At 41.3% G+C, this 72,089-nt stretch overlaps 1 protein-coding gene and 1 long non-coding RNA gene across 5 annotated transcripts in view; one reads left to right on the forward strand and one right to left on the reverse strand.

Annotated features, from left to right (window-relative positions):
• LOC142078776 (uncharacterized) overlaps positions 1–2,404 on the reverse strand; it is a 6,273-nt gene extending 3,869 nt beyond the window's left edge. The window contains exon 1 of one of the 3 annotated variants that reach the window (XR_012672345.1): positions 1,334–2,404. This is a non-coding gene — a long non-coding RNA (uncharacterized LOC142078776). Of the gene's footprint in view, positions 1–1,278 lie in introns of all 3 variants that reach the window. The other 2 variants (XR_012672344.1, XR_012672346.1) reach the window with 2 other exon arrangements.
• A 21,367-nt stretch (positions 2,405–23,771) lies between these two features.
• OPRK1 (opioid receptor kappa 1) lies at positions 23,772–43,860 on the forward strand. Of its 2 annotated transcripts, none has more exons than XM_075140658.1 (3): positions 23,772–24,031; positions 38,269–38,621; positions 43,328–43,860. In XM_075140658.1, the coding sequence occupies exons 1-3, from the start codon at positions 23,772–23,774 to the stop codon at positions 43,858–43,860; spliced, it is 1,146 nt and encodes a 381-aa protein (XP_074996759.1). The 2 variants fall into 2 exon arrangements, with proteins under 2 accessions (XP_074996759.1, XP_074996760.1); XM_075140659.1 differs by having other exon boundaries at positions 23,856–24,031; positions 38,269–38,625; positions 43,338–43,860.
• The last annotated feature ends 28,229 nt before the right edge of the window (positions 43,861–72,089 follow it).

The following is a 72,089-nucleotide window of genomic DNA, read 5'->3' on the forward strand; positions in this document are numbered from 1 at the left end:
TTGTGATTTTATCCCAGCGCAATGATTGGGTATATGATATATACTGAAGCATTGTGTATTGTCAAAACAAAGGCTGTGACTTTGCTGTCAGCGGAGTCGTAAGTAAAATTGACTAGACGCCACCAAGATTGAAATTCTTTTTCAAATTTAGTTGCATTATCCCAAACTACCTTTCGGATTTCAGTGGGCAAGGTGTCCTCATCACCTTCCCTTATAATTGCTGCCATGGTAGATTGTATCCATAATTGAGCCTGGATGCAACTAAGAGCTAGAGAAATATTATTTTGAATTATGTCAAATGCATTTGTGATTAGTTGGTGGTCCTTTTCATTAATTCTTTCCCATGTAGGCAATATATTAGCCAAAAGCCACTGGCTTGTTCCTAATGCTGTCAAAGAAGATCGTAATGGCTGTTCTAATTTAAGTAAATCACTTGTTGCTGAATTGATTTTGTTTGCTAAAACTTCAGCATCCAGTTCAATATTCCTAGTCCCGTTCCCAGAACGCCAGTTAGATCTCTCCTTGATCGTTTTGGAGAGGTGAGGGTTCGCCCATGCACCCACGCTAGCCATCTTGTAAAAGACGTGTTCAGGAATGGTGAGCAAGTAGGTTTAATTGTAGAGATATCAACTTGCATTGATAGCTCCACTCGTTTTAGAGACCACGATGGATTAAATAGCACTTGCTGTTGTCCTATGTTCTTGATTACATAGGGACCAATGTTATAAATGTAAGGAGACAGTTTGATAGGAGGCTGAGTTGGTGAATGTGGTTGTGCGGTATCAATCCTGAATTGAAAACCTAAGCTGGAGTGAGAGTTACGGTTTGTCCAAAGACACATTATGAGTACTGAATGGGATATAGTAAAAGTATACCAGCATTCATGTTTAAATGGACAGGTATGTATGTCGTCTTTTCCTTCAATGTTGTTTACAACAATGTGTAAGGTTGCTGTCATACATTTAGTATGATTTTCAATTCAGCATCCTATCGAAATGGTGTCTCCTTTGGTTCCCTTTAAGGATGGAATTTGTTGGTTTTCATTTTCATCTGTAATAATGTCGTGGTTTAACCTGGCAGGCAGCCAAATACCACACAGCCGCTTGCTCACTCCCTCCCCCCCCAGTGGGGCAGGGAGAGAATCGGAAGGGTGAGAGTGAGGAAACAAACTTGTGGGTTGAGATAAAGACAGTTTAATAGAACAGAAAAGGGAAAATAATAATAATAATGATAATGATAAAATATACAAAATGAGTGATGTACAATGCAATTGCTCACCACCCGCGCTGACCGATAACCAAGTAGCGATCGGTACTTCCTGGATCACGCCTACCATTCATATACTGAGCATGACGTCACATGGTATGGAATACCCCATTGGCCAGGTGGGCTGGCTGTTCTGGCTGTGTTTCCTCCTCCCAGTCTTGTGGGCGTAGTAGCTTGGTAGCTTCCTGGAGGATAGTTGTCCTTGACAAGATACTTAGCAACAACTGAAAACATCAGTGTGTTATTAACATTCTTCTCATATTAAATCCAAAACACAGCACTAGGAAGAAATTTTAACTCTATCCCAGCCGAAACCAAGACAAATAATCCATTCCTGCCTATGAAAGGTGATGTTATTGTGTAGTGCTATTGCAGATAAATTTAGATTAGATGTAGGTATGTTAAAAGGCACATATGCATCAATCCACGGCCACCCTGTTTTACACAAATTCTAAATTTTTCATTCATTAATGATAAAATCAAACAACAGTTCTACACCACGATTACCCCAAAAGCAAAATGCGAGTACAGGTTGTGTAAAAGTGAAATTGTACCAACAATCTGGTTCTGGTGTCTTATAGCAAGACTTCTCATTGTTTTTAGGTTTAGAGAAATTGGTGTAGTATATTTTAATTTTAGTGGATTTTTCGTGGGTAGATCCATTGATTACATGGCACCCTATTTTTATTTCTTCCCCTGGTGCGGCTTGAAGTGATAAAATTTGATGAATGTTATTGTTATTGTGAGATATCTTAATTTCTTTCTGGTGTAGTGTCTCCCATCTCCATTCATCTTTTGAATATGCCTTGTTCCCATGTATAACTAAAATAGCAAGGTTCAGGTTTGTCTTGTCTGTTGGTAGGGTTCCCACACGTCCAGTGTAATTTAGTAATGCATGGTCCCAGGGATCTTGTGTCTGAACTAAAAGGATTATACTTATCTCGACTAAAAGGAAAAATAAAATTGGGTTGGGGAGATGCTGCTGCTGTTGTTATTGCCATCGGTATAGGTTCATCTTCTCCTGTTAAAAAAAAAAGAAAGACGACGTTTCGGTGGGGAAGGCCGAACGGGTTACCCCTTTTAGAAAGAAGGAAAAATCCATCTAGTACTGATTCTATGTTTTGCATCACTGCTCTCAGTAGCTTCCCAAGCAAGTGGGCCACGGGGTTTAGTTAGAGTCATAGGCACAGTTCCAATTTGTGGTAAATTTACCATAACAGGTTGTTCTGGCTGTAATGTTAGCGGACATTTTCTTTCATCAGTAGGGGGAGTATTAGATTTAGCTTTTACAAAGAATGCTCGGCTCACAGGGCTTCCAGTGGGTCCGTATCAATTGTTTAATTGATGGAGTACTTCGGAAAGTCTTGTATCCCACCAGACTTCGTGTGGCTTAAGGCTCTTTTTTAATAAGCCATTAGCTCGTTCTATCATCCCATTTGATTGGGGGTAGTTGGGGGTGTGGAATACCCATTGAATTTCTTTCTGTTCTGCCCATTCTTGCACTTCCCTATTTGTGAAATGTATGCCATTATCACTTTGGATAGCATCAGCAGTAGGTAGACTAGAGAACCAAGAAGATAGTCCTTGTACTGTGTTTTTCCCATCAGCTTTTCGGCATTTAGTTGCCATAAGCAAGCCGGAGACTACTTCTACCCCTGTGAGGATATATCGATATCCTGCAGAAGATTTTAGTGGCCCAATGTAATCAATTTGCCATCTGGACCACAGAGTCTTTCCCTGACTGATATGTAAGGATGGTGCTTTAGCAGGGTGATTCGTTTGTAATTTTAATTTACATCGAGGACATTCTGTAAGAATAATTTCACAGGTTTTCCTGTCTAGAGGTCAACCCTTACTTTGTGCAGCAAAATAAAGTGCTTCTTTACCTGTATGACCTAATTTTTGATGTAGCCATTCTCCCAATCGATACCACTCAGAATTTAAGGAATTTCCTACTTTTATTTTTCTAATTTTTGCCAATTCATCTACCTTTTGATTCCAATTTGTGGCTGGTTCATTATTTTTGGCATGAGCTTTAACCCATCCCATCTTGAATGGAGTGTTTCTGGCTATTTTAAGTAATAGTTGCCAATCTTGAGATCTCCAAACTGGAGATCTATTTACTTCCCAGTTCAGCACTTCCCACTGACAAAGCCACTGTGTGGCACCTGCCCACTTCATAGGAGCTGACATAGATAACTTTTGCTCCGTTTTGTGCTGCTAGAACAACTGCCCTTAATTCTCCTACTTGTGCACTACCTTCACCTTCTTCTATGATTTGTTTGCCAGTGTTGATGTTTAATGCAGCAGCCTTGTATTGCCATCTGCCATCTATTCTGCTTGCTGAGGCATCAGTAAACCAAGTATCTTCTGATGGTGTTCCCTCGGAAAAAGGAGGTGCATTTCAAATAGGTGAGGGTTTAAAACATTGTTGTCATGCTAATGGGTCTGCATTTATAGGCATCTGTAATTTAGAGAGTTTAGTGTGTCCTTCAGTTAATCTCATTTCTTCCGCAATTCCTGTCAAATAAGCATACCATTTCCTAATTGTAGGCTTTTGTACAATTCCTTCTGGGGGAGCAGTCCCCTTCAGAACTGCTTCTAATAAATTAAATGGACCTCTGGTTTGTACAGGTTATTCCTGGTGTATTTTCTCAGCTTGTTTCACTGCTTGGACTAAAGACAATAGTCCCTTTTCCCACTCAGAATATCTTTGTTCTGTCTCTTTAAATGCAGTCGAACTGAACATCAAAGGTCTTTTTGGTCCATCTGGGCCAGCTTGGAATAGATTACAATAAGTACCGTGTTCAGCAAAACCCCATCTGCTATAACAGGGTCGTGGGGGTGTACTGGTCCCAATGATTGATATGCTTTTAATTCCTGAATTAGAGTTTTGACTGCCTCTTCATGTTCTGAATTCCATTCCCATGATTTTCCTTTTCGTAAAAGTGAATATAGTGGGCAAGCAATGATAGAAAATCCAGGTACATATTTTCTCCAATATCCTAAAGTACCCATAAGCTGTTGTAATTCTTTTCTAGATTGGGGCATCTGCAATTGTTCTATTTTACTTAGGGTGTCCGGTGGAATTGTTGCACTACCTGCAATCCACCAAGTACCTAAAAATTTTACCTCTTTACTTGGTCCCTGACATTTCTCAGGGGGAATTTCAATTTCTGCGTTATGTAACACTTGCCACACTGCTGTTGCTGCTTCCCCCACCTCTTCAGAGGAATCGCCTCCAATTAGAGTATCATCTATATTTTGGTACAGTTTCACATTCTGGGGAAGTGAGACGATTTGTAAAAGTTCAGCAAGTGCAGCATGAGTGATTGTGGGTGAATGTTTATACCCCTGTAGGTGTCTGTTAAAAGTATATTGTATGCCATCCCAAGTAAAGGCAAATTCCGCTTTATCTTTTTCCTGCAAAGGGACATAAAGAACATATCTTTTACATCTAACGCTGCCATCCATGGGTGTGCAGCTGCTTGTAATGTGGCTGTTAAAGTTGCAATATTAGGTACGGCAGCTGTTAGTGGGGCTGTATTGGCATTTAAGCGCCGATAATCAATTGTTAATCGCCACCTCCCGTCTGGTTTTCGCACTGGCCAAACCGGCGAATCATACGGGGAGTGGGTTCTGGAAATAATATGCTGCTTTTCCAGATCTGCTATTACTTCAGAGATTCCAGCTGATGCCACAGCAGAAATCAGATACTGCGGGACGTTAGTGATTTTTGAATCAGGGAATGCAGGAGCTGCACGGAGTACGCGCACTATCATTTCCCAATTTTTATCAGGGTTAGGGTCAACATTTGAACCGTCCGGCAGACGCCAGGTTCGACTGTTCAAAACATCAAAACCTAAAATATTTTCATTGTGATCTTTAATTGCAAAGCGAGTGGATGATATACGCTTCTCACCCGGAAGCCATAAATTAACTTTCGCAGTTTGGCACATAACACTTGCTCCATTGATGCCAGTGATTTTAACTCTTTGCCGTCCAGGTCGTATACCCAGCTTCTCGGCATCTTGCTGTGTTAATATGGAAATTTGTGCTCCTGTACCTATTACAAATTTTACTGATTGTTGCTGAGGGCCAACTGGAATCAAAATATATGGGCCATTGTCATTTATCCATTGACAGGATTTTACTTGCCGGACAGGCAGGCCCAATTGCCGTCCTGGCACTATTCGTTTTTTGATTCCGAATTTTGTGGAAAGGGGCTATCCCTCTTTCTTAGAGTTGGCAATGGCACTTGAGCATTTAAGATATACTCTTTTCTTTTGTCCTCATCGCGTTTCAAAATCGCACTGATTAGACTCTGGATGTTGTATGCAGTTTGTCTCTGAACTATAGCTTTTGGAATGCCTAACGCTAATGCTTGATTGTATAGTTCCTTCCACCCCTGAACTGTGGGTTGCCGGACGATAGATTCCGATTTCTGGGGACTATCTTGTAGTTGTTTAATGTGTCTGATACTACGGCCTGACTTTTTGACTTTGCGAGATAGATCGCTCCATCCCATTTCTCGCCCATGATTTATAATGTCATGCATCAGCATTGCCCAGGTAGGGATCTCTCTGGGTATCAAGATTGGCTCTCCCACAAGTTGGGCATTGAATTCTACATCTCTCCTAATTTGATCCCATTTTGTAATGAGGTAAGGTTTGAGCATAGCGGGGGCTCCTTTAATTAGCGGCTTTAGCATTTCATGATTTACTTCTGCTGATATGGGAATATCGCAAGGGCCACGACCATGCATGGCCTGAATACAGGCAGCTTTTGTAATAACTGTGGAGATCTTGTTTAAGGATTTAATAGGTATTACTAGGGGCTCTCCTCTTTCTAGTATGTCTATTCCACCAGCCCAGTATGCCACCCTACTTGTTATGGAATGGGGATCATTTGCGGGCTCAGGGCCAGAGTTTAAAAAGACACCAGGTCCCCAAAATCCATTAGCTTCCTCGCCGTTTAGTAAGATTCTATCTCCTCCGCTCAGACATACCCGCCATAGATATTCAGTTTCAGTTTCGCCTGGCTTACGGCCGTAGCGATCTTGCAAATTAGCCATCTGAAGGGGATCGAATCGGGTCGTTTTTCGGGTGAGATCTACCAAACCATCCCAAGGTCCAGTAGTTTCTTCTGTTTTTATAATGGGTCTAGCTTCATATTCAGGGGGATTTAAAGGAGTTAAACAGTCGTTTTCCCCCGGTTCACTATCATTAGAATCATCCCATATCTTTCCATCCCATTCCTCAGGTGATACTATTAATTTCCTAACCTGTACAATGTCGGGGGGGTTGGGAGCCTGCATTAATATCATCTCAAGCCTTCCTTCCAACCTTTTAATTTTCTCCCTTCCCTCCTGTAACTCTCTTTGCAGCTGCCCGACTTTCAAGGATAGTATCAATTCAGCTTTCTCCTTATCTTCCTGTGACTGTTTTTGCAGCTGCTCGTTTTTCGAGGACAGTTTTAATTCAGCTGCCTTTCTTTCTTCTATTTCCTCTTTTAGATCCTGCTCTCTCTTATTACTATCCTTTCTAAAGTGATAAGCAGCTTCTAGGCAGGTGCCTAACATTTTGCAAATAATTCCTTTTCCTTTTCCATCTTTTACACGGCCCCTGGCTGCATCTAATTGTTTTTCCACAGCTTCCCAATCATGCCAATTATCACGAGCCCATTCGTCCAAAAATTTAGGGCTTGGATTCACTCCGTGTTTTAGTAAGTAATCAGTGATACGACTTGCCATCCTGCCGACTACGCCAATTTGTCGCAAATGAGTGGTTTAGAGGCCGCTTAAAGAATCACTGTCAAAGAAATTAGCAGAAAGTGTTTTTAATAGGGATTTATAAAGGTGCGACCTAATAGAATTCGATGGCAAGGTTCACTCTATTACTTATTACATGGGTGAAACATATAAAGGAAAATCATCTAAGGGTTTGTATTTCAGGGACAGTCTAGTTTTCATTCACAATTTAACAACACTTAATTATCAACTAATCATTAACAAACTTTAGTAACGCTTAATCATTAACTAATTCAATAGTTGCAAAGTGAGTTAGTAAGTCTACTACAATCACAACTTAATTACAGATTATGCTTACTATTGGTTCACACACACAGAGAAACATATATATATATATAAAAAAACATACAGAAGGTACCTGTTAAAAATTCCCCTCGATTTCAGTGAAGAAATATTCACGTCGAATGTCTAGGCATTCCCTCTCAATGGGCGAAGGGTTGAGCTTCGAAAGGGACTCACCCAGGACCCAGTGGTCCTCCGAATATCGCAGGCCTGAAAGATCGCAAGCCCTGAGAGGCTCCCACTCAGAGGGAGATGCCGGGTGCAGCCGCTGCGGTCCAGGAGAGCTCAGAGGGCCTCACTTAGGACCACCGTTTATAGGTTCGCAAGATGGTTGGCTTTAGTCATCCGTAAATTTCCATCCTGGCCACAATCCCAGGTGGTAATTACTAAAGAATTCTCAAGGTTTCGGTGTTGTTCTACTGGACACCGGGGCCAGGCAGTAGGAGGATGTTCCCAGCCTCAGCTTTGCAGAGTTTCTGATACAGTCAAGGAGTGCTCAGCTGCCAGACTTCAGTACACCAAGGCCGAGGTTTCACGGAAATTTCTGAGATCAACAAGTGGCCCAGGGAAGAAAGGGGGAGGTATGAATGCACCACCACGCTGGCTGGTTTGTGAAGTAGTGTCTGTTTTTTTCTCCAAATACATTCTTGGACCAAAGACTACAAGGTTTTGAAGGGAGAAAACTGGAAGGGAAAGACAGAGGAAGGGGGAATAAGCCTTCAACCCAGGGTAGATTTTCTGCTGTTTTGAGCAAATCTTTGTTTTGCTAATGCCAAAAAAGAAGTTAATTTTACAGTGGTGGAGCTGAAGGCAACAAACATTTATCAAACTGATGGTCATGCCGAGAGAGTGTACTCTCATGGCTGTAGAAGGTTCTCCATATCAGACTGCAGAAAAGCAGGTAACAAATGGGAGTAATAAATGGGGTAACAAAATGACCTCCACTAGATAACAAGGAGAGTACCAGTTGCACTGCTGAGTACCTGCAGACATCAGGGCAGTGAAATCACTGAGAAGCATAGGACTTCAGAGGATCCTTTTTTTCAAGTCTAATTTCAATTTATTTGGGTGATTTACTTCAAAGCATCTTTTTTTATAAACTTATTAAATATGATTGTAAAAGAGGTTAATTTTCTCATCTACCTTGCAATGAGGTGGAAAATAAGTAATTTTATGGTATTTCCTATGGACTCCTGAACTAAAAAGGCAACATGGAGAAAAGCATGAACATAATTACTGAATGTTTTTGCTTGGGAGTTGTCCTGCTGGACATTTCTTGTAGAAGAAAAGGATGAGCAGTAAGATAGACCATTAAATGGTAGTAGTAGTAATTCCCCGTAGCAGTAATTCCCTGTAGTCTGACTTGGAGAGCCTTGAGACTTGCGTTTGCTCCAGGTCAGACAAACCAAAGCTTCTGAAAGTTACTGCCCTGTGGTTGGATTTTGGAAAATCTTGGGGAGATATCATTCAAATCTTTGCATTTTCAGGTGGATTTATTCTATGTTCAATTATTTATGTGCTGATTGGATATGCTACAAAAGAAATGCTAAACTGGAACAAGCAGAAAAAAAGTATTCAAGTGATCAAAACTATAACGTTTACTGTCTCTTTCACAAGCTAAAAAGTAATCTCAGGCTATTTTCCTAGACTGCACTCTCTCTACAGAGACTATAATTAAAAATCAGTTTTTCCATGTAGTTCCTACAGTTATTATGTCTTATTCTAAGTAAAGGCAGCAGGCAAAGAGCCAGCTGCTTTTGTCTGCCTCTGCCTCTTTGTCCAGTCTCCCCAGCCTTATAATCCTCCTTTCCTTCCTTTCCCTGTGTCTCTTTCTTTTCCTCTTCGCTGCCTCGGCACCGGGGCAGGACCTGATGAGCTGAGATTGCTGTGTTCGGTTGGAGTCAACCTGCAGGTGACCAGGGCGAGCAGACTTTATGGAGACCTCCCCTTCCTATGGTCTGACAACTCTCCTTGAGGCACTTACCAAGTGAGATTTTTCAAAAGCTTTCAACATAGTACCATCTGGGGAAATTTCCATAGGAGCAGTGCTCTCGTAGTTCAAGGTGCTTCCATTCTGAAAAATATGAAGCCTTTCTGCTAAGATGTGTTAGCACCAGAGGGCCTCAGCAAAAAGACAAGGTAAACCCAAACTGCCTAACCTTGTCCTCCGAAGTGGCTGACTGCTTTTCTCCTTTGCCAATTTCTCTCAAAATCATTAAGCTAAAGGCCAAAAGTTAGCATGAAGAAAAAAAAAAACCCAGATCCAGTATTAAAAGCTTGTCTGAAAACTGGAAAATACTGTCTCAGAGAGGACAATGGTTGAGCGTCTCTACCTGCTGCAGCAGTAACTTCTTAGAGGCTGATTTTAAACCCTCTGGGAGTAGCCCACTGGGGGCTATGGGAAGGGGCAGGAGGAGACTTTCTTTGCTTATTGTAGAGGGAGGTCACTCATTTTTCTCCAGGGATTGCTGCTGATGCCTTTTTGTTGGCTGCTGTGGGGCAAGACGGGTGGGGCCACGAATTTGTGCTTATTTTGCTGAACTTGGTGATTCAGCAAAATGGTTTAATCCTGCCAAGTAATTGTAGCCATCAAAGTCATTGGGAACATTTTTCAACGGAAGCATATTTTTTCAATGTTTATTCTGTTCTTCCAGTTTTCAGTGGAAACATATTTAGGTCAGGGTAGGTTAAATATGCTTTTAAAATATTACTCATTCTGGAAGTGTTCTCCTTGCTAGCCAGGCATTACCTGTCTTTTGTGAGTTTGATGATTTTTAACTGCTGACAATTTGACTTTACATGAAAAGGGGAATGATAGTGTTGGTAAACTGTATAAAAATCTCAGAAAATATTTAATGTCACCTATCAGTGATTTTTTTTATATACAACTGTATTTATGCTGCACAAATGAAATACTTGATGGGTGTAGAACATAAATTTTTTTATTGAGGAAGAGTTGCTAAGCTCATCAGGTTAGGACAAATTTGATACTCCAGAAGGTAAAAAATCCAAATCTGAACCAGGGAACCTATTATCCTACCTTATCTCATATTGGATCTTCTACACATGTCTATGTCTGTATCTCAAAAGGCAAATAGGTATATAGTGGAAATTAGGTTTGGATCTCATAGTGAAGAGATTAGTAGTTACAAGTTCAGAATTTAATTGCAGCAGAATTGTTTGAAAAGGAAATATTTCTTTTCTGCTGAGTGTAAAATGAAGAAAGACAAAAGAAAAAACTTTCTTAAAAATAAGAATGGGAAAGGTTTAATACCAGAGTAGTCTGGAGAGATGATCATAGGAAGAAGGATATGTCCACCTATAGTATTTTAGGAGCAAAAATATGTGCATCTTCTATTGTAAAAGGAGAGCTATAGAACCAACTATTTTACAGTGAATAAATTACTTGGGAGCCAGTTTTCAATTCTGTTTTAATATTGCTAGAATTTTAAAGCCCACAAATTTGAATCCTCCCCAAGAGGGGTAAATTATAATTTGGCAGTTGTATTTCATATCTATGGTGGTTGCACCTTATAGATATATCAGTGTCAGAATGGAATGTGTCATCCTTTCTTATTTTCTGGTTTTCTTATTTCTTGGTTGCACTGAAAAGGTCATAAGGCTAAACCACTTTGAAGATTTGCTCTCTCTCATGTATCAATTCATACTTCCTAAGGATCTTTTTCAAACCTCAAAGATGTACAAAGTCTTACCAAAATGTAGGTTTGATAAGATCATGTGCAATTCATTTACCTTCTGGGAAGTAAAACAAAAACCAGAAAGGCAAATGACATATTTTGTTTTTTTATAGTTGTAATTAATTTTTGCTTATATCTTTCAAAGGAAAGTAGCAATACAAGTGCTAATTATCAGTTATATATGTATTGAGTATATATTTTTATTTTTGGAAACAGGTTTTTTTTAAGACTGGTGGTTGAGGCATTACCTGTTTGTACTGCTGTTGCTCAGTTTCTGAAACTGTTCTTATGCACACTAATTAATAATTCTTTCTGTCATAAACTTACAACTAGCATCAATAGGATATGGATTTTATACCAGTAAAATTCCTGTTGGTCTAGAGTTGAATGGCTCACATAATCCCTTTCCTTCTCCTGCATGGTAAAGAGTCGTATTCAGACTATGAAAGCGACAAATTTCCTGAATATGCAGGTGGTGTGAAATACTAAGGACATATGTTTCCACAGGACATGGTGTTAGGCGTGCTTTTATTTTCTATCCTTCTTATTGATCTGGAATCAGAGAAAAATAATCCACTATTTTAAAAGGCCTGTCCTGTAGGGCCTTACTAACAGGGCTAATTGCCTCCAGCCTCTAGCGGACAGCTTTGGATAGAGATGAACTATTGGACTCACAGAGGGTTCACAGGTCTGATGCATAATTAGCCAGTGTTATTAACACAAGGAAAAGCTTTAGGAAAAGGAATGACAGGAAAGCTTGCAGAAAGGCCAGGCAGATGATGTGGTAAAGGAGAGAATAAGTAAAGGAAAAAAGAAGGGACTTTTGAGTCTGCTTCTGGCCCTCTTATTGATTCCTTCTGTATGTCTGGAAGCACAATACAACCTTTACGTGTTTTCTCCCTCTTACGGATGGTAAGCCTTTTTTCTGTATTTGCCTCACAGCAGTATTGCGGTGCTTAAGCAGTTTGTAAAACACTGTGTTAGTGTCGTGGTTTAACCTGGCAGGCAGCCAAATACCACGCAGCCGCTCACTCACTCCCCCCACCCCCCCAGTGGGACGGGGAGAGAATCGGAAGGGTAAGAGTGAGAAAAACTCGTGGGTTGAGATAAAGACAGTTTAATAGAACAGAAAAGGGAAAATAATGATAATAAATAATGATAGAATACACAAAATGAGTGATGCACAATGCAATTGCTCACCACTCGTGCTGACCAATAACCAAGCAGCGATCGGTACTTCCTGGATCACGCCTACCATTCATATACTGAACATGACGTCACATGGTATGGAGTACCCCATTAGCCAGCTGGGCTGGCTGTCCTGATGATGTTCCCTCCCATCTTGTGCACCTAGCTCAGTCAGTAGGCACGGGAGCTGTCCTTGGACTAGGAGGGCACTTAGCAACAACTGAAAACATCAGTGTGTTATCAACATTCTCCTCGTACTAAATCCAAAACACAGCACTAGGAAGAAATTTAAACCTATCCCAGCCGAAACCAGGACAGTTAGAATTAATCAGAATGTACAAAATGCAGAAAGTTCCCATCAACAATGGCATTTCCCTTCTTCCTCCACGCAGGCCTGGTTCGACAATTTTGCTGGCAGAATTTATTTAATCATGTCCAGTTATGCACAAAACAAGGCCCACAGAGAAATAATAGAGGAGTTGGGGGATTTAAAAATCCTTTACCTACCTGGGCACATAATTATGATGAAAATTGTTTTAATGGAGTGTATCCCCAAAATCCATTTAGTGCATTGATATAAAGCAACATGGGCCAATCACAGAGGGAAAGCAGTAGCTGTGTGTGTATATGGTACATAGGGTCAAAAATGTTGAACCTTGATCCTTTCCCAGAAACACCTTCGCTCCAGGAGGAATTATTAATCTGGAAATGGTAAAGTCCTACTTATCCTTTCAAGCGACAAAATCTGCAAAAGAACAATATTCATGAACATAGACTGCAAAATACTAAATAAAACTTCAATTTGTTGAAATAAGTTGCTGCAGAAATGGTGTCTGTAAAAAGCTCACATTATATAGATAAGATTACTATTTCACCTGATTATCACTACCTTTTTACCTTAGGTGTGCAGAAATGGTTGAGTTACAACAGTTTATCCTTAAATATTTATTGTATTTCTTTATGATTTTTTCCTTAACATACAGTTGTTTGGTATAACGTACTAACCCAGAGGAGTAAACTAGGAGCTACGGAGTAGGAATTACAGGGAGAACAGGTGACCAGGAAAACCAGCAGTTTGAATGGAGGGCTGACAAGTCAAGGCAAACCACTGGCGCATAATTCTAGTGTCAGCTGAAACACACCACGGGTCTTCAGATTAATCACTGTGCTGAGGGACTGTAGGCTTTTTGAGCCAAACCGCCAGCTGGTAATTGTACAGTAAAGGCTTATGAGAGCCGAGTTACTAAGAAGCTTCCATGGCAACATCCGCAAAAGAGGATCTGCACCTAAAACCCAGCATGCCTGCATGAAGCACTTCCAGGGGCGGTGGGACTGATCCTGCCCACGGGGCTGGACTAAACAGCAGGGATGGCCATGAACTCTGAAGATCCCTGGTTATTTTGTTGCCATAGACACACAAAAGAAGAAAAAATCTAATTATAAGAACAGCTTATCTGCTTTTTTCCCCCCAAGACACTTATAGAAACCCAGGAATGTAACTCTTCGCGGCAGCCTTAGGCTCATTCCATTTTTTTATCAGAGGCAACAAAGGTAGAGGCCTCTGTTTGATTCTGTCTACTTTCAAATGGTTCATTCTTGTATTGTCCAGACTTTATACAAAATTTAGAGTGTCACCTCTCCTGTAGAAGAATAGTTCTTCTCTCTTCTTTCATCCTGTTGGGTGCCTAAAAGCTGGTCCTGTATTTGCAGTGTTTCTAATAATGGAGGGAAAGTTAATGACAAGAGGTCTCCTGCATTGTGCTGAAAAGCGTAAAGAAGAACACCTCATCATCATTTGCACTCAGTAGACCTGTCTATGAAACCCAGACCCTTGTTTCCTTGGAACCAGGATCATCCCTGTGATCGTCTAAGATGACCTCTGAAACTCTCTTCTGAGATGACATGCGTACGTTGTGATTTCTGAAACAATACTGAGTGGGTCACTGCCACGCAGCATGAGAATGATACAGATTTTGCAATGCTGCAATAAATATTTTAATCCTGTTACACTCACCCAACTATTCCAGAACAGTAGGACATCATTTATCTTGAAGAAGTTTTTCTTTATAACTTTTAGCCTCTTCCATATCAATTTTAACATCATAAATAATAAACCTATCTTGCTAGAGACACATAATTCTGTCTGAATTTATTGCTGACTGCTAACACAATAAATTTAACCTGATTAGTTTTTTGAGACTTTCCTAGCTCTTAATCAATTTAAGAGGTGGATTAAGCATTCTACAAGCATCGTGCGGCTTTAAACTGCACAACAAATTTCTTTACTGAAAGAGTGGTCAGGCCTTGGAACAGGCTGCCCAGGGAAGTGGTGGAGTCACCATCCCTGGAGGTATTTGAAAGACGTGTAGATGAGGCCCTTAGGGACATGGTTTAGTGGGCATGGTGTGTTGGGTTGACGGTTGGACACGATGATCTTAGAGGTCTTTTCCAACCTGTATGATTCTATGATTCTATGATTCTAACATCTCATAAACACTTGGTAAAATTCAAGATAAATATAATTCAAAATCTACAGTCAAAACTTCAGATTTGAATGGCTGAAGTAGACACTCAGATTCGCACCTAAAAATATAGTGAGATGATTTTACCATTTATGTCAAGTTTTCTTACTAGAATTCACAGGTTAAATTGCTATTGGCAATTTAAATGTGAATGTTCTGGATGAAGTCAAACACATTACTGGTGGAACCCAGTAAGGACAGGCTCACTTGGCCAGCATGTGGGAGATGAAGACAGTTATTTTATCTGGTTTGGAGCAAGGAGGTGAGCCTTGGCTTTCTACGTGTCTAGCAAGAGTTTTGGCTACTAGACTAGAGAGCCATCTGTCTTTCTCTGAATATTTGTTTACAATGGATTGGCTCCAAAAGGAAAGTCTAAAGCCTAAAGGTGGGTTGTTTCTGTTCACCAACCCATTTCCCAGCCTCAGCTGCTGGAGCTCCCTCTCTCTCTTACTCTCCCTGTACGTGTATATATGCATCCATCTTTGGCAGTAATAAAGTGCCATCAAAACAGACAGTTTCCACAAAAATTGTGTTCAAGGATAGGCTATTTGCAGATCTTGAGCTTTTCTGGCTTGAGGAAAACCTACTGTACAAGACAGTGTCTTTGCTAGCTGATCCCTGTCTCAGGGAATTTGTCTGTTTGTTGTGCAAAATTACTTAGAGCCATTGGATGGCACACCTATAAAAAGTGTTTACATTCTGGTTACCTTTAAGTAAATTTTAGGAGTAACATTGGTTTTAGTTATGATAAATTTTCTTAGAAATTGCATATCTGCATAAGAAGCTGGTTGCTGGGCTCAGTCCCTCTAAGGTGAGTATTTTTTAGGAGAGTTTCTGTCTGTAGGATGCAAATGAGCCAAAGGGTTACATGTTGTCAGGAACGTTACAGGCTGTATGCATGTCTCATGTTTTCTAAAGCTAATCAGTGACTTGTTTGTGTCATATGAAATAAGCACTTCCATGCATGTTTAATGCCTTGTCCTTTAATAGCCCGTCTGGATAAAGCCCAGATTGGTCCTTTAACAGCCAGCTGCGTACAATGCCTGACTGGCCAACTCTCCCTGCTGGTAGAAAGCAGCAGTTTCTGCCACTTTGCACGACAGAGCAAGTCAGTCACAAGCAATAAAGACAGACTGGTGTCTTCACTTAAAGCATGCTATTGAAACAATGAAAATAAAACCATTGGGCACTAAAATACTTTCTATTCTTGAGGTTTCAAAGGATCTTTGCATTTACTAAAAAAATCCTTCAGTACGTAGAACAATTAGCAACCTAAAGCAATTAGTAGTCGTCTTTTACCACAATTGAAAAGTACTTTGGAAAATCAGCTGGTATGGGATTCTAATTTATTCAAATAAAAATGAACTGCCTTGGTGCCGTTTACTTTATGAATATGCTGATAATTTGTAATAATAGGCAGTTATACTAACAGTAAAAGAGGTGAAATCAGGAAAAAGGTGAAGACAACCCAGTCACGGGGTATACTTCAGTGTAATGCCTAAGCCTTTGATGATTTTCTTTGTTCCCCTGCCAAAGTTGATGTTTCCTTTTGGTACCACTTGCTCGCACTAATGATACCTAGTCAACACTTTCTCTTTCTGTAGGTTTTGTTCAGCTTGGGTCACTCTTGCAATTTTCTGTGTTATACTTTAGTGATTTTCTTTTCCTTCCCCTCCTCCTTGTCTTTTAGAAATGAAATTTTTAGCCTGGTATTTTAATCCATGAGCAGTATTACTAAATTTAGTGGCACTACACACAGTAAGTAATGGCAATAAAATTGGACTTTGGTATTTTATGTGACCCACTTAGTACCCTTCTAAGTGAAGCATGAGTTTTCCAGTTTGATACCCAACTCAGCTGTAAGCAATCGACAAATTGATCCCAGACTCATTTTCATCTTGTATTGCTTATTTAAACAAATGTCTTAAAAGGTGCGCTTCCATATGCTGCAAAAGAGCGGCACGAGTTTTCAGATGCATTTTCGCACTTAGTAATCTACAATTTAGTAACAGCATCAAACAATACAGTGTAAAACGCCTGTTTGTCCTCTTTGTGACATTTTATACGTGAGCTTCAATGTCTTTTTGTTTTTATCTTCTAACAGATGTTGCCATTTCATACGCTGAAGCAAATGGCTGCAAAAGGCTTAAAGTATGTGCCTTTCTGTCGCCTGACGCTGAGTAATTATAAATACAACCAGGGAAAAAAATGAATACGGGTCCAGGGCAGAGGGCAAAAGGCAGAGGGCTGCCAAGGGCCTCACCCCCCGCTGCCTGCGACACCTCCCGCCCCGCACGGGGCGGCGGCGGCGCGGGGAGCCCGGCCGGGGCAGCGGCCCCGCTCCCGGGCGAGGGGGACGGACACACGGGGCCGGTCGCAGCGGCTGCAGCGGAGCCGGGGTGGGCGGGCGGCTGCTCTGCTGGGCGGCAGCATGCCGGGGCGCCTACACCCTCTGCTGTTCCGGCTGAAAACAGCGCTGAGGGCGGGCACCGGCTGCCTGCCTCCTCCCGTGGGTGCTCCCGCGGGGCTCGTGTTTTTCCGCGTGTGCTCTGGCTAAATGGGCTCTCCGACAGTTTGACAAATTGGGGGCTTCCCCCCGACCCTTGTGTTTGAGTAATCGCTTGTCCCTTTGGTCAGTGGGGCTCAAATAAACCCAACTAACCTCAAATCATTCAGGGTTTGTTTTGTGAGTATCACATATCATAATACGTATTTAAATAATCCCTCTTTCTCTTCACTCCCGCTCCTGCACTGAGGAAAGCTTTGTCCTCCTGATTTCTCCTGGTACTCTTCACTCTCAGCATCACTATCAACACACCGTTCGCTCCTACAGCTCAAGTAGGAGCTGTGGTATCGACTGAGCAACTAATAGGACTCAGTTAGTGGGGAAAAGGGAAGAGGGAACGGCTAAGGGAGCCTTAGCCTTCCCCGCTCTATCCTGGAGTCAGCAGAGACTGGCTTAGTCAGCTGGTGCCGGAACAACCCTGTATTCAGAGAGCTAAATTCACCCCTGTTTTACCACATCACTGTTGTGCTCAAGCAATTAATTATGTATGAATGAAGGTGCCAAAATCAGGAGGCAGAGGAGATGGGAGAGGCGTGGTTTAGGAGTTGTGTATGTAAAATTTGCTTTTCTCTAGCTCCAGCTACACCATTTGTTTTCAGTCTGATTCTTACTTCTGCCAGGCATCAGAAAAAATGAAGAAACAATTCTAAGTCTGAAGCAAAGAAGATTAAGATTTGGATATCATTGGCATATAATCAACACAATTCTTACATCCTGAAAATGAATCATCTTTCTTTTCTTGTCAAAATGGTAGAGAGAAGGCTCTCCAGGAGCTTGAACTCTCCGAGGAGAAGTCAGTACTTATCCCTCATAATCCACTGGGATCATCCCAAAAAGAAACGACCAGGCCAATCTTAAAGTCACCATAAAACTTATCAATGGCATCAGCAGCATCTCATGTCTCAGAGTGGAAGCTGGGTGGAAGCTGGGGTTGTGTTAGCTGATCCCCATTCCCTCCCTGGAGCAGAGTACCAGCTACCAGCAGAGCTGAACTTCCACATGCTGGGAAGCCAACTTACTGTGAAAGATGATTAACCTATAGTGCCCCACAGGAGAAGTAAATAATAATTAGAGGGACTTTGTTTTGTTTTGTTTTGGTTTTTAGTCAAAAACCCCCCATCTGTATCAAATGATTTGGTCTGTAGACCACATATCTGTATCTGTTCTACAGATATCTGAGGAATACTAGTTTTATCTTTTAAAGGGAGGTACTAGAAGTTGTTCTTCAGCCCATGTTCAGCCGCTCTCAGTGTCCTTGCATCTCCTCTGGGAGTCACAGCTGCAGCCTGCGGGAAAAAAAGCGGGAAGATATAAAACTTCTAGCTGGGACCTTGATGAAATGAAATGCAGGGAAGACAGCAAAGCGTTGACCTGCTTTGACAACTCTGCCCCTGCTCCGAGGTGCTGGCCTGTCTGCCACAGCTGGCTGGGGAGCGGCAGGGCGACAGCAGAGCAGAGCAGATGGCCTCCTGTTATAACCTGCGGAACTCTTTAATCCTAGCCATCAACCTCCTTGCTGCCAGTTAGCTCCTGTCTGTATGACACCCTTCCTTTTTAAAGTCCCAGGGTCAGAAACCTTTCAACACCCGCCCAGTGCCTCCCTGCAATTGGCTGTTTAGGGTGGCTAGTCCCCCTCTATGCTCCCAAGAACTTTCCTGTGGAAGATGGATGGGTCCTGGGACAGGCCCCAGAGGCTGTCCCGATGCTCAGGGTCTCATTGGGTTGGTGTCTGAAGGTGACAATGGAGACTAGCAATTTATTTTAAAATGTGACACAAACTTCTGCCATCTACAAGTAAAAAACAAAGCACAAGTCTTACGTTGAATATTTACAGTCTGCTATGACCAAAATATGTATGCAAAAAGTGTTGAGGAAACAGTATTACATATACTTTCCTGCCTCTCCTTTTCCCCTTCCTCTCCCTTGTTGGTCTTCGAAGAGGATGAAATACACCATTTCCCGAGAGCTGCATTCACACAGAGAGCTAACATTACTGGATGCAGAGAGACGGGAGAACTTTGTTTCCCTGGCAACTGGAGCCACCAGAAAGCATTTCCAGCATCTCCTCCCTTTACTCAGGTTCACTATTATTGTAGCCTTTGGTCAATCAGGTAGTAAAAACAATAATAAACTAAAAAAAGCATCATGCTAGCCTACTCCACTTAACTCATCTTGCCTTCCTCCCAGCCTCTAGAATAAAAAGTGACCTCTGCAAACGATCCCTTGTCGAAGTACCCAGTGTCACAATACATGGCTGAACTTCAAGGTCTGCCCTCTTTTGAAAATGTAACTTAAACCTACAAAGTGTCACGGTCTTCAGGGAAACAATGTCGGCAACTAAGCAGCTTTCACTTGAAACCTGCATGTGCTGGAGTGACGGAGCTGGGTCTCTGCTGCGGCACGGTGAGCGGGTGCCGCACAGAGTCGTGCCGGTGATTCAGTGCGGTTCATTCTTACCTCTGAGTCAGGGCTGAATTAATGTCCCAGCACATTGTTAAGGTTTTGAAGCAATGTACTGATGGGGGCAGCTCTTTACTTTAGCTTTTGGTAATAAAACAGACAACGCTGAAGCCCTTCCCACCTGCTATTGTTAAATATCACATATCTCCCTCCCGCCATGTTCCTTATTCATTCAACGAATTTCACTAGGATTGCAAAAGAAAACACTTTACAGGTACAAAATTCCCAATTTATGGTTCTCCTTCCACTTAAATGTAGCAATATTGTGTAGCTGTCTGTGAATGAAGCAGAGAGTCCAGGGAAAAAAAAGAATATGGTAGTGTATTGTAGTGCCTAGGTATTGGACAGCTGAATGTGGTATTTCTTTACCTTTGAGGGCCAAAATTCACAACTTAAACAATGTTCCCTAAATTTGGTATATAGTTTTGTATTTTTAATGAAAAAAGTCCAGGTGGTTTTTGTTGTATCTTCCGAAGTCCAGTGAGGTGAATACTGACTCTACAGTATTGTTGTGAAAAAATTTGGAGGCATGTGAGCCACAGGTTTGTAACAGTAATGCTGGAGGAAAGTTGTAGCTGAGTTTTGAGACTGTGCTTTTACGCTGTCTGTCTTCCCTAAATCTTTCCTTGCTTTTCCTTGAAAGAGCAGGGCCTTTTGTCTAACAGGAGGCCTCAGAGGGAACAGGGACTTCTGGCGTCGGTGTGTGGACAGATCAGCTTAAGTCACCTGCAAACCCTTTCTTTCTCTTCCCTCGTGACTTCAGGAGACTTCTGTCCTTTTCCGCAGGATTATCAGGAAGGGCACAGGGGCACTGAGCAGTTACATGTTGAAGGAGAGGAAGATGGTGATGGAGCATGTTTCTTCCTCTGCCCTTGGATTTTCTGTTGATATTATTGTAGGTGTTTCCAGTACCTGCGGTGAGACCAGGTACTGCTGATAATCCAGATATTAAAGTTTTCATCAAGGAAGCAAACGCAAGAAAGGAAAAGATTATTTTTAACAGTTTATATGAATTTGACTTGACTTTCAGAAGAAAAGGCATTTCTCTAGCCCACGTGCTTTCTTTCTACTGAATTGCAAAGACCTATAGCTACCAAGAACCAGAGTTGAGTCTCCAACGTGGAGCACACACAGACAGAAAGCACTGGGCAACTTAAATGTTGCCTCTGGCTCACCCTGTAATTTGCAGTGTTGTGGTCAAACTCCACCTCCTTCCAATCCCATGTAGTTGCAATGCACACTCCATTAAGGGTCAGTGACCGTAGCTGTGAGCACATCTTTTTTGTGCTAGCTCTAAGATCACTGGAGAGTTTCAGTACAGAATTAGCTAGAGAAAGAGTAGCTTACTGTCCAACCACTGGTACTTGAAAAAGCTTTGAGTCTGCTATTAATCTTACTGAGTTTTTTACATCATCTGTGCTTTAGATTTATGCAGAGCAATAACAGCCTTCCCCATATAGAAGTTGCTGATCCACCTGTAGCAATTGCAGAGTGACAAATTGTTGCTTCTTTCTCCCTCACTTCAGCCTGACCCTTAGAATCCATTTTATTGATTATTTTGCGGCTGTATATGCTAATATTTAAGGTACTTATCCAAACAAAATGATTGCTCATAAGAGATAAATTATCAATGAATGCTAAAATATTGCTATCTTAAAGCTCTCCTGTATATTTTAATTCCAGAATGTGGAGAAGTCTGGGGAAGATGTTAACAAGAGGTTGAAAATTGCCAAAACTACGTATGAGAAGATATAGCAGTAGTAATTCCCTTCAGTACATCCGCAAGAGCCCATGGACTGCAAAGGATAAAAACAGGATTGGGGTACATTTTATGTTAAGATCTCACTTTATCTTCCAAAAAGTTATTGTCCCAGGTCTGTGTTCCATCCTTAAAATGTATTTGGCTTGGGGGTGTTTGCTATTTTGCATTTTTATCCATCTTCATTAAGGGTGAAACTTTTAGACAGCTCTAGACAGATAATAGTGAGCAGGTGCTGATGTTCTGGAGAAAGCAGTGGCCACAGTCAAAGCCATCACCATGTTTGCACAAGCCTCTGCCTCTAAGAGAGGGGATTCTGTACCTTTTAAACCTCCTACATGACTTTTGACTCTACAGCTGACATAATTTCTCATCTTGATTATAGGTTTAGAAAATAAATTGTTTTAGAAATAGAAACCGCAGCCTGATCACAGACACTCAACAAGAGGAGCATGAAGTAAAGTTTCAACATTAGAAAAGGATGAAGGAAACCCACAGCCCCTTTCCTGGCTGTCTAAGCTTCACCAAATGCTCAGAGAGGCATGGCAGCCTGCTATTCCCTGCAGAGACCTGCTTTCCTGCTGCACGCTTTGAGATGCAGCCAGCCTGGCTGTTCCCCACCTCTTCCAACGGAATGGGAGCAACTCAGGGTCTTGCCTCACGTCTCCCAGTTTGCCATTTACAGGGAGTCCTCTGGGGATTTCAAGGTCTGCGTGCAAATTAAGGGATACCCTGAGCACCGATTAGTGCATTCCCAGCCCCTGCTTGATGGAGTATATTGGGGTAAGCTCTGAGGGATGTCATTTCTGCACACACCATCTCTCCATCCCTGGCTGCAGCTGGAGCTTGGGGACAGCTGAGCTCCGGCAGTGCTACAGGGAATTCTTGGCTTCTCACGTGGTGTGGGACAGCTTGAATAAACTAAGGGCAGTAATGGGGGTGCCTCTCTCTGTTTTGGTAGCCAGCTTCTGACTTTCCTCCAAGTTGCAGGTGTAAAGGAACAGGGGCACAGCCACCCAGCGAGAAGCGTATTGCATGCACAATTGTGAAGCTGAGGCACGAAAGAGCTGATGGACCAGACAAGGCATCTAAACTGAAAATTTCTGTTTTATTCAGCATCTACTATTCTGTAAAAGCATGTGGGATTCAATAAGGCAGAGAGGATCATTGCTTGAGGCCTGGGAGTGCAGGGGGAATGAGGAAAGGCAACTCAGAAAAATGTGTTAAAAATAAGCATTCATTCATTGCAGAACTTATTTTTTTGCTTTTCTTTTAATTTATCTGCCTCTCAGTGTTTAGACAGAAGTCATGTGAGCTTCTGAGCTGCAGGGACAGAGACAGAGGAGAACGTGTGCATCAGTGCAGAGTGCTGCTGGAGCCCTGGCAGAGCGAGAGGCAGCCAGAGGGAGCCTGAGAGGGAAAAGGCGAAGTGGTGGGAGCTGGAAGAGCAGCAACTGCTGCTACCACATCGCAGCTCATGCCCGGGGATCGGCTCCGCTGCCAGCACACCTCTCCGAAGGCGCAGGTGCCCCAGGTTCAAAAGTCCTGGAAGGTCGGTGGTACTTCCAGGAGCCAAGCGGAGCTGCTTTATTTTTTTCTTTTCCTGCGAAGAACATCTGTTTGAGGACTCCCCTCCTTTTCCTGTACTGAAAGAGGTATTTTGTGTCATTAATGTGTCTTCTCTTTGAAAGCAGATATGGGATCGGGAAAAAAATAACTCAGGGCAGGATGTCAAGGCAGATGTGCAGAGAGGTGGTGGGTTTCTCTCCCCCCACTTTAAAGCAGAGCTTAGGCAGTAAGGAGCCCCTGTCATTAGGATACAGTTTGACTTAAAATATGGAGGATGGGAAAGACAGGGTTAAAGTGTGGGGGTGGATCTGAGCTGTTTCCCATCTGATTTGTTTCTCTGTGCAATCTCTGAAAGTGGAGGAAAACTTTCCTTGTGCACCTGGAGGAGCAGCACTTACCCATTACATAGCGAGATGTAAAACTTGTCATTATTTAATATGAATGTGATTTGCTTAAATCTCTGCTTGGCAAATTACAGTTCCCACCACAGCAGAGCTCCCCTTAACACATACAAATTTCAGAGGTCTTAAAGTCCGGTGGCTGCGATAGCACTTCTGTTTCTTTCCCTCTCTTCCCTCTTTCCAGCGTACTCGCCTCCTGCTGTCCGCACTCTCCTCCCAGTCTCCCTCCTGCCCGTGGGGGTTGTGCCCTTATGGATGCCCCCGTACAGATTTTCCGGGAGGAGCCGGACTCCACCTGCTCCCCGGGGCCCTGTCGCCCCCCCAGCACCAGCAGCAGCTGGCTCCTGGGCTGGACGGACTACGACAGCAACGCCACCGGGGCCTTCGGGGACGCCCAGCACAACCACACCAGCATCTCCCCCGCTATCCCCATCATCATCACTGCTGTCTACTCGGCGGTCTTCGTTGTCGGCTTGGTGGGAAACTCTCTGGTCATGTTTGTCATCATAAGGTAAGGGGCTTAGGAGTACTTGTTGGAAGAGGTGCAAATGGCTGTCCCTAAATTTGGCAGTGGAGGGAGGGGGGTACTTCATGGAAGCTCTCTGGGATTGCTTACATGAGGAGCTGGAATAAAGTAGCTGGAATGACCCAAACCTTTCCAGTCCCAGTGGTTTGCCTGGATGTGCAGTTAAGAGACAGAAGGGGGAAGCTGTTTAAAAGTGATAAACCCTGCAGCCTGCGGGAAAGGCGCTTTGTGCCCCGGAGCTGCGTTGATCGGGTGCCCTCTAGGGATGAGAGGCTGCTCGCATCCAGGGGGAAGCTGGAGTGGAAGAAACTTCTGCAAGGCAGCTTTTTTCCCCTGTGAGGAATCCCGGAGGGATGGCTTATGTGTCTAGTCGCGTGGACACTTATACATTGCTGCCTTGTCACCCAGTGGCTCGTTTAACAAGGTGGGGAAAAAAGGAAACAATAAAGATATGTGGATATGCTTAATGTAAAGCAAGGGATGTTGTTTCTCTGTCCAGTGGTGTTTAACTCTGGTTGTTGGTGTTGGACTGAAGACAGCAAAGCTGATGCTGAAATACATTTCCTATTGTTTTTCAGGAAACAGGAGAAAGCTGTATATCTGTGTTTGTTAGCTTTTCATATTAAACCACTCTAGTGAAATGCACCAATCCTTACACTTGCACTTACACTTGTGTAGTGGTGTATATTTTAGCTTGCACTATGATTTCTCTCTCTTTTTGTCCTTTTCATTTGCAATTTATAAAAATGTTTGGACAGCGCAGATCAGCAGGATGATAACGAGCAACCAAGAGGACTGAAATCATGCAACTTTTTGGACTCTTGCTTCACAGTCCATTTCAATCCTGCAAAAAATTTTGAGAAAAAAAATTGTGGAGTATTCATTGCTCAAATGAAATCAGCTTGTACACAGAAACAAAAATTGAGGTATTGAAAGGGATCTTGTTAGTCAAGTATGCATGATAAGGGTCAAGCAATTGCAGGGTGGTGAAAAAACTGTCAGACTTGATATAGAGGGAAGTTAACTAGAAGCAGTGAAGTTGTTGATGAGGTGCTTTACAAAAGATGAGTTATAACCAGGTGAATACTCTTGAAAAATGGAAATAAAATCCCCTTTAATAGTCAGTGCAATAGATTAAGATATCTGTGGTCAATGTGGAGAAACTGGTTTGCTCCAGCTTTGTGATGCTGTAATTTTTATACCCCCGCATGCCCTTTTGCCCTTCATTCAGAGTAGAGATTTCGTTTCTTTTTGTATTTCTCTTGCAAGAATAGAGAGTCCATACTTGACACACACACAGCTGCAAAGGCAGAGATTTTCTAAGCCATCAGTCACTAACAATGATAGTTGATTAACTGGCCTGGGCAGTGGAAATAAATTGAAACTTAACCAGAGTCTAAAAGTTAGCATGTGTGGATTATACTGGTGCATATGTATTTCCTTTTTTCTCTCCTTCTGTTACCCTCCTAAGATTATTTTTGTGAGGGTCTAGCTAGCTATGGCTCGTTCTCCTACCGGTTCCTACATTAGCCTTTTGCTTCAGTTTCCTCTTGGTCCATCTTGATTACATGATCAAACAAATAAATAAGCATGACAAAACACCTGTTGCTTTTTCTTTTTTTTTTTTCAGTATCCCCCTCTCCTAGTTTTTTTCTGTGGCAAATGCTTTAAACACTGCTAGAATCATTAACTGAAGTGCATGTATACACAAACCTACAGTTTCAAACATTTCTTATGATTTTGAAATATTCCAAATGTTCATGCAAGAGGTGTATTTTCTTCATTTTTGTCCTAACATCTCATCTCCCTCTCTCTTTCCCTCACATCCACTCTCTGCATCATTGCATCTCAAGATGCATTTTCGTGACCCGTTGAAAAATGCAGCCTACAGTGATGTCTTTTTGTGTGGAAAGCCAAGATCTGTGGGAAGTTTGTGAAAGAAGGTGGCAAGGGAGAGGGGGATCGTGTCCCCCAGCCATCCCACGTTGCCTCTCCTCCAGCTGCCACAACTTTAAAGGAGGATGGGGACGGACTGCGCATCTTCTTTACCGTCCAGCTGAGCACAGGGTTTGTGTGAGGCCCCCTGTTGCCGTTTCTCATCTCTCTGAATTCCAGATGTGCTCTCCTCCTCCTAGCCCCCTCTGACCTCCGGCAGGCAAGGCAGGCACAGCTCCTCCTCCCTTTGCTCGTTTAAACAACACCTGATACTGTTAGAATAGTTCAGTGGAAGGAACCCACAATGATCATCTAGTCCAGCTGCCTGACCACTTCAGGGCTGACAGAGTCACCTTTTGGGTGACACAGACAAGGTCCCTTATGGTCTGAGACTTTCAGTGAAACTGTTGAAGTGTCAATGCTGTGGCAGATTCAGGAGACTCCAAATAGTCTAGAGATGCCTCAGAAACAGGCTGAAATTCAGCCATAAGCTGTGGCGTAGGCAGGCCTTGGCGTATTCCTTGCTTTAATACCCCCTCAGGGGAAGTTTTGCTACTTCTGCACAAGGGCTGCTGAAGAAGCTGGTGGACACCATCGAGTCAGCATCTCAGCAGCCTGTGTGCGGAGAGCTGGGTGTCTGAAATCTCCTTCAGGTGTGGTGGGGTGTGTTTCTGCTGAGAGGGGAAACCCTCTCGGAGTTCCCTCAGAGGGAAAAATAACAGCACTTTGACGACATGTACAAGCTCCTGAAAGAAAGGTAGCTGAGTTTGGTACAGGTCCTGTGAATAGGGATTTGTGTTGAAGGCAGAGTGGGAATGGTACTTTAGTATGGTGGTGGCCTGTGAAACCATGTCTCAGGAGACCTGGATTCTTCTTTTGGTTTTACTACCAGGCTTCAACACTTTGTCCTGTCCTGAGAAGGTCACTTGATGTCCCTGTGACTTGGTTTCCTCATGTGTAAAATGGAGATACTGGTATTTGCTGTCTTTAAACACACAGCAACAGTTAGATTTAAAACCCAAAGCCCGATCACTAAAAATCCTAACAGAGCAAGACCAGGACGATTGTAAGCACCCCATGCTCCTCGGGCACATCGAGAGTGGTTATTTTTAATGTGCAGAAAGAGCTCCGTGTTGAGTATGCAACCTGCACCCTTCGCACGCCCATTGCAGTCGGCTCTCCCGGTGTGGGTGGTTTGCAGGAGCTCTCCCCGTGTTCGGGTCAGCTGTGAGGCACCTGTACCAGCCCCAGGGGATCTGCTGTCAGGCCAGCCGCCAGCCGGGTGGGCTGACAGTGCCTCGCTCACGCCGAGCCATGGCACACGGGATGTAACGCTCTCCTGTGGCTGCTGCTTTTCCTGGGGAGAGAGTAAGAGAGAGAGAGGGCATCACGCTGCCTCTTGCACGTGGGAAATGCAGGTACTATGTGGGAAGCAGTCCTCCCTCTATGGGGGAAGAGAGGAGGCATGAAATGGGTTTGTAGAAACGGGGTGAAATTATCTGACCTCACCTGAGTAAAGTTATAGAGCTATGTGTGTCTTGGCATGATCATAATCTATCTCAACCCCGAACCTTTTCTTTTGAGATTAGCTTTACCTCTGAGATCTTAGAAGATATTTCTGGAGTTGAAATAGTTGGCTGAGGTTCATAAACAAAATTATGTGTCCTTGGAAGCAAAAAGTCTTTTTCCTTTCTTCCTCCTCCCTCCTGACTTTATTTCTCTAAAATTTACTGCTGGCTTTAAAGAAAATGATACTTTCTTGTGACAGCTGGAGGGGAAGAAAAGTCTCCTGACTAAAGTTAGAACTTTAACTATGGATTTGCCCTTATCATAAACATACTCTGGTAAAAACTCTGGGACATGCTCTCTCTTACCCACTCCAGATTCACTTTTTCTATGTATGTGCCTTACTCCCATTGCTCCTGAAGTCATTTACTGAGAGCAGCTGCTATCATCAGGATCCTGAATAGCCAATCCTGTATTTCTTTTAAAATTATCTTTCAAGCTTCCAGTGAACTGAATAATTTTCTACATTGAAAAACAGTTTTAACAAGAGCCTGTGTCACAGATATGTAGATTCATTCCTAAGGGAAAAAAGAAAGCTTGTATTCCTCTGCTTAGTCTAATGTTGAAGAAAAAATATAACTAGTAATACATTTTTGTTCTTATATTCATTGAGCAAGGGGCATCTTATGTAACAAGAAGAGTCTATTAAGAAATGTTATATAAAATCGACTCCTTTCCAGATTGTTTTTAAATCTTTTCCATTATTCATTTCAAACGAGAATGAAAATATAAAAAAAGTATACAAAAATGCAATTGATTCAATATATTGGTTTAAATCAATAATAGATTTTGATAACATCAAAAGATTACTTGTTAATTTGCTTTAAATTATTTTTCTAATTTTATTAATTTATGTTTGGAAAGAATATTGTTCTGAAATGAAGAATGAAGCTCCAGAAGAGTCAACCTAACTGAATTACCTGTTCCCTATTACTTGCAGTTGGTATGATTTAATTCTTGTATGAAACCAAGGGTTTGGCTGCTAAAAGTAAAGGCCGAGCTGTACTATACTTTGTGAAGTTTATGGCTTTTTGCCTTTTTTTACCCGATTAAACATCTGACACCTTACTATTATCAGTACAGAGGTATCAAATGGATTGATAGTAATTCATCACAGGACCTCAAAGAGCATCTGGTCTTACCTCACTGAATGTAGGTAATTTTGATAGGTTCTGCAGGGTTTGGCCAAACTTGACGTAATTTTCATCACAACTTCGAAGACTGATCATTACCAACAGCTTTTACAGATGGCACAAACACCAGGGTAACAGGAAACATGGAAGAGGACATGTTTAAAAAACAGTATTGGTAGTTTGACAAGCACAGCTCATTTCAACAAAAGTTGAATGTTTCTAATACTTTTAATCCCCTGCTAGACAATGACTGAGACCGGGGTTTATAAGCTGACAAGAAACTCAACATGAGTTCCCAATACGATGCTATGATAAGAAGAGCAGATGCTATGATAAGAAAAAGCAGAGAGAGCAGAGGAAAGGGTTGGAAGAAATATTTACTAGAGACAGTATTAGAGAGAGGCTGTAGCTTATAGTGAGTAATCTTTGGCTTCTGAAAAGTAATTTGGTATCCATCCAGACACTTCCGCTGGGCTAGCAGCCAGGCAGTCATTTATTTCAGAGAAAAGCGTAACTGGAATCAATGTCTGGAAGCAAGACAAATTACGGGGAGCCCTTTTGAACTGGCAGAAAGTGAAAACCTACAAGAACGTTCCAGTTTGGCTGCTGGCGAGGCAGAAAGCTTGAGATAGCTTGCCTGTCCTCAGCCTGGAGAGTGGTGGGGAAACTCATGCTTCTGGACAAAGCGTGGGGAGGGAGCACAGTGTGGAGATGGTGTTAGGAGGGGCAGGCTGGCTAAGCCCTACTGGTGAAGGGAGCCCTTCATTTGTTTTTTCCCACTAGAGGATTTTGAGTTTGCTGAAAGGGTGTGGTGGCTGGAAATTCTTAACTTGGTGACTTTGGATGGCCTGGGATGCGCTAAGAGCAAGGGAGGATAATCTTCCTGGCTTGCCTACTCTCACTGTGATTAGTTTGTCCCTTAAGTGAAATTCTCTGAAACAGATGAGTTCCCAAGAAGAGTTTTGATTTCAGATACATATTGCTTTCTAAAGGAAAAGCATCCAGAAAAATTTTGATAAACTACTTCTAGGAAGTTTACTTCACGTCTCTGTTTTGGTTCTCCCATCTATAAGAATCAGGTAATTCTTGCAGTGTGAACCCTGTGCTCTTCTCCTCAGGGAAGACTTTGTGCTTTGTTTATTGTTAGTCTCTTTTGTGGAGTTTGAGAGGCACGAGGAAATGGCAGCATGAATGTCATTTTGTCTACTGACAGACGTGAGTGCACAAACTGAATTAGCTGTGGGGAAGGGCTGTGTGCGGATGGAACAAGGACATGGAAGGAGGAGTGTATGACCATGCTGGCATTCTGCAAAATGTAAAAAGAATATAAATAAAGAATATGTAAAAGTGCACATCATTTCCATGGTCCTATTGGGAAGTGTGCATGCTAGCCTGTGTATCATCTTTGAAATATTTATTTCTCCTGAAGCCAGAGGGTTCAGCTCTCATTATATTCATCTTCTAATCCCCAGGGAAGTGAAAATTAATACTAGGCAGTTTGCAATTTTAAGTTTTGAGACATTATTTACAATGAAACTTCTGTCTTCCCTGCATGAGAGCCTAAAATGATTTACTTCAGCACATGAATTTCCACTAATACATAGCAAGGAAATGTGCAGAACCTTTCTGTTTTCTCTGCTCCTCACACCAATCCACCTATGCAACACATGGTGCTCTGCCTGGCTGCTCATCTCTGCTCCAAAAGTCAGTACCATTCAGCAGTCCATTATGAGTGAATATCTAGGGTTCCCAAACTTAGCTACCCTGCATGGGGAAGAAAGAGGATTTTATATTTGCTGACTGATTACATAGCTAAATCCACTTCCCACTGCATTGCAGGTAGCCTAGCCACTGTGGCTACCATAAGGCAACTGGGAAAGGCCTCCTTCAGTAGTGACAGATGGGAATCTGCATGGTAACATTAGTTCAGACAAGATATTCAGTGTTCATTTAGTGTTCACACCTAGAAAAATTTTTTTACCGTGCTGCTGACTGACGGACAGGATCAGGACTTACTCTTACACATGCCTTTCAGAATGACTGACTTGTTAAAGCGCGCAGGAGAAGAAGAATATTTTCACCATGGAAGCTATCAGCTGTGCTGTTCAGTTGACTGTGTCTTAAAGTTTCCTTCATTTCACTTGTATCATCTCCTTTGGGAAAGCGTGTGTTCAGTTGGTCTGTGCTGTGGGCTTCTCTGAGGCAGGTGAGGAAAACAGATGAATAGGTAGAGTCCAGAGAAAGCCTCCCAACTGCCTCCTATGAGGGACTGATGACTTTTCCCTGAGCTGGCTCACTATTGATATATGCATTTGTTGCCTTACCACATAATCCTATACTTGTTATAGAGTGAAGTCCCTTGTCTCCCATTCAACTTTATTACAGGAGTGCTGACCAGAGATTCAGGTCTGCACACATCCAAGTGTGTAGTTGTCTTATAAAACACTCCCAGCAATGATAGTTATTATTCATCCCTGTGGCAAGGTGGAGACCAGGTGCCTTGTTTTGAGAACAAGAGTGATGCCCACACCCTGAGACCCCTGCGTGAGAGATTTCTGAATTCTTTCCTTATTTCTCTCCTGCAGAAACATGTAGGGGAAGCAAATGCTCAATAACATTTGGCTGCTTCCAACCAACTTCTGCATACATAGCTAGCTACGGCGATCAGGGCCTCTCTAAAGAATAAGAGGGAAAGTAAGACCTTGAAAAATCTTCTGCTGGAGCTGCTATTCCTGTCACCTTGAGCAAGAGATTTGTTCTCTGTGCCAGACAATCTCTATCCTACTCACTTCCCTCTCCCTCAAATACATAGGAAGCACTTTGCTCTCCTAAGGGAGCTCATGTCCTTCATGAAAAAAAAATCCTTCCAAGAAAGAAGAACAATGGGAAAGGTGGATGTCACCAGAGACAGAGACTCAGCACTCACTAGGGCAATGTACCTGTGGCAAGTAAGTATTAGGATGGGCTGTGTAACACCCTGGGAACTCCCTGTAGCATGACTGGTCACTGGAAAACATCTGCAGCAGCATAAAGTTTCTCAAGAGACAGAGTCAGCTGCTTGACAAGGTCTAAATTCATCTTACTTACCATAGAGGTCAAAAAATTAGGTACGTAGTCTAAGCTAATTGTCTTGGCTCTCCAATAATAATATTAGATGTACTGGTTCTGGTTAAGGTACTGATTTTGTAAAATTCTGCATTCTCACTATTTCAGTTTAAGCCACAATAAATCAGAGCACCTTGACATTTCTCTGAGCTCCCCTAGCAGAATCATGGAAGCACAAATTTCACAGTATTGGTGGGTCTAACATTAAGCATATTTCTTCAAAAAGAGGGTCTTAAGCTCACATAAAAATATTAAAAGTCCTTATCATAGAAGAAGGAAAAAAAGTTCATTTTTGTTAAGTAGTATGAATTTTTCTTCATTTTGACCAGGATATATGTAGACTTGCACTTCTCTTCTATAATTCAGAAGCTGGTTCTTTAGCTCAAGAAGGAAAGCTTCCACATCTAATCTAAATCTGCAAGATCTTGTTCAGGCTCAGTTTATGGCTAGTTCAGAGGAATAATGGTAGTGGTAAATTGTAAGGATTTTAATGATACCTTCTGACATTCAGGTATATTACGCTCCCCGAGGGGAGAATAAAAGACAAGATCATGCTTTTCTTCTTTAAGCCACTTAAAAATAGGTACCTACAGGTGCTTATTAATAAAGAGAATTCCACTTTAGGATACTATTTTGTAGGCAACATGTACAATTTTTTGTAGGCTCCTAACAATTGTGATGTTAAAGACAGGCGACCTCTAAATGTGTGCAGTAACAATGTTTGCCTTTTTTTAAAGTGTTTTCCGAGGTCCTATCCCCTGCTAAATTCTGACTGTCACTCAAAATATGGTAATATCATATAATCCAATATGAACATGGAAACTGCAGCATATTGATTTTTACATTCTTTAATTGACCTCAGTCTTTGTTTCATATTGGCATAAGCCTTGTATATTGACTTATCCAAAAGATAGCTGAGCTATCCTTTTGACATGGTATGTGTTTGGAACAGATCCTCCTGGGTTGGTGTTTTTTTTTTCTTCCCCTGTTCTGACGCAGTATGATATTGAGTGTGCCCTGAATATAGCCTTAAGATTTAGAGCTTTCCTGGCTAAGCTTTTCAGCTGCTTGATCTCCATATACTTCATTCAGAGGAACTTAATGGAACAGAGCCTGCATCCTGTTGATAGGTGTTTTTGCAATTTGCTTTTAGATGTGCTTTAGCTTTCATTTTCATTCACTGACTCGGGTATCTGCCAAAAATATGTGTTTGTTATACCTCGTTGTATTTCATGCTTTTGTACTTTCACTCTGCTACTGGAGAATGTTGTTGTAGTATATTTGTTAGGCTTGCTCCCCTCCCCATCCCTCATTTCATTCTGCAGGGAACACTTCAGCCTATTACAGTTACATGAAAAAAATTTGATCAGATCCTTCTTCTCAGCTTTTATTAGCTTTACTAATGTTACAGTGTACTTTAGAATCACACTCTTCTCCTCTGCTTGAGAAATAACTTTAACAGGCTCTACTAGCAGATTTAGTAATGCATTTTGATTTTTTTCTGAAAGCATACCAACTTCTTAATAGCTGCTTCCTTCTTCTGTTACCACAATTTCATTGATAAGCTTAGTCTGGAGGTGTGATTTCTTCCTATTTACTGTGTAAAAAAAATGTTCAAAGTAAATTCTGCTCCAGAAAGAAAAGTACAGTAATGATGAGTCAGCTGAGAAATAGGGGGAATTTTCTAAGAGTCAGTCTGAAGTCAGTCTCAAAGAACTTTTGGACAGTGGACTTAGCCTAAGTTGTGATAGTTTTGCGAATTTTACTTTTGACATGTAAGTAGATATCATTCAAATATTGTACCTTAAAAACTCTCGTCATATATCCAAAAAATAGATCCAAGCCAAAGTTTTACTCTTCCTCTTGATGTTTTTCTGCAGGGTTTCCATATATCTTCCAGTTATTTAAAGTCTACAGAGGCTTGAGGCCTGCTTATAGCTTGACAAGCAGTCTCGAGATCCACCAAATAGCTTAAGTCATCAGAGGTTTTTCTGCCTCTAGAAATTAGATTCTAGCACCTGATTTAAGAGGAGAACCTTCCATTTCTACGTAGTATTAGAAAAGCTGTCATCTTGTTATGAAACCCCAGTATTTAACAAACCATTTTCTAGACACAGGATTTCCCATGAACAGTTTATACAACAATGGTTTATAAATATTTTAATGGTCTTTGAAAGTTATATCTCAAAGACACTAAGAAAATGTTTGTTGTTAATTATCACTATGCCATCTATGCTGTAGTTATGATCAGGTTTCCCCTATCTGTTCCACTAGAGTAATTAAATCAGATAGCAGTATTTTTTCCTTAAATGAAATTCAGATATTTGATCAATATTTTTAATTTTGAAAAGGAAGACAAGATTCCCTTACTCGATCACTGTTTTGGCCTTATTCAAGTGCAGATTTGGGTGAATGGAGGGTATGGTGGGAAAAGCCCAAATCACATAAAATATTGCCTCCTGTATTTTGGTGCAATAGAATGAGTTGCAGAAAAGCAGTTAAATCCTTCATCTCGTCTTCAAGTCAAGACTCTATCAGGGTCCACTTCAAAGTGTCTGACAGCAACAGCAGTCACTGCAGTACTTTAACTGGACTTTTGATTAAGCCTGCAAGCACGTATTTTCAGAGGCATGCAGGCATTTAATAATTTTTAGGTGTTTAATTAAAAACATTAAAATGAGTTTGGATGATTGAGTCCAGATTCTGAAAGGCATTTCTGAATTTTATGAACTTTCTAAGTGAATGTATGATTTAATCTATATTGCCTGATAACTTTAAAGGCCAACATCTCATTTACATGGAGGCCAATGCTTTCAGGTGAAAGTAATCAAGCTCTTTAAATTACTAGTGTGGATCAGTGAGTTTTAAGGTTGCATCAGTGCAAAATGTGCTTGCACTTAGTGTTGCTGAGGTTAACCAGCATGCCCTTCGTCCCTGAGTTTGGTACACATGATCCCTCTGCAGTGCCTGGGGTCACAGATTGCCTAAATGTAATGTATTTATTGGAGCAGTATTTATCCGTCTCCCGCCTTCTTGTTCAAAGTCTGGCAGAAAAGGGGTCGAGTGCCTTGTCTGGCTCAGAGTGGTGCAAGACCTCTATGGTCTGTGAACTGGGCTGGATTTGGGCAAGGCCAGCTAGTCATGGCACTGCCAGGCTGGTGAGCTGTGGGGAAGCACTAGAGGCACATGAGGTAAGGTTATCAAAGTTGGGATTGTTATACGCATATGTGTTCCTGAAATGAGCTAAAGCTTTCACAGAGCTTTATGGGAGGAATGGCAGACTGTGGGTTTTTCTTTTCCCCATTATATTTTCACTCCCATATACAGCTTTGATTTGGTTACATTGGAAGTTGTCTAAATGCTGATGCTGGGATGATTCTATGTTTCTTACTACCTGTGAATGACAAGACATCCTTCCTATTAGATCAATAGTAGTGAGGAAAATTAATTTTCTTATATGTGCATGTGTTGTATAGTCCAAAAAATCAAAATTGCTCACTTCACATGTATAACATAAGCAGTACATATACAGAGAACATTCTTTATGTTGCAGCTTCACAAATTGGAGTTTTGAAGTTATCTAAAAAACTAGTTCAATTTTACAGAGGGTCTTTCCTATTCTGCCACTGGAAGGCTGGGGGGAGAAGGGAAGGGGGTACTGGGAAAATATGGTATATAAGTCACAGTGTCATACACAAAAAAGAATTGAATTAAGGTTGCAAGGAACAGGAAATGCCAGATATAAAGTCTTTCAGATATTTGATTTTTCAAGGCTAATAAAATCCTCTTAATTATTTTTCACTACTTTTGTGATTTCCTTTAAAGAAAAAAGGTCAAAATAATTCTTCTATATGTGAAAGCAAACTTTCCCTATCCAAACCCTTGAGGAAGTTCTTAAAGATCTACAGAAGTAATGATTCAGAAGAACTATTAGTTACTTCACCTCTGCTTATCACAGGCCATTGACTTTCATTTAAATATTCCTGTATTGAGTCTAGTAACTTGTATTTGACTGAAGCACACCCTTTGCAAAGCAGCAGACATTGATTTGGAGACATCAAAAGATGGAAAAATTACTCCTTTCTTGTGTAATTTGTTCCCAATAATAATCACCTTAGCTGTTAGGAAAAATCTGTCGTTGTTTCTAAGCTGAGTTTGTCTGGCTTTGACTTTTACGTATTTGTCCTTGTTATGCTTTTTGTTGCAGACTGAAAGAGCTCTTCAGTACCCGCTATTTTCTCCCTGCGGAGGTCTTCAGACACTGTAATCAAGTCACCTCTTGGTGTTCTTTTTGATAAACTAAATGTGCTGAGCTCTTTAAGTAAGAATTTTCTTCAGTCCTTTCACTTATTTTTGAGGTGCTTTTTATGCATCCTTTCCAACTTTTCATAGTCTTTTTTTGCAATATGAACAAGACAACAATTCCAAATATCACCAGTGATGTGCATAGAAGTAACATCACCTTTTTACTACTTCTTTTCAGACATTTAATGGAAATTAGTCCATTTTAGCACAGATTTGCAGTCTGAGTGTTTAGTGAATCTGAGTGTTTAGATTACAGCTGAGATGCGCTCGGATCTGCTTTTTTTTTACCAGAAGGAAAGTTCCTAGTCTGTTAATGTGCCTTATATTTGTTTGTCCTAGCTATATACTCTCATATTTGTCTTTGAACAGTGCCTTATGGGCTATAACCTGACTTACAGGATAGACTGCCTACTCTGCTGGAGGGCCTCTTGAGGAATTGACAGTTGGACTCGATGATCTTAGAGGTCTTTTCCAACCTTAATGATCCTATGATTCTATGATTCTACGATCTGGAAGGGGCAGCAGCCCTGCTCTGACTGGCGGGTGCCTCCTTGCTCTGCCTTTGGTCTCAGAGAAGCTCAAAGCGGGGCAGAGGGGATCTAGACCATGGGGCGTCACGCCACAGCGTAGAGCTTTTGTCACTGCTTCCTTTTGGCTGCCTTTGCTCAGGTATTTCTAATGCTCCACTGGCTATGGCTTTGTTCAAGATGTGAGCCTGGGTATGGTATCTGGGTGAGAAGGGTTTACCTTCTTTTCCCTTGCAGTTCCCTTTTCTATGCTTCAAACAGCATTTGGTTTCATTTTCTCAGTAAGTCGTAATTAGAGTGTTTTGGAAAAACTGATGCTATTTTTAATGTTTCATGTTGGTCATAAAATGACATTTCTGCCCAGATTTTAATTAACAGCTAATTTACTCATTGGGCACATTTTGTCAACACTTTTTTTTCAAATTATTTTTTATTTTACACATCAAAGTTTTAAAGGCAAAGAAACACATTGCCCTACAAGTTCATTAGCTGGACTGATCAAATCTTATATATTCTCTATAAATTATTAATTTATACAAATCAAAATATCAAAATATACATATCAAAATCTAGCTAGACATGTTTCTGTGTGTGTTGTACATGCACCTTTTAGTTTGGATACACATTCAAAATAAGTGGGTGAAACAGTTTTGAGAAGGAAAATCTGTCATTGAATCTCAAAATAAAGTAATAGCAATGAGCAAAAGTAACTAGGGGGAGGAAGCATTTCAGAAAGGAGAGTTCAGTATATCCCTATGTTAACTGGCTCTCCTTCATCTGTTGTGTCCGTGGCAGGGCTGGAAGCGGCCCTCCACACCCTGGGACACAGGCTGTGCCCCAGGGTCAGACTGTCATCAGGGCAGAACCAAGCAGGGTGCTGTCTCAAAAAAAGTGATCCTATTTTTCTGTGTAGGCTGAGGTTCTTACCAGCTAGACAAAACAAGGGCTTCATTTTGGTGAAATTAAAGGATGCAGAAAAAATGCTATGACCATTTTTTCCCCCACTGTGGTATCCTACTTAAACAATAGTCATCTTTTACATTAGCAGTCACAAAAGCAAGGACTGGGAAAAGCTGAGGATAAGAAAGGAGGAGAAATTGGAAATGAAGGAGCAAAGAAGGGAAATGACTAAGACTTGTATAAACTGGCATCATTGCAGTGAATTCAAGGAAGAGGAACTTTCGTATAAGAGGCAATCTGGCCCAGCAGATGTAACAGTTAACATGGATTCTTACCGGAGAATGGGATAACTATTGCTTCCACAAAACAAAGCCAGAAAGCTCACAATCACTGACAGTTAGCTATAAGAAAAGGAAACACAAAACATTTTGATCACTTGCAAATGTGACAATGAAATTTTCTTGTAGAAGGATTTGAGAAGATAGAATTGAAACCTGCATTTGACTAATTAGATTAAATGTGTTCATATACCTGGTTTAGCCTATGGTGAAAAGTTCTAGCTGCTAATGCAGGTGCTGAGAGACTGAGTCAAATGTGTTTACTATTACCCCAAGTGTCTTGCATTCTGTCATAAACTAGAAATGACAGAAAAAACCCAAATATGTCAAAGCCTGACTGATAGACTGTTACATATCTGAATGTGCATAATCATATTTTGAAATAATAAAACCTTACTTTTTTTGTTCTTCAGGTACACAAAGATGAAGACAGCAACCAACATCTACATTTTCAATCTGGCTATGGCAGATGCGCTGGTTACCACGACTATGCCTTTCCAAAGCACCGAGTACCTGATGAACTCTTGGCCCTTTGGTGATGTGCTGTGTAAAATAGTTATTTCGATTGACTACTATAACATGTTTACCAGCATATTCACACTAACCATGATGAGTGTTGATCGATACATTGCCGTGTGTCACCCTGTGAAGGCTCTGGACTTCCGTACACCTCTCAAGGCGAAGATAATCAACATCTGTATCTGGCTATTGTCCTCATCTGTTGGTATATCTGCGATAGTTCTTGGAGGTACCAAAGTCAGGGAGGGTGAGTGTGGGCATTCAAAACTGAGTCTCTGTTTCTCAAATGACATAAAATGTAGCTTGGAATATTGACTAAACCTGATTGATTCCTTTTTCAATAATTTGTGCATGCTCAGGATGTTCATCCACATTCCTTGGTTCAAAAATTATGTCTAAATTTCTGACATTTTGAAATATATTGTGGAACATCACAGTATGACATATAAACCATTTAAGTGCAGATGCCTTTGCCATCTAAAATAGCAAAATGCACTTTGAAGCATTGTCCGTGCTAGAATGAGACCATGAAAAACTAGTAGCAAACACCAGGGGAAAATAATCAGGAATTTGATCATAGTGGACAGATCAAAGACCAGTTTAGGATGAAACTTGAAATTTGGGCTTAAGGTGCTTTTTTGTAGGTGTTGTGAGAGTAGCTCTGCTGAAGTTCCAAGAGCAGAAACTAGATTGTTTGTCATTAGTATTAATATTAAAACTATCATTAGTATTAAGACTTGGGAGCTTATTATCAGCAGCCATTTCACAGAACTTGAAGGCGTGGTGAAGAAAGGAAAAAAGTCAGTAGCTGGAGAGAGAAAATGAAGCTAAATTGTACGAAAATGACAGTATCTCAAATTCTTTTTTAAAAGGGATGGGGATGTACATGGAAACTTGGAAAGGCTGAGAATAAGGATCAGCAGAGGAACGGGGAATACAGACCATGGCAGGGAAGAAACTACAAGAACATAAAATCAATGAGATCTTTATGCAGACTACCTGTAGACTCTGCTTGAAATTTATAATCCATGAAGGACTGCAGATTTAGCCCCTACAACTGGTGACTCATTACTAAAACTGCCCTGCTATGGAGTTAATCTTATTTTGAAATCCTCCTTGAGAAGGAAAGGGGAGAAGCATTCTCACACACACATACTTCATACCCACAAGCACGACAGTAGTGCAGGAGCACCTCAGTGTCTTCAAAAGGCTTGAGGCCTCTAATGATGTCCTTGTGTTGGGGCCATCTGTTATGGATGGCTCAATAAAATACAAGACATGCGTATTTATTTGGCGGTAGTCTTGTTTGAGATGTAAATAATGTTTTGAAGAATGACTAATAGGTTCCTGAATTAACAACCTTTTCTTTTAGAAAGGCTTCACTCCTCCCAAGAGAAATGGTAAACTTTACGTAAGGACACTGTTTTATCAGGCAGAGGCAATAAATGCTGTGTGTTAAACTTGTTTGGCATAGATGAATGCAAACAAAACATTTCAGTAACAGCTGCTCAAGGGCTGATTGATTTGGCTGAAGATGTATAGATTTTGTTCTTGCTGTTGGTCTTCTGGTGGATAGGTAACAGGAGAGTCCTCTAGAAACTATCCTTTCAGCCCTTCAAGTATCCTGATCTGCAGTTCTGTAACTCTTCTCCCCAGTAAAGTTTTGACAGACTCTATAAAACAATGTCTAGCTCAGGAAACATTCACTTTCAGGCGTCTTCATTTGGCAATAATAATTGTCTCACTAAATATGAAATCTGGAAGGCCATGGGACATTGGCTCGGTCAGATATTTTGTTGGAGCGTGCTTAACTAGCAGAATATTCCTGTCATTCACTGAAAGCATCACATTTAGATTAAGGGGCTGCTCTGAGGCCAGCAATGATTAAATGCCTTTTCCACGCCACGTGGCGGGCAGCCTTTTTTTTTCTCCTGAAGCAGAGACTAGCAATATGCAGCTCAGCTGGGCCAAATAAGGTTGGAAATTATTGGCAAATGCTTGTCAGCCCCTACTGTTTAGCCCTGCTTGTCTGATCTAAGGTCTCTCTTGAGCATTTACTGCCAATTATCTTGTCTGGCGTGTCCATGAGTTGCGCTGGTAAATGGTGAAGGGGAAAAGCAAGGATCCTCCCTTTGCCTGACAGCTGGAGCTCAGGACTGAAACTTTATATTACATTGGTTAAAATAGTTGTTGTTTATATGCTACAGGGCCTCTGTTGGATTCAGATTTAAACAACTGAACATCAAATGGAGAGTGATTATACTTAAAGTTCCCACCCCATTCTCAGTTAGTCCCTTTTGTTCTCACAGGATTGCTCCCAGTGGTGTCCTTCTGGATACATTTTCCCTGCAGAATAAATCTGTGTAAATATTCCCTCTCTGGCCTTAATGGAGCCTTTCTTGCTGAAGAATCGTTCACTTAAAAAAAGAAAAAAATTAGAGGTACTATTAGTATACCCAGTAATAGTATGAGGGCTCTATTTGAGTACAGAGGATTATGTCACCTGAAGGTGACATAATTAATAATGTATGTAACAGAAATATATTTCCTATTTCAAGATTAAGATTAATCTTAAATGGTAGCTTATCAAACACATTTTAAAAAATATTTACACTAAAATACAGTGTGTATTTTAAAATACAGCAGTATTTTTCCTTAAATATATAAATGTATTTGGAATATTTGGCTTTCAGAGTGGAAAAGGTCAGTGTGAAATCTTAGGTACTCAGTTTGTGACACTGTCCTTAGTTTTGCATCTTTTCAGGCAACAAGAATAAAATTAAAATTGGATTTTATTCTCTTCCAAAGTTCCTGAAAATTATTATGATTTGTGCATTATGACAAGGATCTTTGTTGATTGTTTCCCAGTTGTAAACTGGGAAAATGTAAATGGGAAAATAAAACAATTCATAGCATTATATATATCAAGTGAAACACATGAATATTAATGAATTTAGAATAAGATTTTCCACAGAATGTAAACTGTAATGAGATGTAAGACAATCATTAAATTTGTATTCGATAATTTGGAATTCTAAAATACCACTGCCAACTGCAAATTATATTAAAATGTAGCAAGCATGACCTAATTATTTTCATAAATATATGAAATTATGTTAGTAGATCTGAAGAGGCAGTTTCTTCTGGGAGGGAGTAGTTGGATATGGTCTGGAACAGTCATCGCTGATCACACCTCACTTTTATCCAGAACTGCACATCTGGATGCAGCTTTACTAGTCTAGATATTATAGCTGCATCCTGATTTTATTGCTGCTGCTGGGCCATGATCTACTACAAATAACAGTAATAATCAATGTGAGAACTTCTTTGAAGATGATTGTTGACATTTCTAGAATAAAATTAAGTAAAAGCAACTACACTTATGAAAAACTAGATCATAAAGGATTTAGAAAAGTTGACTGAGTGTCAAGACCTTATTAAGTCATACTTGTGCTGTCAGCTTAACATCCTCCATCAGGCTTGAAAGATACGTCTTTTCACTTTTCAGCTTTCAGAATCATCTACTAGTTGTTATATTATTTAAAATAAAACCTCAAAATATTTAGCTTTGATTTCAACTTTTTTATTTGAATGTGTTAGTATTCAATATCACCCAGTAACATCTTTCTGATATCTAACTGCGGATATGTCTATATGATACCATAATGATAACTTCACGCCCTAGCTGTTTTTCAAAACAAATTCTCTGCAAAATCATTTTGATTTGTGAAGCATTTCAATAGCAGGGAAATATGGCTTGATGGAATTTTTCTGACTAGTAATGCTGGAGACAGATATGAAAAAGTGATGTGCAAGAGTATATTGAATCATTCCACCCTTAAATCTGATTCAATAAAAGCCAATACATAATAATTTGTAGAGGAATGACAAATTCAGTAAGGAAAATGAAAAAAATCCGAAGAATAATGCAGTGCCTAAGAAGATAAAATCTAAGCTACAATTCAGAGTGAAAAATCCCTGTGTTACCTTGACTTGTCTTCAGGAGAGTTTAACTGCTGATAGTAGTTGTAAATTTACCCCTTCTCTTGCCTTGCCATTTATCTTGTTTCTTGGTTTTCCATAGGGTTTATATGCTGGAAGGCTCCAATGAGGTCAGCAAATGAAACCTCAAATATTTCATTCGTTAGCAGCCTCCTGTCAGATGGAATATTTCTGGGATGTAAAATCAAGTGACAGCCTGTGACTGAATCCTGGCATGGGCAGTCAGAAAGGGAGTGGGCTGGTGTCAGTGGCCCAGATCCTGCAGTCTCTGCGCAGGCTGAATTTTCAATCACGTGATCTGCAAAAAGAGCAGCTTACATTTGACTCCGCGCACACACATATTTTATTTGCTTCTATTTAACTGAAAAGAAGCTGTTGCCAGGAATTAAGTTTTTCTGAATGCAAGCACTTACGTGTATTCCATTTGCACTGAAGAAGGCATGTGGGAAAAGATTATTACACAATTATCATATATTGGCAAAAACTTCCTATGATCACAACCTCATTCGGCTCCCACCATTCATGATACCAAAAATCTGTCTCTGCCCACAGACAAAAGCATATGTAGTTCGATAATAATTATGAGATTTCTACTCCATTGAACATGGTACTCATTCTGGCTTTAAATTCAGTGAGATTCAAATGGAGACATCTTTACAAATTTTTATTTTTGTGATCTGCATTTTTAGATCCTCCCACGGGAAACAAATTTTATACAATGATGTTATGCATTTTAAAAAGCCCCTATCTCTCTAAGTAATTTCTAGAGACAGCTGCATAAAACCAGTTTCAATGGTAATTGAAAGCTTTCCTTGGAGTCATTTAATGATAACTCCGTTTATTAGTATCACATTACATGATAATCACTTTTCCTAGCTTATGCTATGATAATTACATTGTTTAGAATATCTAATAATAAAGCACTTTTCTTCTTGCTTCTTTCATTCCTAGATACTGCTAGCACTGAATGCTCCTTGCAATTTCCAGACAAAGATTACGTGTGGTGGGACATCTTCATGAAAATCTGTGTCTTTGTCTTTGCTTTTGTTATTCCAGTTCTCATTATAATTGTTTGCTATACTCTGATGATCTTGCGCCTTAAAAGCGTACGACTTCTCTCAGGGTCTCGAGAAAAAGATCGAAACCTGCGCCGCATCACCAGGTTGGTTCTTGTGGTTGTGGCAGTTTTTATTATCTGTTGGACTCCTATTCACATTTTTGTGCTGGTTGAGGCGTTAGGGGATGTGTCCCACAGTACTGCTGCTATATCCAGCTATTACTTCTGTATTGCTTTGGGTTACACTAACAGCAGCCTCAATCCAATCCTTTATGCTTTTTTGGATGAAAACTTCAAGAGATGTTTCAAGGACTTCTGCTTCCCCTTTAAGATGAGGATGGAGAGGCAGAGCACCAGCAGAGTCAGAAACACTGTGCAGGACCCGGCTTATATGAGGGAAGCAGATGGGACAAACAAACCTGTATGACTAGTCGTGGAAATGTCGTCTTACTGTCCTCAAGAAAGAGAAGAGTCCAATGACCTCGGACTGACACAGATTACCACTGCGGTTTGACTAGACTCACAGAGACAGACATTTCTGGAATATTTCAGAAATCCTAGTAGTTTGAACTAAAGCAAGTTAATTATCGACAAACAAGAATCTTCTGAAAATAAGCTCAAATGAAAAGGACCTGGCCGATGGTCAGGTTTTGGCACCATGTTTGCTGTACTTGAGCAGGTACTAATACACACTTTTGGGGAGACAGGAGGTAGTGCTGTACCAGCTGATTCTGGATAAGGAAATTTTGGCTTTTCTCTTTACAATACGTAAGGTTATATTAAGCAACATTTAGTCATAACATGGAGTTATGCCAGAAACTTTTGCCCCAACAGTGATTGCTTCTGAACTATGTAGTTTGACAACTTGATTTGTCATATTCTTTTACAGTGAAGAGTGTTGTTTAGGTTTCTGCAGAAGAATGCCAGATCTATAATCAATATTGTCCTCAACTAATATATCTGTAACATTTGTCTGTGCTGTGGAAATCCAATTTAAGCATGATCTGCCTACACACCAAAGTGATTTTATTGTGCCTGTGTATGGTAAAGCATTTTGGCATTTAAAAATATTGGGATTTAAGGAGAATTGTTAGTGTATTTTTAGCACGTGTTTAATCATCTCTGTGTAATGTTTTCTATGTGTGATTTTCCAAGATTATTGTATATTTATTGATTGTGAATAATATAATATGCATTTTCAGAGTGTATTTTGAACAAGAGGCTAGAAAACTTCAAATACTTCACTTGTTACAAAACTGATGAAAAACCGTGCCGCATTCATTACATGGGGGGAAATAATTGCATTCCATTTTCAGTAAAGGGTACAAACGGACATACTTAAAAATAGTGCTGTACTTGTTTTCCTGGACAATTTGTAAGCAGACTAAAATAAATATTTGATGAATTAGAAACTAGTGAATTAGCACTTGGATTAACTGGATTGATACAAAGGAAATGAATATTAAATATACTGGATGCCTTAATGGCACTTGATTGGAAAATTTCCCGTTTTGTTGATGATGATACATTTTCTTTGGTACAGTCCTATGAACTCAGTAAAGTTCTCTGTTTTCCTGTGAAGATGGAGGTGCCAAGGCACAGCTACACAAGTTACTGGCTTGCTGAAGGTAAGTTTATGGTAAAACTGAGCCTAACTTTCAGTCTGTAGTCTTTTATCTTCCTAATTGTTAGATATTACTACCCCCACTTCTGCTATTGCTGAAGTTTGGAGGAATGCTCTCGTTATCTTCACTGGGAACAGATCTGGTCACCAGACATCTTCCTGGTAACTTTATTCTTTATACAAAATCATGAATAAGGTGGGTGCCTTCATTGCATGGCAAATAATCTCAGAAACACAGCCTAGTTTGGTCCAAAACTGGACCAAAAATCCTTTATGACACCAGTATAAATCAAGAGATTTGCTCTTGTAGCTGGCAGTATAGTTTCTGTGGAAATGCTGTGGAGATTCAGCCCTCTGCATAACTTCCATATCCTTTATTGTTAATACAGTCATGTATGTCAAATATTTTTGATATCAGGTTGATAATTGCACTGCTCCTACATTCATCTTGCAGTACCAAACCAACCCTGAACAGTCAGAGGTGTTCACAGCCTTCCAGTGCTGCTGCCGTGTGGAGCAGAGCTGTGAGATTCAGGCCATGGAGTCTGGCACTTGAGAACTAGCTGCTCTAATGAAATTATCTTTGTTAATGAAAAGATAATCCTTTCTGGACAAATCTAGCACTTTCTGATTGTTTCCACAGGATGAGTGAATAGCTGACCTCAGGGTACTTGATTTACCTGGGGAAATGAATGATGCTCCCACAACTGAGAAAGTCTAACTTCCTACTCTGTCCCTCTTTCTTTTTTTTTACATGCATACACCTTTCTAAATAAAGTTCTGATCTTTAAACGGTCACAAAAAGAGAATGTTTAAGGTAAAAATTGACAATCTAAGGTATTTATCAAATTAGGAGCAAATGAACTGTGAAAGAACTAGGCCCTAATGAATTATTTTCATTCCAAATAACCTGTCTTCTTGTTCATGATTTACCATTTGCATATGTGTATCTGTGTTTCAATAGAGTTATTACTCTCTGCATTATGTGCATTCTCCACATTGTAATGAAAAATCGATGTTCTTAATTCGTAAAAAGGAGCTTTATAATCATCAAATTTTTTTTTGTGATTAAGTTTTTAGTAAGGAGACCAACTTACCTATCATAGTGGGTGGAAAATATGAGATCCTAGCAATTTTTCTGTGGTATGGAAATATTAGCCTTGAAAAGTGATATAAGAATGCGTTCTAAAGATTTATTTCTTTCATGGAACATTAACAGCCAAATTAGTCTAGATGCAGCAGAAAGGAGTCTTGGAGGCTTTCTTGTCAAATTAGGCAGCTTACCACGCTTCATTAAACAACAAAAGAAAGTTGGCCAAGATTTTTTTTATAGCTGAGAAAGTATATTATGTTTTTGCTCACAGAATCTGCTTTCAGATGATTAAATTCCCATTGTTTGTTCTACAGTTCCCAGACCGGAATGACTAACAGGTCAAACCAATTATTCTCACAGGAACATGCATGGTGACTTTGGAAACCTGTATTTAAGCCTTGTAAAGCACCTCACTTTCTATGTAACTCCCGACAAATGACTTGCCTTCGCTCTTGTGTAGCCGCCTATCTCAGGAAGCAGCGAAAGGTGGAGGAAGGGATGAGAGCTGCCTGGCCCAGCCGTTGTAGTGCTGGGTAGGGGATGGGGCAACAGGGACAGGCTGGGCTATCCCATGGGTCCTGGAGGAAGGCAACATGGGGCAGACACCTGCAGGCAACCTGGGAATCAGCGGTGCTTGCTGCAGCCAGTCTCACCTCTCTTCTTATTGGGAGGTTCCAAACATTCGGTATTGCAGAAGTATCATACATGGCCATTTGACCTGCTTGTGGGGTTAATTTCCAGTGAACTAGTGTGGATATTAGGGTGTCACCTTCTGTGTTCCCTGATTCTTTTCATTCAGGAATCTTTCGTATGGAAAACATGCCAGGTTCGGTGTTTTTGTCTCTGCTTTGGAGATATAGTAGATGTTGCTCTGGGAAGGATACCCAGGAATTTTAGGCAGAACTACAGTGTCTGATGGGAAGGGAAACTAGTTATAAGAAGCAGCTTTTCCTTAGGACTGAGAAACTACAATTTTAAAATGGAATCTAAAATGAGAGCTATTGCTCAGGGAAGGAATAGCTGATGATGTACTTTGGTGTATGTGCCAAAGCATTCTGTATCTGCTGGATAGTAAAGAAGTGCCATTTTAGGAAGCTAAAAAAAGAAAAGATGGACATTTTTGTAAAGTAGATTCTGGGGAATAAAGAAACACAGCAATGTTTGACCAACCAGCTAATTTTAACAGCTAATAATATTTTCCTTACATGTTTATATTCTGTGCTGCATTTTGATCTACATGCAACTTTTAAAAACCTTTTTACCATAATGCCAATGCTCTGTTATGCGTGAAATGATCTAATTGTGAAAAATAAAAGAGGTGAAAATCATGTTTTCCCCTTCAGTATCTGCAACAGTGCTTTGCATGTGTGACATGGGAATAATTGACAAAATAATCTTGTTTTCAAAAGGCACACATTTTGTCCACATCTTCAAAATCAATACAAATATTTGTCACAAATTATTCATGTGACTGATTATAATGTAACTGGGAAAATAAACAGTTTCCTCCCTCCTTCTGCATTCATACCACATGCAAACAACAGGGTATGTTGCTCAGCATTACTTGATACCATATTTGATGAAAGTATCTCAAGAGGTGAAGCTTTTTTATTGTGATTGCAAGTAAAACGCTAAGGCTGAAACTTTCTCAGAAAGCATGTAGTTAGATATGACTACATCAAGGAGGTAAAAGATCAGGATTTTTTTGTCTGTGTGGTTTATCATGTTTTCAGCCCTAATTAGAAATTCTGGGAACCTTGCCCCCTATGCCTCCTAAATGGCAATTTGATGGCTTTGAACATGTCCTTCGGGTAGATCAGGACTCTAAGGCAACTGGTAATTAGAAAGCTAAGATTTAGCACTAGTTTTAGAGTCTTCTCCAATGCTGATTTTAACTTGGCAGCAAATACAAGCTCTCTTGTCCAGCTCCCAAAGCTGTTTATGCCAATGGCAACACCTTAGATGGATGTAGGGAGTTTTAGAAGGGAAATACCCATCTCCTTCATAAGTAACCAAGTCTTGGGGCAGACTGATGGCTGTTGGGATGTAGATTGCTACTTCCCTGCTAAAAGGAATATCGGAAATATCTGCTGCTTTGTACTCCACTGCAAAGTTGCACCAAAACCTGTAACCTCCTGGAAGTGTTAGTGTTTATTAGTGATTTCATGGTGTGAAAACTTGGTAGTGGGGTAGTGGGTACATGGTGTGAGAAAACTGTATTGACAGTGACAGCAGATGCTTAGGGAAAGAGTATAAAAGCTAGGAGACATGAGAAATAGGGTGTGTGAGCATGTATGTACCTATGTGTGGGTGTACAAGATCTCATTTTTTTTCGTGATGAAAAACTGTGTCTGTTTTACATGGGTTACATCAAAGAAACAGCTGACTTTATCATCTGTTTCTCCTCAGAATGGAAATACTCCACAAGACTCCAGAATTAAACATGGATTTAATCTTGGTCTGGCTTAGAAATGAAGATTGCAGGTAGATTCAGATTGCACAAAGCATGAAGGTTAAAAGGTCTTAAGTTTTTGTGGATTCCTCTCTGTACCTTCAAATATAATTTTCTTCCTAATGCTTGTTATAAACATTTGGTTGTAGGTGTTTCTTCATTCATTGCAGCACAATTACCTGCTCATCTGTCTGTTGAAGTAAGACTCTCTGGGAATTTGGGAAGGCACAGAACCCTGATTTCACAGTTTTAGAAAGCTACTTTAAAGCATAAGTCAGTAAATCTGGATAAAAAGAAAGTTATTGGTAGCATCACCGCTGTGGAGCTGAAGCCCCAGGGAAACATAAAAATGCCAGGTGAAAGTGGCACCCCTTTGCCTTATACAGGTGGACAGTACACGCAGAGATGGAGCTCCTGGGTGACTTCTGTGTGCAAATTCTCTCCACAAACCGGCTGTTAGCAGAGTTTGAGTGCTGAGTGTCTGTATCCATCCTAAGGCAAACTCTGTTAATAGAATAATTTTGTCTTAAAACAGTCAGGTGCTATAAAATGCTGTTTTGCAGAAGACTGGTCCTGGAATATTAAGTTTTAAGATGAAGTGTATGTATTGTGGAGAAGCTGTTAATGGTCATCAGCACCCAGTAGGACTGTATGAAATACTTTGTCCATGGCTGAGCTAACATTTCGGTAGAATAGTGCATGTTTGCCATTCTGAGGTAATTTCTAATCTGCAAAAAGGAAGAGAGGGGTATAAAAAGTGGAGAAAAACTATTACCAAAGGAAAATTTTCAATGTGCTTTGAGGACTAACGATAGAGATGGGGTGGCACTCCAGAGTGCTATTTATATCTCATTTTGAAAGATTTTAATAGAAGAAGGGTTTTATATTTTGATCTGAAATGTTTAATTTGCATTTTCTCTTATGGCACAGCCAAAGAAAAATAAAAATATTTCCATTTCAAACAAACTCACAATTGAAGAAAATTGTATTTGAAAAATAATTGCTTTTCAAAACAAAACTGAAAGAATTGTGTGCATTTTCTGGAAGATGGAAGTTTGTATTTCCTCCTATCATTTCAACAGAAAAGCAACCTATTTCTTTTCAAATCAGCTGAAATATGTTCTCAAACATTTGAAAACATGAAGAATTTAGAGGGCCTCAGTGTATGGAGGTAAAATAGAACAGATGGGTACTGAAGTACAAAAGTAAGGCGTGAGATTTGGTTTAGTGGGAAAAAGCTGCAAGGTAAAAAGGGAGTTTGGAAACCTCTATGAAATACTGCTGGATTTCTTGGTAGAGGCCATCATGTCTTGGAAGAAGACATGTCTTGGAAGAAGACTACTTATTACTGCTGATGCATTTTGTTCCAGACTGTCTCCTGTCAAAGCAAATAATTAGCTGTCTATCTCCAAAAAAGCCATGACCATTCTTAAAATATTTTGCTGTACAAGGTTTTCAAAAAGCAACACCAGGAAGCAATCATGAAGGCAGTCTGATGATAGACCTGGGACTAAAGGTTGCTCTTCAGTTATTGTTTACTAAGGGCAAGAAACCTATTGAATGTATTTATTTTCCATTTCTAAAAATCTGAAACACAGCATTGAAGTTCTGCATCTGTTGGACAATTGTTTGATTGATCTGTGAAAATACTCTTGTACTGTGAAATTGAAATGTACTTGGCAAAGCCACTGTTAATTAGCCAAGGAAATAGCAGGACACATTTCAGGGATACACACCTCCCCTCTGTCTTCCCTTTCTTCTAAAAGAAGAATTCTGTATGGCCAAAAATGCCCTTATTTAAAAATGCCTTTATTCAGCTCAAAAATGCTCTGTAGTAGGTAAGCTGGTATTTTGTGCTCTCAGAGCACACTTTTCCTCCTCCATCTGGTGATGTTTCTTGTCTCTGGTTTGTGTCACGGCACAAGAAGTGTCCGGGGCAGGATGGGGAGAAGCATGGGCTGATTGATGCTCAGCAATGGGTCACGGCACCAGCTGAAGAAGGGGATGCTGCTGGTGTTCCCACAGGCAGCACAACTCCTGCACAGAGATTAGGCTTACCTAGTGTATCATGCCTCTCTCTTCTTGCCACTCCTGCTCCACCTCCTGTCTTCTTCTTCTTGGCTGAAAAAAAGAGATTTAGAAATTTTATACCTAGGCATAAAGCTGTTATTTGTACATCAGTATCTTCCTATTTATTTATTTATTTATCTATTTATTTATCTATTTTTGCACCTTAGCAACTCCTATAGATCCCCAAAACTCAGTTATTACCTCTAACTGTATGAGTCACATTAAAAAGACAGTGCTTTGGCCCTATGTGAACTATGGCAGGTGTTACAGTTCTGCCCCATATGCAAGTACACACATAGAGTGCTCCATGGCAGCTGTTTCTTGGTATGGAGTTTATCTTTTCTTATCTGACAGGGCAAAGTGAAATTTAGCCACTCGACTGCATCCAATAGATTTCAGCAACATATGATCATAGAATCATAGAATCATAGAATCATACAGGTTGGAAAAGACCTCTAAGATCATCGTGTCCAACCGTCAACCCAACACCACCATGCCCTCTACACCATGTCCCTAAGGGCCTCATCTACTCGTCTTTTAAATACCTCCAGGGATGGTGAGTCCACCACTTCCCTGGGCAGCCTGTTCCAAGGCCTGATCACTCTTTCAGTAAAGAAATTTCTCCTAATATCCAATCTAAACCTCCCTTGGCGCAACTTGAGGCCATTTCCTCTTGTCCTATCGCTAGTGACTTGGCAGAAGAGACCAACACCCACCTCGCTACAACCTCCTTTCAGGGAGTTGTAGAGCGCAATGAGGTCTCCCCTCAGCCTCCTCTTCTCCAGGCTAAACAACCCCAGTTCCCTCAGCCGCTCCTCATAAGACTTGTGCTCCCCACCCTTCACCAGCTTCGTTGCCCTCCTCTGGACACGCTCCAGCACCTCCATGTCCTTCTTGTAGTGAGGGGCCCAAAACTGAACACAGGATTCGAGGTGCGGCCTCACCAGTGCCGAGTACAGGGGCACGATCACCTCCCTATTCCTGCTGGCCACACTGTTTCTGATACAGGCCAGGATGCCGTTGGCCTTCTTGGCCACCTGAGCACACTGCCGGCTCATGTTCAGCCGGCTGTCAATCAGGACCCCCAGGTCCTTTTCCTCTGGGCAGCTTTCCAGCCACTCCTCCCCAAACCTGTAGCGTTGCCTGGGGTTGTTGTGGCCGAAGTGCAGAACCTGGCACTTGGCCTTGTTGAACCTCAGACAGTTGGCCTCAGCCCATCAATCCAGCCTGTCCAGGTCCCTCTGCAGAGCCTTCCTACCCTTGAGCAGATCAACACTCCCGCCCAACTTGGTGTCGTCTGCAAACTTACTGAGGGAGCACTCGATCCCCTCGTCCAGATCGTTGATAAAGATATTGAACAAGACCGGCCCCAGCACTGAGCCCTGGGGAACACCGCTCGTGACCGGCTGCCAACTGGATTTAACTCCGTTCACCACAACTCTCTGGGCTCGGCCGTCCAGCCAGTTTTTTAGCCAGCGAAAAGTGCACCTGTCTAGGCCGTGAGCCGCCAGCTTCTCTAGGAGAATGCTGTGGGATACAGTGTCAAAGGCCTTACTGAAGTCCAAGTAGACCACATCCACTGCCTTTCCCTCATCCACTAGGCGGGTCACCTGGTCATAGAAGGAGATCAGGTTGGTCAAGCAGGACCTGCCTTCCATGAACCTGTGCTGGCTGGGCCTGATCCCCTGGTTGTCCTGGACATGGCTCGTGAGCACCCTCAAAACCAACCGCTCCATGATCTTCCCCGGCACCGAGGTCAGGCTGACTGGCCTGTAGTTCCCCGGATCCTCCCTCCGGCCCTTCTTGTAGATGGGAGTCACATTGGCGAGCCTCCAGTCGTCCGGGACCTCCCCAGTTAACCAGGACTGCTGGTAAATGATGGAGAGCGGCTCGGCAAGCTCCTCCGCCAGCTCCCTCAGTACCCTCGGGTGGATCCCATCTGGCCCCATAGACTTGTGAACGTCCAGGTGGCATAGCAGGTCATTAGCTTCATCCTCTTGGATTATGGGGGGTTTATCCTGCTCGTCGTCCTTGTCTTCCAGCTCAGGGGGCTGAATACCCTGAGGATAACCACGCTGACTACTAAAAACTGAGGCAAAGAAGGCGTTGAGTACCTCAGCCTTTTCCTCGTCCTTGGTGGCAACGTTCCCCCCCGCATCCAATAGAGGATGGAGATTCTCCTTGGCTCTCCTTTTGTCATTAACATACTTATAAAAGCATTTTTTTGTTGTCTCTCACGACAGTGGCCAGGTTGAGTTCTAGCCGGGCTTTTGCTTTTCTAATTTCCTCTCTGCACGACCTAACGAGATCCCTGTACTCTTCCTGAGTTGCCTGCCCCTTCTTCCACAAGTGATAAACTCTCCTTTTTTCCCTGAGTCCCAGCCAGAGCTCCCCGTTCAGCCAGGCCAGTCGCCTTCCCCGCCCGTTCTTCTTGCAGCACATGGGGACAGCCCACTCCTGCGCCTTTAAGACTTCCTTCTTGAAGAACGTCCAGCCTTCCTGGACCCCTTTGCCCTTCAGGACTGTCTCCCAAGGGACCCTCTCGACCAGTGTCCTGAGCTGGCCAAAGTCCGCCCTCCGGAAGTCCATGGTAGCGGTTTTGCTGGCCCCCCTCCTTACTTCACCAAGTATCGAAAATTCTACCATTTCATGGTCGCTAAGCCCAAGCCGGCCTCCGACCACCACATCTCCCACCAGTCCTTCTCTGTTCGTGAACAGCAGGTCAAGCGAGGCATCTCCCCTGGTGGGCTCGCTTACCAGCTGCGTCAGGAAGTTATCCTCCACACACTCCAGGAACCTCCTTGACTGTTTCCTTTCTGCCGTGTGGTATTTCCAGCAGACATCTGGAAAGTTGAAGTCCTCCACGAGAACAAGGGCTAGTGAGACTTCTGCCAGCCTCTGGTAGAATATTTCATCTGCCTCCTCGTCCTGGCCAGGTGGTCTATAACAGACTCCCAGCAGGATATCTGCCTTGTTGGCCTTCCCCCTCATCCTTACCCACAAGCACGCGACCTCGTCATCACTACCATCGAGCTCTAGACAGTCGAAGCACTCCCTAACATACAGGGCTACTCCACTGCCTCTCCTTCCTCGCCTGTCCCTTCTGAAGAGCTTATAGCCATCCATTGCAGCACTCCAATCGTGCGACTCATCCCACCATGTTTCCGTGATGGCGACTAAGTCATAGCTACCCCGCTGCACAATGGCTTCCAGCTCCTCCTGTTTGCCGCCCATGCTGCGTGCATTGGTGTAGATGCACTTGAGCTGGGCTGCCGATTTCTCCCCCGACAATGGTGTGCGGTCCCTAGGCTCTTCTCTAGAGAGCCTGGTTTTATCCCCTTCCCCCTTCAAATCTAGTTTAAAGCCCTCTCGATGAGCCTGGCCAACTCACACGCGAGAATCCTTTTCCCCCTGTGAGACAGCTGAACTCCGTCCGTCGCCAGCAGGCCCGGTGCCATGTAAACCTCCCCGTGGTCAAAGAAGCCAAAATTCTGCTGATGGCACCAGCCCCTGAGCCACGTGTTGATCCGATGAGTTTTCCTGTTCCCTTCAGTGTTCTGCCCTGCCACTAGAGGGATCGAGGAAAACACTACCTGTGTTCCCGATCCTCCCACCAGTCGCCCCAGCGCCCTGAAGTCCCTTTTGATCCCTTCGGGACTTCTCTCTGCAACTTCCTCACTGCCAGCCTGTATAACCAGCAGCGGGCAGTAATCGGAGGCCTGCACGAGACTAGGGAGCTTCCTAGTAATGTCCTTCACCCGGGCCCCAGGGAGGCAGCAGACTTCCCTGTGGGATGGGTCTGGCCGACAAATTGGACCCTCGGTCCCCCTCAGAAGGGAATCACCAATGACAATTACCCTCCTTTTTTTCTTAGCGGAGGCAGTCGTAATTTGTGGGGCTGGCTGCCTCGCCTCGGGCAACCCCCTGGATGGGCCTTCATCTTCGTCCTCGTTCGTCTGGCCCTCAAGTTCCAGAGCCCCATATCTGTTGTGTAGGGGCAGCTGGGAAGGTTGAGGTGAGGGAGGCCGGCCGGGGGTTCGCCTGGCACCCCAAGCAGGGACAATATTCCATATGGTATGGAATATCCCTTTGGTCAGTTGGGGTCAGCTGTCCCGGCTGTGTCCCCTCCCAACTTCTTGTGCACCCCCAGCCTCCTCGCTGGTGGGGTGAGGTGAGAGGCAGAAAAGGCCTTGACTCTGTGCAAGCACTGCTCAGCAGTAGCGAAAACATCCCTGTGTTATCAACACTGTTTTCAGCACAAATCCAAAACATAGCCTCATACTAACTATTATAAAAAAAATTAACTCTATCGCAGCCAAAACCAGCACAAGCTGCTTGAACACCAAATGGTGGCACCTGCAACTGAACCCCAAGAGGCATGTGGGAAAGATTTCCAAGCCACAACTGTCAAGCAAAAGCATGAACTAGGCAAGGAGTTGTTTGGGTTGGGCACAGGCTTGGCATACACAAAGCAAAAATTTGGACATGTGGAAAACTTCAAGAACATATGCCTATATGTTTCTGTAATGTTAAATGGCAGCTGGGCAAGATATAGAAAGTATGCTGCTAGCGTACAAAATTGTGTTAAATTCTACCTATTCTTTAAAGAGAAGCAGACCTTTCTCTTCATGGGCTTTGTACTGAAAGTAATTGTTCTGTGGGTGACAGATAAAATCTGATAAATGAATTTTAAACAGAAAATAAAATACAGTTAAGTAACACAGACCTAATGATAACCTCACAGCTGCAACTCAAACCCCATTAACATCAGATGATTAATATAGAGCTCTCTTTATGAACTTCATACAAGTTCTGGCCAGCACACAAATTTTGAATCCTACCTATTCAAGTAATATTAACTGGTGTCACATATACAATGTGTCAGATTAGATTCCCTCATACAACCACATGTATAACATTTTTGTTAATTTCTTAACCCATATAGGAAAAGGTAGTTTTTATAAAGGGATATTTCTCATTTATATGGCTTAAAAAATATCAGATGATAGTCAGGACAAGCATCATGCTGTTCTGTAGGAAGCATTTTGGTCTCATCAAACAGCACAAAGCTTACAAATAAATTAAAATAATGAAACTGTACCTTTTTATAGCTCTTTTCATTTGGAGGGATCCCAAGGTACTTTACAAAATACATGCAATGAAGAGAAATTTCTTTCCTGCTGAAGAAATGCATCAAGCTATTTGGTTATTGAGAGAAGTGAAAAGAACTTTTTGTTTAAATGTAAAGCCAGAGAATTTCAGGTAGGTGAATTGCCAGGCTTATAACTGGCCAGTCCCTATGAAGGAAATGCTATGGTTTTGCAGAAAACGAGCAGATAGGGTTTCCAGCCAGTCTGAAGTTCTTTACAGCAGAGACATTCCCGAAGGGCAAACAGTGGCTCATGACAAGGGGAAGTGGTTGGTTTGACCAAGTACAAGGAACCAGGCAGGAGACAGGACTGGAGGACACGTTGGTTGGATAAAAGGGCTCACGGAGAGGAATGGCTGGCAGCACCTGCAGCTCTGAAGCAGGACTCTTATTCACAGAGTACCTCCCGTCTGACCAACAAAAGCTGTTTCCAGAAGATATTTAGTCCCTCAGATGGTACTTTGAGGACCTCCTGTTTTAGGGAATAACTGTATCTTGTTAAGGCAATTCAAAGGCTGAGGCACCTACAGAAGTATTGCTGGAGTGGCATCTTCTGGCCTTGTAGTCATCACGGGAAATGCAGCTGAAAGCCTTGGTTTGTACTTCTTCCTGCTCAGAAAGCTTTGATTCCTATGCTCCATCGCAGTGAGGATGAGTTTCAATGTTGGGTATCGCTGATTAAGAAGCTGATACAGGTAGGAGTACCTTGGGTATGTGGATACTGCCGTTCTCAGGTAAGAGGAGGGAATAATACCATTTGCATCCTAACAATCATCAAGTTTTTAGCGTGGGATTTTGCTTTAATTGTGATACATTAATCCACTTTACCTTGTCCTTTGCCACCATATTGTTCATACATGCTATAAAACTGCTGTTAAGCTTATATAATTACTGGAATTAAGATTTTTTTTTTGTTTGCTAGAGAAGTGTAGTGAAGTAATAGAGATCGCTTTTTCATCTGATCCAATCTGTCAATATTGGCTCTAGCCATAAGTAGTTGATATTGAACATTGCACACATCAGGAACTTGTACTTTATTTTATTTATTTTATTTCATTCTATTTTATGGCAGTCTAACAAACGTTGTGGAACCTCATGGCAAGGTACAAATGACGTGTAAATATGCACGGAAAAGACTATGCTGTCTCAACGTGCACTGTGAGCAATTCAGTCAGCTAAACTGAAAAACATTCCTCATAAGCTAAAAAAATAGTTACATGACTCTTTATTTCAAAAACTTCTGGTCTTTTAGCAAACACTTAGAAGGCGCTTCGTGGATATTGCCTTACTCTTTTCATCTTTTATCTGGTTTCCTCCCAAAACAAGTGATATGTGGCAATACTTTTGCAAAAATGTCTTGAAAGAAAATATTTTTTTCACAAATTTGTTCTCTAATTTCTCTCATTTCTGCAACAAGAGATTAAAAAATGATGCCTTTTAAGAGATCTTGGCTCCTTCCAGAGACAGACAAGGCACTGATATTGATTTGCCAGCTATGGCACTGCATGGTTGGGAATATATGCCATGCTAGAAGATGCTATAGCGAAGATTAGGGTGGGCCACAGCATTCACATATCTTTTCTGTTGCTTTCTATCCACTATTTGCTAAACATTTATTTTCAGAATAAAACACGAAGTGTGTTCTATTTTAGCTCCACCACCGACTTTTATTACTTTTAAAGGCTTGGCATAAACTCAGGCAGGGCCTAGAGAGTCATATTTTTAAAGTAATCGCTTGGGGAAAGAGGTCTTCATGAGATGAGCATTGTGGAATGAGTTTTCTTCCCCCTGCAAACAGAAACAGGGGTCAAAATCTGTCAGTGAGAAAAATATTTGTGGATTACTATGATATTAAAAACTTTTTAATGAGTTTGTGGCTTGGTTTGATATGAACATTTCACACATCCTGGGTGCTTCAGCCTTACAGGAACTCTCTGAGGTATAAAATGAATCATCGTTTTAATAAAAGGAGGAAAGAAATGGAAATTTGCTGCTTAAAAGGGAAGGAGTTGGTAGATGGGGAGAGCTGCCTCGTTTATTAATACAGCTGGTCTGAATATGGCATTCCTTTCAGAAGAGCGTTATGATGGATGGAGGGGGAAAAAAGAGGATAGGAAAACAGTCTTTTTCTTTTCTTTTCTGGGGAAAAATAACGTATTGCGAGTGACCTGGCACTCTGATCCCCAGCCCCTGAGGAGGTTGGTAGTGGGCAGATGTTCTTGGAGCAGGGAGGAAATGGCTCGGGAACTAATTGTTACTCGAGGAGCTAAACTGCCACCCTGAACAGCTTTCTGCTTGTGGCATGTGGCTGTAGCCTGTGGGCCCAGGCATGCTAGTTATCTCACTGGCAAAACCTAGGTAAGTAGCTTTAATTTTAAAATTTGTGGCTCTTGGAAAGAGCGAGGTAAAACAAATGATAAAATACTAAGCTTTATTTGTATTCTGTGTTAGTTTCTACATAGCATTCACAGCACTTACTTATAAAGCTGGGACAATGACTTGAATGGAGAAGGTGGTGGATTTGAATGAAGAGGAAGAAATCATGATATTGCTGAGTAAGACTCTATTAACAGTACTCTAATGGCATCCTGGGCTGCATTAAGAGAAGCATTGCCAGCAGGTTGAGGGAAGTGAACCTTCACCTCTTTTCAACACTGGTGAGACACACCTGGAGTCCTGCATCCAGTTCTGGACTCCCCAGTACAAAAGAGACATGGACATACTGGAGAGAGTCCAATGAAGGGCCACAAAGATGATTAAGGGGCTGGAACGTCTCTCCTATGAGGAAAGGCTGAGAGAGCTGGGACTGCTTAGCCTAAAGATGAGAAGGCTCAGAGGGATCTTATTTATGTACATAAATACCTGAAGGGAGGGTGTAAAGAGGATGGAGCCAAGCTCTTTTCTGTGGTGCCCAGTGACAGGATCAGAGGCAATGGGCACAAACTGAAGCAAAGGCGGTTTCCTCTGAACATCAGCAAATACATTTTTACTGTGAGACTGACTGAGCACTGGCACAGGTTTCCCTGAGAGGTTGTGGAATCTTCACCCTTGGAGATATTCAACAGCCATCTGGACACGGTCCTGGGCAACCTGCTCTGGGTGGCCCGGCTTGAGCAGAAGGTTTGGACCAGATGACCTACAGAGGTCCCTTCTAACCCCAACCATTCTGTGATACCATCTTTTTCTGGAGACTTGAGTCTGTGGTTGTGGCAGGCACACCATTTTTCACTCTTAATACCAAAATCAAAATGTGATCTATGGTAGGGACATATGGTATCATGGTGCTAGTATATGTAAATAAAATAAATCAATTCAAATTCTTAAAGGTACTGATTTAACTAATGGTGATCAAAACATTTTTGTAATATTATAAAAGATGTCACTGTTAAGTATAATCTTTGTTTTATGATTATAGCTTGCAGTTTTAAAAATTATTTTTCTGCTTCTAATTACAATAAGCATTATCACAAATTTTAATTTTGAAATCCCTTCTTTACTCACATATTCATAAACATTTTTTTCCTACTCTTGAAACATATTTAATCACCTATTAGCCTCCAATCACTATTTAAAATTTTTTTAATCTGACATTTGTCCCTACCTCTGACTGTCTATAAACCTTTTCATATCTTCTTTTGGACTTTTATATCCTTGGTGATGGAGTGGGAGATTCATCAGATGAGACACTTGCTAGCAGGCCACGTGTCTACTGGAAACAACAATGTCATAGTGATATCTACTTATTCTCATGCATACAATTGTGAAAAACTCTTTATATGCTATTTGCATAGCAAACTTTGTCCCAAAGTTTGATAATGTCTCTCCAGGCTACATAGCTTGAAGATTTCTTATTAAAGGGAAATGGTTCAGGTTAGTCCTAAAGTTGGGACTTTGCAAGACTAGCTGCAATTCAAGGTCTGTCCTTTTTATTGTGGAAAATGAGTTACATCAGAAGTCTCTCCATTACCAGCCTGATGCTTCTCTATGTATGTCCTCTAAGGAGTTAATCTGACAGTATTTTCTATTTCATCTAAGAAAATTTTTTGCCTCATCACCTTTCTCTGACACCATGTTTCAAAGTTGGGATTTCCCTCTCTGGGAAACCTTTTCCAGTTTTTGACCAACCTCCTGCTGAATTATTTTTTCCTTGTACCTTACTGGAATTTCCCATGTTCTAGTTTGTGCGCATTACCTCTTCACCATGCGCCTCCAGGATGAGCCTGGCTGCACTGTTTCTACATACTTTTATTAGGCAGTTGAAGAAAGTAATACATTCAGTCCTGAACCTCCTCTCTGCAAGGCTGAACAAACCCTGCTCTCCCAGCCCCTCCCTCTGCTCTCTCTCGTGGTGAACACGAGAAAGAATATAGGCCCTTCGCAACTACCTTCCACCTACTTGAAAATTCTTCTGAAATCTTTTTAAAAAATTGCCATCACATTTGACTAAGCTCTGAAAATGCATCTTGCCAAGCCCAAGTGAAACACCTATGGAGAATGTTGTTCCTGTGCCTCTTGCTTATTCTGATACTAGTACTTACCAAACTGCTAAGGTTTTAAGAGATTCTTTTTCATCTTGAAAAACACTATTCATTTCCTAGTCTCATTACATTGTTCCCACGCTGAGGGTACCTCAAAGGAAGTTTCAGTATTTGCGGGCTACATATGAACAGAAAATTATTTGGACAGTACAACTCCATGAAAGGCTGAATGAGACAGTCCAGAAGAAAGTATTCATAGTAAGCTTCTGCCTAGAAAGAGCTAACTAGAGAGGGTGAGACAACCTGAAGGTGTTATAAGCAAGCCAGCCATTTGAAATAGCCCATCTAAGCAATGCTGGGTTTATAACTTCTGACTGGTAATATGTCCTGGTATGGCTTCTAGGCAGTTTCCTTCTCAAGATAAGAAAGTGCTTTGGAAGCAGAAATTTAAACATGAACATTGTATTTGGCACAGGTCCTGGAGTCTTAAGGGTGGCGATGGGGAATTTTTCAGAAACAATCTTCTGTCATCGTGAGGAAGACAATCAACCTGTTGGTAGGCACTTTTGGGAGCTGCCCTTTTGGCCCCCTTGTCCCACCCCAAGATCCTTCTAGTTGCTGCCACTTCATTCTTGGGCAGTAATAGCTGATGGGTAATAGAAATATTTTCCCTGTTAATTTGTCCCTCAGAGGGGCATTCATCCTTGATGTGCCTTCGGGAACCATAAATATTGACTGTATCTTTAAAGTTAAATCTGAAAAACCATTCAATCTGGCCTTTGAGGAATCACAATATCATTTTGAGGGACGGAGAAGAGCACACGTATTAGTGGGGTCAGATAGTGAGTCTTCTCCCTGTTGATGTTTTCCATGAATAACACCCACACTGCAAACTAAATGCACTACTTGGGAAATTTCTGCTTTGTGGTCTTAGTCTGGTGTGAATTTACCAGGTGGTTCCCTCCTTGCTTTGGACATTGAAGAAGGATTCATACGGGAATATAGGGGGAATTTTTCTTTATGAGGGAAATTTGCCTACTGAAGTGTGGTAAGCAGCTCATAAAAGCTGTTAGAGTAATCATGTCATCCCTTTTAAAATTATGTTGCTCACTTCCAATACATAATCTCCAAATACTTCATCTTGCACGTGTCTGAGATGGGAGACTCTCTCCATTTCTTGACCCCGTCCTTCTGTATTCATCTGGCACCCTTTCTCCCTCATCTCGGACGACTGGAGGCTCGCCAATGTGACGCCTATCTACAAGAAGGGCCGGAAGGAGGATCCGGGGAACTACAGGCTGATCAGCCTGACCTCGGTGCCGGGGAAGATCATGGAGCAGTTCGTTTTGAGGGTGCTCACAAGCCATGTCCGGAACAACCAGGGGATCAGGCCCAGCCAGCACAGGTTCATGGAAGGCAGGTCCTGCTTGATCAACCTGATCTCCTTCTATGACCAGGTGACCCGCCCAGCGGATGAGGGAAAGGCTGTGGATGTGGTCTACTTGGACTTCAGTAAAGCCTTTGACACTGTCTCCCACAGCATTCTCCTAGAGAAGCTGGCGGCTCACGGCTTAGACAGGTACACTCTTTGCTGGGTAAAAAACTGGCTGGATGGCTGAGCCCAGAGAGTTGTGGTGAACGGAGTTAAATCCAGTTGGTGGCCGGTCACGAGCGGTGTTCCCCAGGGCTCAGTACTGGGGCCGGTCCTGTTCAATATCTTTATCAACGATCTGGACGAGGGGATCGAGTGCTCCCTCAGTAAGTTTGCAGACGACACCAAGCTGGGTGGGAGCCTTGATCTGCTTGAGGGTAGGAAGGCTCTGCAGAGGGACCTGGACAGGCTGGATCGATGGGCTGAGGCCAACTGTATGAGGTTCAACAAGGCCAAGTGCCGGGTCCTGCACTTTGGCCACAACAACCCCAGGCAACGCTACAGGCTTGGGGAAGAGTGGCTGGAAAGCTGCCCAGAGGAAAAGGACCTGGGGGTGCTGGTTGACAGCCGGCTGAACATGAGCTGGCAGTGTGCTCAGGTGGCCAAGAAGGCCAATGGCATCCTGGCCTGTATCAGAAATAGTGTGGCCAGCAGGAGTAGGGAGGTGATCGTGCCCCTGTACTCGGCACTGGTGAGGCCGCACCTCGAATCCTGTGTTCAGTTTTGGGCCCCTCACTACAAGAAGGACATGGAGGTGCTGGAGCGTGTCCAGAGGAGGGCAACGAAGCTGGTGAAGGGTGGGGAGCACAAGTCTTATGAGGAGCGGCTGAGGGAACTGGGGTTGTTTAGCCTGGAGAAGAGGAGGCTGAGGGGAGACCTCATTGCGCTCTACAACTCCCTGAAAGGAGGTTGTAGCGAGGTGGGTGTTGGTCTCTTCTCCCAAGTAACGAGCGATAGGACAAGAGGAAATGGCCTCAAGTTGCGCCAAGGGAGGTTTAGATTGGATATTAGGAGAAATTTCTTTACTGAAAGAGTGATCAGGCCTTGGAACAGGCTGCCCAGGGAAGTGGTGGAGTCTCCATCCCTGGAAGTATTTTAAAGACGTGTAGATGAGGCCCTTAGGGACATGGTGTAGTGGGCATGGTGTGTTGGGTTGACGGTTGGACACGATGATCTTAGAGGTCTTTTCCAACCTTAATGATTCTATGATGATTCTATGATTCTATGATCTCAGGGCAGGCATGTCTTGTCTGTTCCTTGTTACAGCCCTGCCAGTAATAAAAGGAGAGTTGTATAGCCCTGAAGTAGTCTTAGATTGCTTTCATCTGGATTGTTATTTGTAAGCTTTGCATATATTCCTAACATGTCCCATACTCTCAGTGTGAAGGCTCTTTATAACTGTTTTCCTCAGTAACATATTCTTGCTGTAGTTATGTATGCTAGAAAAATAGTATCCAATATCATGCTTCAAAATATTTATCAGTGGTGTTAAAAGTCAATGAGAAATTAGGAGGTTAAATGCAAGTTTGATACGCAGTTCTTCCATTAAATCTGGGTTCAGACGTGTTGCGTTTTTCCCTCTGCCAAGTCATTTGTCACTGCCTCTGTGGTAGAAGCACACTGATCTTGGTAGAGCAACACTCCAATTTGACATGGTGAATCCTACACACTTTTGTGGCTTTTTGATTAAGTCTTTTACAGTTCAGCATTCTTCATTGTCCTCAGTGGAGACAGAAACACTTGTGTAGTAAGTGTAAGGTGAATTCCCTCAGTAAATATGCAAAAATGGGCAGGTAAGGAAGGGCTTCTACTATGAGCTATATCCAGAAATTTCCAACTTAGTAAACAAGATAAACTGGATGCTTTAGACCTAACTGCAAATTTCCATAACACTTTTCCCCATGTCAAGTAATCTCTTCCCTTCTTTCTCTCTCAACAGATACCCGTTTCTGTTTGTTTCCACTCCACATGGATCAGCTGTATCCAGTGAAACCAAGCCTTGCATTAAGCATGCTTAAAAGCTACACTTGTTTTTCAAGTCTGATAAATGTTCTTTTTCTGATTTTCAATTTTCTGGTTGACAACTTGCCAGAAACTTTCTTCAGTGAACACTAGCTTATTGCTAATTATGACAGCTGACAGGAAGAGTTCATGCCTATGCTTTCATTTTTTGTAAACAACGAACAAAGCTCACCACATCCCAGTAATTGGCATACATAGATGCACTAGGATGCAACCGTGAGAGCTGTACTTATCACTAGGAAGTATTGTTTTGCAAAACTGAAATTCTTTGTAAATGTATTTGCTCTGATAAAACTTTTCTAGGGGAGGTTTCTTAGGGAAGGGCGTAATTTTTAGTGAAAACAAACACAGCAGCCTCCAGAAGGGCTGCAGTTCAGGTGCTGTGCGCTTACCGGGGATGCAGGAGACAGAGTTTAGTATGGCTGAAAAGGGGTGTTCACAGCCTGTAACATGGATCTCCCATGTCCTAGATAGTGGCTTCATCCCTGGACTAAATGAAATCTTTTGGCAGTCACTTTCCAGTTGTGCAGACCTCTCCTCTGAAGAGAGGTGAGACCCAGGAATGGCTCATCCCATGGGAGAGATGACCTGCATGGGGGGCTTCAGACAAGCCATGTTGCCACAAGGGGCTGTGAAGGCAGGACTCTCAGCCTTTTAGCTGGGCTCCTTGGAAAGTGGGCCCTGCTCAGGCAGTGTCAGACCTGCTGTGTTAGATCCAGATACCCAGGACCACATCCGACACGGAGCAGGAGAGAGGCCGTGACACTGCGCTGCAGAGAAGTGGCATATAGCTCTGCTCAACGAGGAGCGCAAGATGGGAGCCAGCTGCATGAGTGTCTCGCCAAGCGTGGGAGGCTTGTCAGGTCTGTATTTGAGGATTCTTCTCCCTCTCCCTGAACATTTTCAAGTGGTTTTGGTTTTGTTGCTACAAATTGAATTCTCATTTTTCAAACAGCCTGAGCAGCTGCTTTCAGTTGAAAAGCGAGTTCTCCTCTTTTTCCAGTTCTTTATTTCCTTGCTCCCTGCTTTGTTAGCAAGGGTTCATGTAGGCAATGCTTTGATTGATCTGAGATTTGATCATGTAAGAATCTATGTTTCAACGTATCATATAACAAAGCACAGGGTGTTGAGCATAAATGAATGCACAGATGCTAGCTCTGTTCCACACTATATTGTTAATTTGCTTTCAACAAGTGTTGAAATAGTATCCATGGGAAACTTGCATTGGTGGAAACTGACTGTGAATTCCAAATTTCCTTTTAACAAAGCTACTGAAATATTTGTGTTGCTTATAAAAAAAAAGCTGGTAATGTTTTGTCCCTTAAGAAGCTCACAGTCTAACTCTTCAATTAGCATTTCCAGGAGTGGAAGGATGATCCTGCAGATATCCTGAACTGAGACTTGGGAAACTGGAGCTCACTCCCAGATGCTGTCACAGATACTTGTAAGAAGACCAAGGAAGCCAGGTGGGCAAATTTGGCAAGGTAGTTTCAAGAAAGATTAATTTGGAAATGCTAAGGCAGCTGACTCCCCGAAGGAGGAGTTGGGTGCCAGTATGTTTTAAAAATAACACTGGAGGCGTATCTGCATTTTCAGATACTTTTACAAAGATGGTCTATAGGATTTAAGTAATTTCACAGCTGTGATGGTACAACCTCCTGTTGGCTGAAGAAAACCTCTTGCTATAGGTCTGACTGTGATGAAGAGGTCTGGACCAGAAGCTCTCTGCCCGGGGTATGCGGCTGCAGACAGAACTGGTTGGGAGCGCAAACCAAGACCTAAGATGAGAGACACTTAGAGACTCAACTGTGAAAAAGCCTGTTTCTACACGTGACAATCTTGCATGACTTCGGTACTGCAGTGATGGGGTGGGGGTAAGCGGGTTCCTAGAAAATAGATCTGATGATTTAAAAGCCTGATTTTTTAAGTAACCCAATTAGCACAAGAAGTGAGTGTGAGGATATAGCTAGCATATGATGGGATAAAAAATGATGAAGGGTGAGTTTGCATAGTCTTAATTCTGCCCATAATACCTACGGAGCATGAATTCCCTGTGTAGGACAAGTTGTGGTTCAAAAGCACGTGAAATACAACAGAAATTCTGTTCTGTAATTCATGCTTGGGACTGAAATGGTGCTTGAAAATAACAGCAACTTATGCAATTTTGGTAATTGTTTGAGATAAACAAATATCCTTTTATTCCTTTTAAGAAATTACTGAAATCAAATGACAGTGTGTTTATCATGCAAGTTAACTACTTGATATTTGTTTAAAATGCAGTAAGACACACATCTCCTTGAGGGCTCCTTCTGGTGTTTATTCTCCCAAATGCTGATGAGTTATTTAGTTTGCCATAATTATTTTTTTTTACAGAGCTTTGAAACTGCATAATTTTATACAATTTTTTGGCTCCTTTGGAAGAGTTTCTGCCGTATGTTGTAGGTGCATGCAACAGTTCAGATGGGCCATGCATGTAACCTGTGACCTTTCCAAGCACTGAGGTGGCCATAGATATATTTTGGGTAACCCTGAAGTCTTCTGCAGGCATGCTTTAATTTTATATCCTCTCTCACACTTGGATTACCCTTCATATGGTATATGAGAATTTTGAGATAAGAATCAGAAGCTGGCCATTAGATATTGCACACAGTTTGTTAGAGAAACCTTCCTTAAGACTGAGGGTTTTAAAACACGTCTTGTACTCCTTACCTCACCATCAAGATGGGTTGATGCAAGTGTGGAGATGAAGGTATGGGTGGGCTGATGAAAATCATATGGTTTAGACATATTGTAGAGAATTGAACATTGTAGAAACACCTATATTTGCAGCTGAACAACTTATTTTCATTAAAAAATAAATCTCTGTAGGCTCTGTAGTCTTTACTTTGATCTTTGACATAAGAATATAAGGATTAATGTTTTTTAAAAATGGGAAATGCACTCTTTTAAACCAGAATACAGTTCTCACACTTATAATGAGCTGTTTCGATGTATCTCGTACAGAAGCTACTCTGTTTTGCCTTCTTTTTTATTGTTTATTTGCTTTTAGATAATATACCTGACTGGGGAACCAAAGTATCATCAAAAAATGATTGGCAAAGACTCCAGACAGCATGTCAACTAAGCAGAGCAAAGACAACAGCCACTAAGAAACACCTTCAATACAAACCTGGGGTTCAGTAGCAGGCTGGAGATGCTGAAAACTAAGATCTTTGATTTTTTTGTCTATCAAACTATACCATCATGAATGTCCAGTCATGAAATTGAAGTTAAAGTAATACGTGACATGTTAATAAAACTAATTCAAAACCACTTTAAACCCACTTGCCTATTTTTGTGCTGCTTTTCATGAATTTCTGAGATTTATCAAAGTTAGAGGCATGGCAAAAGTGACCTCCAGAAGCAGATATTTAATGACAAAATAAATGTTTATTTTTTCAGTCCTGCCACCCAGATTTTACATTTATCAATAACTTATTCAGAACACTGGAAAAAAGGTATCCTGGTAATTTTTTTCTGTCTTCTGTGTTTCAAATGATATTTTATGCTGAATTATATATACTGTGAATGTAATGACATTGACTCATTTCTTTATTCAGCTTCTATGTCAGAAAGTTTTTTCATTTTTGTCTATTATGATAATTTGTATCTCCTGACAAACATTCCTTACTCAAATATTTATTTATATTTTGGTGTAGGAATTTTTTTTGCTAAAGCTTGGTACTGATGTCTACAACCTTCCCTGACTATGCTCCTATTCCTATCCTGGGCACTGTTTCTTCGACAATCTGCACAATTAATGTTCTTGGGATACTGGTCCGATGGAGGGAACAGGGAAGGAAATGTTTCTCTTAACCTTTTTTTAGTCATAAAGTTCCTGTTCTTCACAAGGACAAATATAAAACCTCATCAAAACCAAAATGAGGCCTCCAATAGGCAAAGGGAGTAGAATATGAGAGAACAATATGATTAATGTAAAAGAATATTACAGAAGACAAAGTCACAGTCATATCTCCAGGGATTTTTTATTTTGGGGCAGTAGAGCTTATCACTGACTGTGCTTGTGGTATTGTTTGTGGTTTTTTGCAGGATCAAAATGTCACTTTAATTTCTATGAATTATTAGCCTGTTATTTAAAAGTCCTAGACTAAAAAAACAACCCTCAGACCTGTAAGAACACTGCCAACCTAATTCAGGCTCTAAATGCTTTGTTGAGGATTTGAGAACTTTGCTGATTTTTTTCGGTAAAATATGGAACCTAATTGAATTTATTATCTCCTAAGAATAATTGAATTTTAATCTCTGTACTATAGGGTAGTTCATCTTAGATTGCTGTAATTCAGTTCTGTAACTTGTTAATTTCAATTTATGTGGGTTTTATCTTGACTGTGCATACTGAATGTTAATTTGATAATGTCAATTAAAAATACTGGGGTTTATTTTGAGAGTAGAGTACATACACAGTATTTTTTTTTGGTTGTTTTTCGACTTGCCATGCATTCCAGGCTTAGATTCTTGCTTTTGTTAAAAAAGTAAATTTTCGCTCTTACTTTTGCTATTGAACACTGTAGAACTCTAAAAGTAAATGATTTGGACACTGCTTTTACTTCTGGAAAAAATCCTAGATACATAAATGTGCTACATTCCTGCTGAAAATGGTTATACTTGTGCAAACACAAAGGTAAGAGACTATGTAGGTCAATGCCACACTGAAGATCAAGATGCTTCATAGATAAAGTTGGTATACATCAGGGTGTGGTAAATTAGCCAGTGCTCAAATCTGCACCCCCTTGATTAGACAGTTGTGATCCTTAGCTCGACTTGACTCGGCTTGCTTGGGTAGCTATTTGCATTTGTCATTCTCATGATTATTGTCTGGATATACTTTTAGAGTAGAATTTAACCTTTTATTAAAGATGAGGTGGAAAGAAATCCAGTTGGCCGCCTTGTTGCTGGTTATGTATAGGGCTAAAAATCAGAGGAACATTACTTGTAAACTAAACACATTAATATGGGAAATATTGCATTGGTGAACGTGGAGTGGCACAGAACTGACTGTGCTATCAGTTTGCAGAAAAAACCTGTAATTTAAGGTTATACAAACAAACTTCCCGGTTGGTTTTATCAGTGGTTTGCCTGATTGCCTGAGAATGGACTTTTGGAAAGGGCTTATTCTGGCAAGGAAAGCTTTAAAATCACTCTCCCATATTTAACAAGCCATTGTAGTAAGAGACGGGGATGAGGGGTTCATCATTATTTGCTTGAGTGGAGGCGGGGATGTATTCACAAGGGCTAACTTCAGTCTGTTTGGGCTCACTGGCTCAGGTTTCCTCAAGAGATGACAGAGGCAGAGCCACTCTCACCCATCTGTGGGAGGAACGTGTCTCCCTCTTTTGCCTGCAAGGGCAATATAAGGAGACCGAGCTCACAAGGCTAGTGTTAGCCTTGGCCAGCTTGTGTACACAGGCTGAAGGTGGGAGTGAGAGCTGCCATCTCTAGAGAGTGAGGTACTGTACAGATGGAAGGCTATCTGCTGCTCAAGCCTAAAGAAGAAAGTGATTAAGTGCAAGCTGTCAGAGCCAGTATCACTGGAGGACTTCTCATGTCTTCAGTAGTTATGCAGGTTGCCTAGGCAATTTTCAATTATTATATATGTAAGAACAGCTGGTACTTTGATGAAATAAAACATTTAGTTTTAAGTTCTGTAGTTCCTTTTATTAATACCAAGAAACCATGGATGAGAAAACATGCATTTATCAAGGTCTAAGTAAAAATGAGTTCTTAGGAAAAAAAGTGAACATGAGGGGAAAAAAACCTGAGCATACATTTCCCAGCCAACTGGTTTAGCAATATGTTTCTGTGGTTTTTGTAACGAAGATCTCTCAAGAGGAGGGCATGACAAGGCAAGGAAGTCTTCCTCTCTTAAGGATAAGGTACATCCCAGTACCAGATAGTTCTGAAAATTTCCAGCTGCCAGGTGGTTCAAATACTGTGGTTTAACATCCAGGGCCAGGACATGCTGCTACATGTGTGTAAAGTGAGGGACATGAGTAAAAGGCCTTTAATAGAAGTGCTAATGATTTACTGATTCCTCTGAGATTAACAGTGATGATATTGATGTTACTGTGACTGGATTGCTGAAGTACGTCTTCACATATAATATAGTACAATGCAATGTGGGAAATTTGACTTTCACAAAAATTAAAAATTTGTCTACCAAAATCAAATATATCTGAATGCTGTAAATTTTGCTGGGAGGAAATATTAGTAGATTTTCAATTTAACAATTGCACATCTATCTTTTCTGTTGTAATAGAAAAACATTTTTTCATAAATAAGCTCACGCTTTGCCTGAAGAAGAAAGTAAGTGAAATTTTCTGAACAGTTGTAATTTTATTCATACAGTATTTAAATTAAAAAAAAAGACATACTTTAAACAGCATTTTTTCTAAGCTTGTGTACCGAAATGAAACAATTATGTATGTGAACATTTCCTACATCTAAGTAGATATAATTAACTAAATCCAGACTAGAAAACAACTGCCTAAGCAGCTACTCTGAAGAAAGTTCTAGGGTTATAACAAGTTACTCACTGTATTTCACTGAGTGATGTGATGATCTTGCAAAACCAGGCATAGCTCTTGCTGGGGATGTGCAAAAGAGACTATAACCTGATACCATTAAAAGTAACTCTTCTTCCTCCAACAGTGGTAAAGTTTCTGCTGAGGACTGTGTCTGATCATGGACAAAGAAAGATGTGAGCCAACTGGAGCAAGTCCAGGGAATACTCATAGGCAGAAGTTCTACAAAATAAAATTATTGAATGGATTTGGTTTGCTCACATTAGAGAAGAAACACTGAGAAATGTAGAAGTCATTATTTATGAGAGGCCACTTCAAAGAGAAGATGAAAAACTGTATGTGAACTTTGTAACTGTAAGGGGAATTTATAAGCTGCCGTGGGATATCTGGGGAGGTCATGGAGCCCCCACTACTGGACTTCTTTAGGAACAGGCTTTCGATGGGTAGTGACCTACTTGCTCCTGCCTCACAGAGAAGGTCAACTGAAGTCCCTTCCAGCTTTTTATTCAATGATTTCTACACAGAAAACTGTTTTTTAAGACATTATGCAACATTACTGCTTAATATTGAATTTATTGAAAAGCTGGGAGTATCCTTAGCTGTTAAAAATGGATATACATTAGAATTGTATTGAATTCCATAAGGAAATGACCTAAAGAATTCTGTTTTAAAAAATATGAAGTATTATTTATTGCAATTATTTTAGATAGGAAATTGATTAAGCAGAGCGAGACTAGAATAAATGGTGAATTTGCAAAGTTTGGCAGTGATGTCCTCTGCTCTGTTCACTACCTGGGCTCGACACATGAAGTAAATATCACTGACGTTAAGTTTATTTACACACTAACTTTGAAAATTTCCTCTCAACTCCCATTTGAATGACTCATTTGTGAGTATGCCTGCTGTTTGTGAGAACCTTTTGACATACAGCAGCAGTGTTTGTTACTTTACTTACAAGTCAGTCTGATTCTGATCTCACGTATAGTGCTACGCATAAATAGACATTTTAGTTGTATGCTAATGTAGGAGAAATAAGAATCAATCTTCCTTAAAGGGGTCAATTGGATCGCTTTGTGTATTAAATGGACCTATTAAAGTACTCTTATCAAAAGAAAGAAGTAAATAAAAGGAATGTAAAGTTCTCTAGGGAAAGAAGGTGATCTCTTTTTTCCAAGGATTTGCAAGAAAAAAATGCGTAGCTGAGGCTGAAGTCAGAGACATTGTTCTCCAAACATAATTCCATAGGGCAAATTCTAATGAAGGACTAGGGTAGAACATCTCATGATAGAAAAATGGCTGTGTCCCACCTTATTGTAAGCAGTAATATATAAACACATATTTGCCAGGACTGCTGTCTTCATAAACCTGAAACTTCTGTTTCTGAATCACTAAATTACTTTATTAGTTAATAATAATTCTTTTATTTGCTAATTTGAGGAGTAGCTGTTGCTAATTTTGTTCTCCTGTGGAAAATGAAGATCATAAGTTGAATATCCCTTATGATTTTTGTTATGATTTATTAAGTTTCTAGGAATTTGCCTCACAAAATGAATACTGGATCTGACTTGAGATTTTTCATACATTATTAAAATTCTTTCTGACTTAATGCAGATAAGCCCAGAGAATAAACTAGAAGGTGACGCTAAGAAAGTAACTTTTAAAATTGACTGCTTTGATTACAGTGAACATCTACAGGGATTTTTTTCTTAGAACTAAGACAGCCTTAATTTGATTTTGCTTAATTCACTTTGAAAA

Source organism: Calonectris borealis, chromosome 2, assembly GCF_964195595.1.
Source record: "Calonectris borealis chromosome 2, bCalBor7.hap1.2, whole genome shotgun sequence".
In the NCBI taxonomy this organism is placed as follows: domain Eukaryota; kingdom Metazoa; phylum Chordata; class Aves; order Procellariiformes; family Procellariidae; genus Calonectris; species Calonectris borealis.

Excerpts from the sequence above, each read along its gene's own strand:
- OPRK1 (XM_075140658.1), top strand. The coding sequence starts at position 23,772 with ATGGATGCCCCCGTACAGATTTTCCGGGAGGAGCCGGACTCCACCTGC. Across the intron at positions 24,032-38,268 it reads GTCATGTTTGTCATCATAAG|GTACACAAAGATGAAGACAG; the intron begins GTAAGGGGCTTA and ends TTTGTTCTTCAG. Across the intron at positions 38,622-43,327 it reads AGGTACCAAAGTCAGGGAGG|ATACTGCTAGCACTGAATGC; the intron begins GTGAGTGTGGGC and ends TTTCATTCCTAG.